We start from the raw sequence: 72089 nt of genomic DNA, 5'->3' as shown, positions 1-72089 counted from the left end.
CATATCTGACCCTGATGACAATGGTTAATTGATTGGGTGATAACGAAAGAGTGACCTGTGATGGACTGAGGAAGTGTTCGGAGTGGACTTGCCGTCTTTCTTTGTCTGTTGCGTTGTGTATGGGTGAACGGAGCGCTGAGTTCCCATGGGGAGTGCAGCATTGAGGATGCAGCACTTGGTGGCTGTGCTAGCGAGGTGGTATGTGTGAGCGAGGGCCTCCGACTCTACCATCACTAGCCGCACCCTGCACTTGCTGGGCTGCTTATGCGAGGGGTCTGCCGCGCACTCTAGGTGGAGCTGTGTGGCTCTCACACCCAAGAGACCCCGAGCCTCTTAATGCACCATGCTCTCACTCACTGCTGCTTCCTCTGTCGCCGCTCTGGGTGGCTCGTCTTGATCCTGTGGAAGTTACTATTGCTGTGTGTTCCTTATCCAGCTGATGGTAGGCACAGATGGTAGGCAGGTTAGGGCTGCCAGAGGGCGTCCGGTGTCCCCCTTCCTCGTAAGTGAACTTGTGTAGGAAGGAGGAAATGGTCTCACGGCCCTCCCTCCCACTTTCCTTCCAACTTCGGACCACCTTCCCCCACCCCGGTCCTGGTGGGGGGCTGGAGCTGTGGCCTGGTCCAGCGCCAGGGTTAAAAGATACTTTGGGGGTGGGGGGTGGGGATTGTTCTCTGTGCTCACTGCACTAAGGCCACCTCCCTCCGCAGCTCCACGGCGCCCGTCTTGGCCAGGGCACTGATGGGGATCTTTACCTGTGTGGGTTTCCTATCACCCCCAAACCAATTGGTTAGATGAAAGGTTCAAATGTACCCTGAAGGGCATTATTATGGCTCTACCCGAACTCATGAGGTGGGTGTGGGAGGTCTGCCTGCCATGCCTGTTCGCATACAGGGAGGTACCACAGAAAGGGGGTGGCTACAGCCCATTTGAACTTCTGTATTGGCACACCCTGTGAGAGGGTCTCTCTGGTGAAGGAGGGCTAGGAGCAGATTTCTGGAACATCCCCCCCCCCCCCTCCCCTCCTAAGTATGTGGTCAGCTACATGCTGGCCTCTGTAACCAGACAGCACGCCTCAGGAAGATCGCCCAAGAGAACCTAGAAGCCAGCCAGGAGAACATGACACACTGGTTTGACCAGAATGCCATTTTATCGGAGTTTCAGCCTGACCAAAAAGTGTGGGTCATGGAGCCTGTGGGGTTCTGTGCTCTACAAGATCATTGGTCTAGGCCTTTTGAGATCAATGAGCACAGAAGTTAACCACCTCAAGCCTCACTTTGAGAGGTCCGAGATTACCATGTTCTTGGTAACTGATGATCGAGTGAAAGAGGAGAGTGAACCTCTTCCGACCTCCTATCTTGCAAAAAGCTGGATGGGTCAGTGGAAGGTGTCTGCCTCTGTCCTACACTGACCCTAGCTCAACAGACTGCCACTAGTTTTTGAGGCAGTTTGCCTCTCTATTCTCACATACCACAGGAATCACTACATGGGGTGCCTATAATATTGACACTGGGGACAGTACATCTGTGAAGAATACAATTTACAGGTTGTCTGACAAAGTGAGGGCTAACATTAAGGAGGAGGTCTCCAAAATGTTGGCACTGAGTTTTTGAGCTCTCCAACAGCCTTTGGTCCAGCCCAATGGTGCTCGTCCACAAGTCTCTACTGCCAAGTGTCATACGTGAACCCCAGTTCTGTGTGGACTACTGTGGGCTCAATGTAGTCACCAACACTGACACACCCCATCCCCAGAGCTGATGAGCTTGTAGATCGGCTTGGAGCTGCGAAGTTCCTCAACATGTTTGAACTAATGCCTGAGTACTGGCAGATTGCCTTGACCGATGGGGCCAGAGAGATGTCTGCATTCTCTACACCAGAAAGGCACTTCCAGTTCCAGGTCATGCCCTGCGGGTTGAAGAATGCTGTTGCATCTTCCAAAGATTGCTAAATCAAGTCCTAGCTGGACTGGAGAACTTCAGTGCCGACGGTCTAAATGACATTGAGGTCTTCAGTTCTAGCTGAGAGGATCACCTGTGCTACCTGGAGGAAGTGCTTCAGGCCCTGCAGATAGTACAGGATTCTGTGGTCTACTTGGAACACTAAGTGGGAGGTGACAAGGTGCAGCTCCTACAGGACAAAATTGAGACCATTCTGGCTTGGGAGCCCCCGAGAACCAGACAGTGGTGAGAGCCTTCTTAAGACTCACTGGAGACTACAATAGATTAATCAAGGGATATAGCACCACAGTTGCACCTTTGACAGAGGTGATCTGGCCAGAGGCGTGCCAGAAAGCTTTTGACATCCTAAATGAAGCCATGTGCACGGCACCCATGCTCAAGGCTTCAAATTTCTCTCAATAATTTGTTGTTCAGACGGACATCTCAGAGCATGGCATAGGGGCTGTGTGCTCTCAGCTAAATGAAGAGGTTCTGGATCAACATGTAGCTTCATCAGTAGGAGGCTTCTTCCCAGGAAACAGAGGTGCAGCGAAGATAATGCTGTGGTCTGGGCACTGAAGAAGCAAGGCCATACCAGTATGGCACTCACTTCCAGGTCAGACAGACAACAGGCCCCTCAGATGGTTAAAGAAGGTGAGGGGTGAGAATCAAACTGTTGAGGCGCTCAATCTCCCTACAGGGAACAGAGTTTAAGGTGGAATACCACCCTGGAACAGACCACACCAATGCTGATGGTCTATCCAGGTTCTTCCACCTTAGTCAAGAAAATTCCCCACGGGTTGGGTAGCTCTCCCCACTTTCAACTGGAGAGAAATCACATGCTAGACCTGGCATCCTTGCCATGGTTTCCCCTGTTTGCCCTCTGACCACCTGTTTTTCTGACTCATTTTTGCTGGCTGTTAGGATTCTGTGTACTTAACCACTGCTGACCTATGCTAAAGTGCACATACTCTGTACTCTAAAACAAGGTAACATTGGCTTCTCCACAATTTACATATTAAATTTACTTGTACGCTCCTAGTAAAGTGCGCTATATATGCCCCGGGCCTATAAATTACCAACTACTAGCTGGCCTGCAGCACTGATTGTGCCATTCACCACAGCCTTTCAAACATGTCTGAGGCCTGCCACTGCAGAGCCTGTGTTCAGTTTTAAACTGCCATTTCAACCTGACTAGTGTGCCCATTTGCCAGGCCCAAAGATTCCTCTGTTTCACATGTAGGTCACCCCTAAGGTAGCCCCTAGATAGCCACAGGATGCAGTGTATTTAGAAAGTTGGACATGTACTTTTAGGCATAACATTAGTGAAAAAAAACTTTAATTTGTTTCTCACTATTGCAAGGCCCATCTCTCCCATAGGATAACATTGGGGGTAACTGGCTTGAGACTTTTTTTTATATTTTATTATTTATTTATACAAATTTACATATACCAACAATGACAACCCCAGAAGCAATAACCAGATCACAAATAGTTTATAGGTGTGCTCACAATAATTTCAGGGACAGCCGACAACAAGTCCAACGAGCAAGTGTCCCAGCGAGGCCGAAGCCAAAAGTCCCAGTGCCGTCCCCTCCACATACCAATAACAGCAGAGAGCGCACTCTCAGGAGAAGTCCAATTCAGGAGCTCTTGGGGTAAAAACCAACAACGATCACAACAGCAGAGGGACGGAGGTGGCTCAGCAGACTCCCGCAGCGGAATCATCCCCCAAACAGCATTTCCAGCACATATGGAAGCAATGTCCAGCCCAGCCCATATACCTGGCCAAGTGCGCGCCACAAAGACTCTCTCAGATTAATCTGAGGATTCCAAAAAAGAACGAAAAGGCGCCCATATGTCTCTAGGGCGCGAGCACGTCAGAGCCATCTCCCAAAAGATTGACAACTGCTCCTGGCAGAAAACAGCATCCTGCAGCCAATCCGATCTCCGCGGAGCCCTTCCCCGCCCCCAGCAGATCGCCACTCTTCTCTTCGCCAGCAAAAGCAGCGTACCCACGGGGTGTCTCCACCCCACCGGGACCTCATCCAGCAGGCCCAGCAACACCATCACCAGGGAAACGGGCAGACTCAAACCAGTCACGCCAGCTATCACATGCATCACTTTGCCCCAAAAGGCGCACACCTCTCCACAAGTCCACGCTAAGTGCAAAAAATCAGCATCCGGAGCATGACACCACTCACATCGCGCAGCCCCATCGCCCGTAGACCACAGGGGGTATAATATAAGCGATGTAGAAATTTAAAATGTATGAATCTCAGTCTATAATTGGGCGACAGTGCTCTCATGTGTACGCAGCAGCTTCTCCACATAGCATCAGTAGTCTCTACCCCAACATCCACTTCCCATTTAGCCCGCGCAGCCTCCACTACCGCCCACTGCTGCTCCTGCATGCACCTATATAATTTCGTAACAAGCTGACACGGGGACTGCGCGTGCCACAATAACTCAAGCGCCTGAAACGTCTGCGGGACAGTCGGAAGAACCACGAAGCGCTCCCGGAGCATTGCGTATATCTGCAGCAAGTATAACCTATGCAGCACATTATCAGCTCCATCATTTAGCACTTCCTCTGGGGATCGCAGACACTCATCCACAAACCAGTCCCCCAACACAAACAGCCCAGAAGCAGAGAGAAAATCACGCAGTCGTGTGTAGAAAGACATCCTCTCACCTGCAACCTCCAGCACAGGCATCGCGGGCGCAAAGGGTGCACAGCCGCCCAATCTACCCAGCAGAGCGGCCCAGGCCCCATATATGCACGCAACAGTGACCACCCCCCTGGGACAAGTCCGGAACATACACCCAAGCACCCGTGGCAGCCGGTCCGGCCACACTGCATCACTCTCAGCCGTAAGATGGGGCAGATACCGCATCGGTCGGATCCAATAGTATGCAAAGGGAGCCTGAGCGCAGTAATAATACAGTTCCAAATCAGGGGCAGCCAACCTCCAGCTTGTCCTCCAACCAAGCCACCAACCTACCATAATTAGCCAGCCAGAGGGTTTCGACGTCGCAGCTTAACCAAACCCCCAGATAACGAACTGGGCCCTCTGCCCATTTAACAGGGTAACGCGACAGAAAGCGCGCGGTACTGCCAGTAAGAGGAAGCACCACTGACTTAGACCAATTCATTGCGAAACCAGAGAAAGTCCCAAAGCGGACCACCTCCGTGAGCACAATGTCCAGATTCCCCCTCGGCTTTTGCAAATACAGCGTAATATCATCCGCGTACATTGAGACCAAGATCGAATGCTGCCTGAACTTCAGCCCCCTGTGATTGTGGTGCTGCCGCAAATAGGCCGCGAGCGGCTCCACCGCGACAGCAAAAAGGAGCAGGAATAGAGGGCATCCTGACGAGTGCCCGCTGCCACCGGAAAGGGGTCCGATATGCAACCGTTCAGCCGGATCCTCGCAACCGAATCCGTATATAACAGCCGAATCAACCTGATAAAGTGCGCACTCATACCAACCCTGCCCAGCAGCGCAAACAGATAGGACCACGACAAGGAATCAAACACCTTCGTCGCATCCAAAAACACTGCGGTGGCCTCATCCTCTGCCGCAAGATCACCCAGCACCGCGAAGAACGTGCGCAAATTATGCGCCGTTGGGCGCCCCGGCACAAAACCAGACTGATCCGGAAGCACCAAACGCAACATCAACAGCTGCAACCGAAGCGCAATCAACTTAGCTAGAATTTTTGTCAACATTAATCATGGACAGCGGGCGATACGAGTCACAGCTACAGGGATCTTTACCAGGCTTAAGTATTGTAACAATCAGCGCCTCTCGCAAAGAGGGGGGGGGAAGAGCGCCCGCGTCCAGTGCCTCAGCATAGACCTCCAACAGACAGGGAGCTAAAATATCAGAGTACTCCTTATAAAAGGCAGGAGTTAAACCATCCAGGCCCGGAGCCTTGTCGCCAGGCAGGCTACTAATTACAGCCTTGATCTCCTCCACCGAGAAGGGCTCGTCAAAGTAAGCTCTATGTTTAGCATCAAACCAAAGCATACTGATCTCAGAAAAATAATCCTGCGCCATATTGAGTTTCAAGTCCGCAGGTGCCGAGTAGAGATCTTCAAAATATCTCGCAAAAACCTGCATAATACCCACCGTTCCAGTCACCCGCCGGCCCCCCTGATCATCAATCTCAGTAACATATCCACTTGCCCAAGGCTTGCGCAACATATTCGCCAGCGTTCGGCCCGCTCTGTCCCCCTCACCACAACGCCAGGTCCTGGCATATTTCCCCAGGAAGCAAACCTCGCGATTAGAAGCCTCCTCATAGCGGGAAACTGCATCCCGCAAAGCCGCCACAGTCTCATCAGCCCAATCCGCCACCAACTTCACCTCCAACTCCCCGATCTGAGATTGCAGCTCAGCTAATTCCCGATGCAAGGCACGAAGTACGCCATACTGCTTAGACAGGCACACCCCACGGATAACCACTTTGAAGGCCTCCCAGAGCGTTCAGGCAGATCTCACCGACCCGCGATTCTCAGCAAAGAAATGCACGATGGCTTCCCGGACCTCTTCCTGAAACACCTCATCTTGCAAAGCCACATGCAAAAGCAGCCCCCGGGGCCCCAGGTATCAACAGCCGCAACTGTACCGGAGAGTGGTCCGAGAGGGTCCGGGCCAGATGCTCCACCGACTGCGTCCACATCTCCACATCCCTGGTTCCCAGCCATCGGTCCAAGCGAGACCAGCTATTATGAACATAGTTAACGCACGTACCTTCCCTGTGATCCCCATGCTTAGCTCTCCATAGATCAACCAACTCACCGTCACTCATTACAGTCTTCAAAGCAGCAGCAGCAGCCGAAGGCCGCGGTCTGGCTGAGCTCTCCCGATCCAGATTTAGGATCACATTGAAATCGACCCCCCAAATCACAGCCCCACCCCCAAGGATTCGACCAAGCGCCAAACATTACAAAATAATCCAGGGTCATCTACATTAGGGCCGTAAATTGACACCAACCGGCAGGGTCTATCCAGCAACATCCCCCCTAACAGCACATATCTGCCATTCGGATCCACTATCACACAATGCGTACGCCACTGCAGCCCCTTACGCAACAAAATCACCACTCCCCTTGCATACCGAGAGAACACTGCTCCATGACACTCTCCAATCCATCCCACCATCAGCCGTTTCATCGTGTGCTTCTCCAAATGAGTCTCCTGAAGCAAACATACATCAACATGATGGCGTTGAAGGTAAGCAGACATAAGCCACACCTTGCGCTGATCATCCCAGGTAAGGCAATTAATCGTCGTCATTGCCTCCAGCCGCACCCCAACACCACCTCCATTCACCTCACCACAGAGTCGCCCGCCGCCTCCTACCAGCCACATCTAGAACAACAAAATTATAGCATATAAACCAAACATTACAAGAACAACATACCAACCCCCAAACCCTGCCCTGCCGACCCCCCCAAACGGGTCAGAGCAAGAAACCCCCACCCCATCCCCCAACAGGAGAGATCAAAACCCCACAGCAAAGGTATAGGACTCATCCAGGGGTCGTGAGCCTAGCCATCCAGCCCATCCGCAAGCAGACAGGCCAGAAGGACAAAGGGCTCGAGAAAGCAAATAAAGCAATACAACAGCGCGGAAGTAGGAAATCAGAAGCACTACCAAGGTAGCACCCACGCAGGATGCCGGGCCAACCATCAACCCAACTGTAAGGCCTTCAATCAGTGTCACTTAGAGCTGCACGCTCCGAGCCGGAGGCTGATCAGCAGCGGGGCGCCGAGGGAGCGTCTTAACGAACTTGGCCGCCTGCTTCGGATCTGTAAAGAAATGCAATGTTCTGCCATGCGGAGTATAGTCCGGGAAAAATTGCAACTCAGTGTTCCTGTACATCACTGGACGTCGATCCCGAGCCAGACGTAGCACTGCACCACGGTCACATTAATTCAAGAGGTAAAATATAACAGGACGCAGCGGAGTCCCAGGAGGAGGCAAAGGACCCAAGGACCTATGGGCCCTCTCGACCACAAGCAGCCGAGAAAGCTCGTCTGGCAACAATTCGGCAAGCATCTTCTCCACAAAGTCTTCCATCCTCCCCATGTCCGTGGACTCAGGAAGGCCAATCAGCCGAACATTATTGCGCCGAGATCGCACCTCCAAGTCCTCATTTTTATTCCGTATGACCTCCAACACTCGCTCCATCTGCAGCAAGCGCTCTTGGTCCCCACGCTGTTGGTCCTCCATCTCCGAGAAGCGCGACTCCAACTGCTCAAACCGAGCATCGCGCTCATCCACCCGGGCTCTAATGCGGTCCATCTGCTCCGTCAGGTGATCCAACTTAGCATCTATACCGGCCAGGCTACTCTTAAAATCCATAAACATGGATTTGATAGTCGCCGGAGGACCCATCTTCCTTCTGCACATCCCCAGACTGCAGCGCAGAGACGCTCCCCTTCCGCTTACCGCCCTCAAAGGAAAGCTTGGCCTAACGCTGCTCCGCCTTACCCATCTCGGTCTCCCCGTGCAGCTCAAACTCCAACAGTCCACCAGACGTCCAAGGCAGATGAACCCTCAGTAAGGAAAATGTGCACCGGCAGATCCCAGGCGGATCTCCAGCCGCCGACAAAGCAAGCCAGCAGACAGCCTCACTTCACCAACATTAAGTACTTGACTGCAGTAACCCCTGCAGACGCCACCGTAAAAACACAGGTAGCCAGCAGAATACTCCTCCAAACCTCACAACGTCAATAAAGATGAAAATAACAGTCTCCGCTGCCTCCAAGAGGATAATGATAGGCAGCAGCAAGTCAAGCACCGATGTCCCCTACAGGCCCAATAATGACCCCTCCCACCCCCACGGGGTTCCGCTGCCGTCCGCTGGTCCAGCAAGGCTCCTCCCGACCAAATCCAGCCAGCGATATAAGGCCTCAGGCTCCTCCAGGAGAGGTCCCCACCAGGAGGTCCAAGGAGAAACTCTCCCCCACGAGGCCAAAGAGCGAGGCCCCTCACCTCACAGAGGAGCCTCCCAGTCCTCAAACCGCAGGGGGCCCCTTCACCACAAGGGCCACACTGCCCAAAGGCTCCCACCAGCCAGCTCCAGGCCAACCCAGCTCACTGCCACGCCCGCCTATGCCAGGGAGGCCTCACCAACCGTGGCGCGCACTCAAAGGCCGCAGCGCCGTGGGACAGCTGGGCAGCAACGGGCTCAAGCCAGAGGCCGATCCTCGGCATCCCAGGGGGGGCCGTGGCCCGAAAAGACCCCCGAGGGCCCCCCGAACTGCACCTCCGCTCACCTTGCTTCAGCGTGGGCAAGGGGGAGCCGCCCCCCAGCCCCCGCCGCAATCTGCAACGGCCCGCCCGGCCGAGCACGCCACCCTCCTTCAGGCTCGGCACCAGCAGGGCCTCTCGTCGCCCCACCAGTCCTCAGCACAGCCAACCACCAACTGCCCGGACCAAAGGACGTCCAGACTTCTCAGCAACTCCACCGGCCGGGGGGGAAGCGCTTCCTTCGCTGCTGGAACAGGAGAAATACTGATTAGTAGCCTTAAGTCCGGCAGAGCCGCCCCCCCCCCCCCCCCCCAACTGGCTTGAGACTTCGCGCTGCTTCACACCTGACCTGGGTGCGCAGTTATTCTAGGCATTATGGATGATTTGTGCGATGAGGTAATAGAGGTATGTTCCAGGCCCTCATTCTGCTCGAACTCTCGGCGGCCTTCAACATGATTGATCATAATCTCTTGGTAGACCGTGTTAGGGCCGCAGGTCTCCAGGACTCTATTAATTTGGTGGCTTCTTTTTTACAGGATAGATCATAATCGGTCAAACTGTCAGCCTTCAAATCCCCCTCTCCCCCAACCCCTGTGCAGCTACATTGTGGAGTGCCACAGGGGTCATTGCCTTCTCCACACCTCTTCAACCTATACATTCTCCAAGCCCATCCCCCCCACCCCACCCCCACCCTCAGTCCATTCTCTCAAAAAATGGAAGTTAAACTATATAACTATGCTCTATGCTGATGAAATGTAGCTCCTTTTTACAACGGACAACCATCCCAGCTCCAAAATGCACTTTCAAGACACTATGCTATCTATCTGTGACTGGATGAACAACAATTGTTTAAAAAAACTTTACTCTGATAAAACAAAGACTAACTAAAAGCAAGCTTAATCTTTGGAATCTATCATTTTGGCCTTCCAAAATGGACTCCACCCAGGAAACCCGTAAAAAGCCTTGGCGTTATTATTTATGAGGACCTGTCTCTGAAACCACAGATTAGTTCTGTAGTATCCTTGTTCTTCCAACTGCGCAGAGTTAAAAAAATAAAAAAATAAACCCTGTGGAGGCCTTGGTCCAAGTCATCATAACCGTGGTAATGTCAAGTACTGGCTATGCCAACTCACTGTACTTGGGCCACCATAAACACCTAATTCGTAAGCTTTAACTAGTGCGAAATCAAGAGGCACAGTTGATGTATCAACTCCCTAGACATTGCCACATCTCCCAAGTCACAAAAGATCTTTATTGGCTCCCTGCTGCTCAGAGATCAGTACTTAAATCTTGCTGCAGTGCCTTCAAGTCCTTGAACGTGGAGAACCCAGCTTTTGTATAATCCCAAATCCATAACTATTCTCCGGGAAAACTCCTCCAGTCTACTTATCTACATTATTTAGTTATCCCCCACTTTAATAGGAAACTGACAGGTGGACCTCGCTTCGCAGCCATCGCTTCCCGCTTCCGAGACTCCCTGCCTTTAGAGATCTGGACCAATTCTAACTATGCAAGATTCAGACAGCTGTTAAAGACCTGGCTTTTCAAGCAAACTCATCAATAGATCTTCAGAGCTGTGTTACTTTAGTTACCATAGCCGCAAGAAATAGTTTGGTGTACGAGCAATTTCCAAATAGAAGTAACCTAAGATAGGGCTGTGCATCGCCCCTCACAAAAGGCTGCATAACCCCCTGCAGTGTCTGGAGCCAGGCAAGGAAAAGCAGGGACCTTGTGAACTTCAAAGGCCTCTTTGAAGTCTCAACCTCTTCAAAGGCATATTTGGGTATAAGGACCCCAATACATCAGAACTCTTCTGGAATCAAGGACACTCTGCCAGGAAGGACTGCTGTACTGCCAGGAGAGACTGTCACTCTGCAACTGCTTTGCTGTGTTGGCCTGCTGCTTCCTGTCTGCAGTCAGAAGGACTGGACTCTACATCCTTGAACCCAAGATTCTCCAAGGGCGTGTTGGCTTGCCCCGTTATCCTGCAGTCTCATGCACATCAAAGACTGCCTACCACTCTCCTGGTGCTGCTGGACTCTGCCACCTGAAAGTCCTCCCCTTGCCTGAGGTGCCCTCTCCAGTACCGGGCCGCATAAGTGAGTTCTGCAGCTGATTTCTACAAAAAACGATGCATCGACTCAAGCGGGAGAAATTCTGATGTATCACCCCGGCATTTCTGATGCAGCAACTGCCGGACTACAGCACATTCACAGTCTGCGTGGCTAGACGACAATGAATCACATTCACTTCAGCAGAGCCCGACAAGGACCTGTGACCTGATTGTGTGGAAAATATTGATGCATCATGCCCTTTTCACTTTGTTTTAACACCCAAACTTCTGACCCATAAGCACTCATCCCCTGCAGAGCCACCATACCCCAGATTTCGAGCACAAGTATAAAACAAGCGTAAGAGGTCTGAAATGGTGAGCCTGAATGGGGAGGTGGGAATGGTTGCATGTGAACCTATCAAAGATATCAATACTGCAGAACCACAGTGTACTGCTAACTACCTTTTTCTCCAGTATTGTATGTTTTATAGATTAACATGCTTGAACCAAACTAGCTAACAGTAGCAATCTTATCACAGCGGTGGGTCAGGTGAACTTTCCCCATCATGAACACCCATAAATAATATATAAAACAATTACAATAAAAAATTTAAAACCAATCACATTGAAACTGTAACAAAGCATTGAAGAAGCAGCACCAGTCAGTAATAACAATAGTTGAGACATTCAAGAACAAAATCAAATGAACTGAAGTAAAAAGGAAGCATACCTTATGAAAACAGGCATTACAGTGTAGCCTGTCCAACTGCCACATCCTCTTTACTACTGGAGTCCAAACGATTGTGGTTCATTAATGTGTGGGCGTTAACCCATGTCACCACCTTGCAGATGCCTAATAGTAAAACCCCTGCAAATAGTGCTGAAGATGCTGCAACCTTCATGGTCAAGTGAGCCTTCACTTTAGCAGTAAGGAAACGTTCTGCCTTTTCATGACAAAAGGCTATAGTTGCTGAGATCCAACCAGCAATGCTAGCCCTCAACAAGGCTTTGACCTTCCTTGGAGTGGAGAAGGAAATGAGCAGCTGACTTGACCTTCATAAGGCTTTGGTTCTTTGTAAGTAGAACTTCAAGCAGCATTTAACATCCAGCGAATGCAAGGCCCTTTCTGCAGACGAGGACAGATTAGGGATGAAAGTAGGCAAAATGGACTCGCTGAGATGAAAAGCTGTCAGTACCTTTGGAACGAATTATGGAATAGTGCACAGGATGACTGTTCTCTTGAGGGAAAGCCATTTTCCACAAGAGGAATTTCAATCTAGACTTGTGAATGTGCTCAAATGGTGGTCCTAAAAGTTGAGACAAGACTGTTTAGCTGCCAAAGAACAGAAGGATCCTGAATTGGAGAGTAAGCTTAGAACAGACCATTCATAAAATACTTCACCAGCCTATTGGACGACAAGGATAACGGAGTCCGAGTCTAGAAATGGCAGCATGATGCACCCTAATGGAAGTATGGTTGAGACCAGATATGACTAGATGCAGGAGATGAACAATCTGCTCAGGTGTCACTCAAAAAGGATGGTAAGACTGAGAAGCACACCATCAGGATACATTTATCTGCAAGGCCTAAGTTCATCATGGTGAGGAGCGAGGCCGACAAGTTAAGAGATTGAATCTGTGGGTGTAGCACTTGTCCCTTATTCATTGACAGTAGATCCTCTGTCGGCAGAAACTGGATGTGTGAGCACTCAGATAGGTGAAACAGTTTAGTGAACCAATAGTGTCTTGGCTACGACAGGGCAATGAGAATGCAACAGCAAGGTTACCGTTTTCTCTTTTGTAAGACCTTTGGAATGAGTGAAAACAGGAGAAACGTTCCCATCCAACAGAAGTGGAAGGTGTTCCCTCAAGATCCTGTTGAGGGTATGTGCTGGCGAACAAATTGCACTTTTTGTTCAGAGCCATGGCAAAACGATATAGAGTTGGATAACCCCAAGACTGGAAAACTTCTGCAACTGACTCTAGTTGATCTCCCACTCATAGGAAAGTTCATCAGTTCTGCTGAGGGAATCTGCCCATTTGTTCTGCACCCCTGGAACAAGCTCCTTTTTCAACAAGATGTTAACAGCCATTGCCAAATTTCTTGTGCTTGAGCTGCAGAACCTGCTCTTTTGTACCTCCTTTCTTGGTGAGATAAAACATTGTGTAGTATCGTATGTTCTCACCAATACTGCAGAGTTGCAAATCCTGGGCAGAAAAAAAAAACACCTTCAGCTCTAGAAGGTTTAAGTGAGAGAATGCTTCTTGATGGACCACTTCCAGTGAACCTCTAAGCCCTGCGAATGGGCTCCCCAGCCTTCTAGGGAAGCGTCTGTTGTCATCACCACCTGTGGTTTCAATGGGAGAAACGGGTGTGTGCAACACTGTCACTAGTAGTCGACCAGGACATTGCTAACTTCATCTTTAGAGTGATTGAGAGCCTGTCTTTGAAAAATCCTCAGCACTGAGTCCATTGTGGATTGAGCTGTTCCTGCATGTGAAGTCTGCAATTGGGAATTAATGGGATGCAGGATGACATCATCTCTAACATGGATTTGTAAATTCTTACTGAAGTGAACTCTTTTGAAGAGAGGGATTGCGCGACTGCTTGCAAATTAGATATCCTTTAATCTGTGGGGAAGAGTTTGGACATCTTTGTGTCCAGCACCTCTTCTAGAAACGCCTCCCTTCTGGAAGGGATGAGTGAGAACCTTTCCTTGTTGAGTTTGAGTCCTAAGGATTGGAATAGCTGTAGACCAGCCTGTGTCAACCTTTGTGCTAAATGGAGACCCTTTAACAACCAGTCATCCAGGTGCGGAAAAACTTGGTGACCTGAACGTCTGAGAACCTGCCACCCGCACCATGCATTTGGTAAATACCCTGGGAGCCGATCTTAACCCGAAAGGGAGCACCTTGAACTGACAATGGCACCCTGCCACCTTGAACCTGAGATACGTTCGGTGCTTTGAATGTATCGGAATATGGAAATATGCACCCAGAAGATCTAGGGAAGACATGAAGTCCACGGTGTCCACCAGCTACAAAATCTCAGTTGTATCTCCCAAAAACAGCCAGAGCATTGGAGGCTCATATTTAAGTAGCCGCCATGGCAGAGAACAACTTTCCAATATAATCAAGCCTGCGGCCCTCTTTGTCCGGAAGAGCTGTGCACAACAAGGAAGGATTTTTTGCTCGTCTCTGAGCCGCTTGCATAATGATTGAATTCGTTCTCTGTGGACCAATGAGGCTGCATAATGACTGAATCAGTTCTCTGTTGACCAATGAGGCATGTCAGACAATTCTCTGGAGCTCTGTACTTCTTACCCAGCTTCAGGAGAATATCCGCCCATTGATGCTGAGGTTTTCATTAGCTTTAATCCTCCTGGCCATATGAAACTGGCAATAAGAGTATAGCCTGCGTAGTTCGTTGCTCTCCTGCTTTAAAATTATAAAGGAAGAATTCTAACTGTTTGGCTGGTAAAGGAAGGTCAAAGCTTTCAGACGTTCTTTCTAGTAGATCATGAAAACTACCAATGTCTGCTGGCAGAGCGTCTGGCACAAGTGGAGTGGAAGATACTGGCACTGGAGTCACAATCATCCCACTAAGGATGGCCACTCTGACTCCCTGGGATATCTTCCCTCTTCCGGCTGCTGGCCCCAATCATGGTCTTGAAAAGTATACGGAAATGTGCTAGGTGGCGGCAGTTTTTTTTTTTTCCTTTTTCTGGCCTTGGTTTGCTCTCCTGGTAAGCAGTGGTTTCCAGTGATTTGTTTATAAATGGCGGGTATTGAGCGTTAGCCTCTGGGAGTCTCTTACAGTAGTCCTTTAACAGCATGCTCAAGCCTGTGACTAGCGTGAGAGGGTTTGCGATATCTGGCTCTTGACCCTGGTGTGCATCTTCCTCTTGGTCATTATATGGATAGTATTCCTGAAATGTATCATTGAAGAGTGGGTCGATGACCTGGGAGTGACTATAAGCTGGGCCAGAAAGAGCTTCATCCCCCAGATTCCTGAAACTGTAGTAAATGTTCTGGGTGGCAGGGGTGACATTTTTTTAAATATCCAGAGAGAAAGTGGAGGTAATGCCCTTCCCAGAAACGTATAAAGCATCTTTTTACCCAGTCAATGACGTGGATGTTGCAGCAGTCTTCGTCTCCAGGGCATTGGCGGGTGTAGCTGTCGACACAGTAATCTCTGCCGTTAGAGACGGTCTCGTCAACGATGCCGCTGTCATCAGGGTCTAAAGCAACAAAGCTGATCTCGAAGTCTATATAGTAGCATTCATTGTTGAGACGTCTGTGAGGACATTTTCGGAGACAAGATCAGAGTTGGCGGTACAATCCTAGTCCTTGAATGGAGTATCTTTAACAGACAATATTGGAGAGTCCGTTTTCTTTTTGAGAGGCAGAAGGACCAGCCATCTCATTGCTTCTTTTCATCTCAGTACTGGTTCCCCTACTGCAACTCTTGGATATTTTAGAGTTCTTGTCACAGGCTTAAGACCCCCCAGGCTCTTAAAACTGAGGAGGAATGGGCCTTCTCCTCACCCTAAGAATCTGAATCAGGTTGTGTCATTTCCTCTGCAGCCATAGCAGCAATCTACCCTCCGAACTTTAAGGGTTTTAGCAGAAAAGGTCAGCAGTGTTTATGCTTATGGTACAAATAAACAATAAGCATTCATTGTGGGAGCCCTCAAAATCTAGTCTGGATTTTCCACAGGTCTTTCAAAGCCTGAACAGCCTCTTTTTAGCCTCAGACATTCTGTCAAAAAAGCAGTTAAACACACTCCAAGAATGTACCTCAGATGTCCCTTGAAGGTTTGAAGCTGAACTGAACAGCTATAGTTCAAAGGTTTAGTAGTCACACTGACCACGCAGCGCTCAGGGAGACTCCTAACACGACATACAGTAAGAAATCTGAGGTATACTGGCTCTGCATGGGATGAGTGCTTACAAGTCTGAACTCAGAGATTAATGTTAGGGTTCTAGCACTGCTTTTAGTAATGTTACCATGGGACTCCCACCATGACCATAGGGAAGATTCAAGCATGTGAATCTATAAAAAGATACAATACTGGAGAAAGTACAGATCATAGAGGCAGGGGTCTGGAACCATCCCATGGGAATCGAGTGGGGTAAATTTGGGAAGAAAAAAAATGTAATAAGGCAGACCAATCATTTTGAGAAGAGCCACCCTCCCCAAGACACGAAGCGGTAGGCGACCCCACTTCTACAGGTCCCTTCTCATTTTATCAACTGGGGGTCAGAATAAGGCTGCTATTCAACAGGTCTAAAGAAAAAAAAAAAATGACAAATCTAATAGATGTCGCTTATGTGAAACCTAATGACTATGCCAAGGATTGCTTCCTTAGATCACTTTGGGAGCCAACTTTGAAACAGAAGCAGTGGAAAAAGGTTCTCATTATGCAGAAGGTCTTCTCCTATTATGCAAAAGTAGGTGAGTCTAATGTAAGCCCAGAGAATGTTTTTGCAGTGTTTAGGCCCCTAGGGGCAAGATGTTTGATCATTTGCCTGATTACACTAATGAGGGAGCATATAGATAAAATAAAATGTGTTTAAAGTGTACAGAACAAGCTGAACGCTTACCCAAGCTTAATCACTAGCAAGCTGGACTATAGCAATTGAATATGATGGAACCGACTCGACAAGAAAACTTCAGACCATATAAAACTCCGCAGCCAGGCTTACCCTTAACATCCATACTTGGACTCACACTTCCTCCACACCATAAAGAGCTCCACTGGCTCCCAATCCACAAATTAACACTCTTCAAAGTCCATGCTCACACATGCACAACCTTACAGAAAACTTGCCCCACAAACCTCAACAGCAGCATAAACTTCCACAAACCTGCCAGACACCTCAGCTGGACACTTACTTGCACACCCAACTGCCCCACATTTGTAAAGCAAAAATGACATGCCCCCTGCACACCAGAGCCTTCTTTTCCTGAATTTTACATGAAACTGAAGACTTGACTCTACCCCTAACCCAAACCCTTGCTCAGCCTATACAGCTGCTTCAGCACCAGATACTGTCCCAGGTGAGTTGTGCACTACACAAATACACAACATTACTAAGAATGATGTCTGGGATGTTGACCAAAGCTTCAATTTGGGGAAAAAAAATATAAAAGGGAGAAGAACTTACTACAATACACATTTAATGTATTGACACAGTGAGGAAGGCCATAATTGAATGAGGTGCATATTTAGTGGACTGTTACAAAGTGGTATAGCACTGAAAGTGTTGTCTAGCCATTTTAGCTACAGCTCCATGCACGTTATTTTAACACACTAGTCCAAACTGCTGTGCACTCTAACCTATATATATATATATATATATATATATATATATATATATATATATATATATATATATATATTCAGCTTCATTTTATTATTACAATTGCCACTTTTTACGGTCTTGTTTTATTTTCTGTTTATCTAACTGTTTTTGCCAAGGCTAGCACTCTGTTCTCAAGACATTCTTGCTCACTCCGCTTCTTCCAAGGCTACAGCAAGATACATTGCCGGTGAACGTGGTATAAGTTTAGTCTCCAACATTCATAGAAAACACACATCTTTAAGTAGGGACTTTTTCTCAGAATATCAGCTATTATAAAAACACTTCCCTGTCCCTTACACGTTAGAGGGAGATTCCAGCCAGGGAAACCATGCCTGTGTCCTGATTGTCAAATGCTTCGCTACAGCTGTTTTGCAGACCGCAGGCCTTTGCTCAGGTGTGTGGGATGATGTCTTCCTAGGGGAACCTGAAGGGCAGAATTAGAGCTTAACATGCTATGCTCTATTATAGCTTAGGTAGGAGTTAGTCTACTGACTGTAGTGACAATATGGTAGCATTATTCTTATGCTTTACTCTCCTTGTCAATTTTAATACGGTCATACTGTGTCATTCTGGTTATTGCAGCTCATGCTTTGCTATCTAAGATGCAGTTGCTTCATTAAAAACATATGAGACTAATGTAATTGACCGAAACGGTGAGACCTGAGTGACCACGGCTTCCCTGATAAACCAATTATGTCATGCGCTCGGCTGCCCAGTCATCCCTGCCCTCAAGTAGAGATGAGGCGCTGCTAGTTGGCCAAAGCAAACCCAGATTGGAACGACAGGTGTCACCTGCAGTGGGTCAGACTCAGTCTCCCCACACCGCGGGCGATTCTGCCACTCAAAATCCCATAGCCTCGTAAGAATAACAGGAGTCTACGCGACAAAAGTAGAAGAGAAAATTCAGAAATGATTAAGTAAATTATTCACACAGGATGACCGGGAATGGAATTAAAGTCAAAAGTGAACTAGTAAGGACCATCACAAATATGCTGGTATAACAAATAAAGGATAAGCTGATCACATTATTAGAAATGGCAGTATTCCAGAAACATGTAAGAAGTTTAGCTTAAAGGTGGGGGGGGTTAAAAATGGGATAAAACATGCAATCAGAAATGAAGATCTAGAGAAAAAAAAAATGAGTGCATAGAGTTTGCAAAGTTTTAACATGAAAGTGAAAAGTGGCATAAAGAGATACCTGCATGAAATGATTATGTGCAGACATAAAAGGAGAAAACCATTACACTCCACTCTAGATGTCTGAAGGATGAGGAAGCGAAGTAAGCCTTGGGTGTATTTGGAGTGAGCAAAATTCACACTGAATACTAATAAGCCATTAACAAGTATTAAAGAAAGGATTGATTCTGTGCCTCTTCATGTGCGCAGGTGGTAGCTTTAAACGAGTATAGGTTTAATACCGACTCCACACAGGTGTAGAAAACCATATTGCTGACTGTCTTCGGTTCATTCCTTTGACTCGGTCCTAATTAGACTTGAGAAGCAAAGACGAATGTAAAGCACTTAAAATACCACAGTAGTCAGTAACTCACAAGAAAGAAGCACACAAGTATTGCAAAAATTAAGGATTCTTTATTATAGTACTACTAGACTAGCATTGGTATATCTCCCTTTGGAGATATCTACTCACTATATACACACAAAATAACCATCAGAAATAGCATAAAGATACAGAGGGCCCTATGGGAGCACCAAACCATATGCTAAAGAAGTGAAATGTGATAGTGACCCGAACCAAGGTAAGTGTGGTAGTTAGCTAGGGGCAGACAAACACCAAAAGGTAAGCACAGTAAATGTCCCCCGCAACCAGGTGCAAGGTAGTTACCCACCCACTGAGTAGTGGTTGGAGTTTGGGGAATACAGGACCCTTCCCAGTGGACCCATAGGAAACCAGCTGACAAGAGGTTAGATGGAAAATTACCCTACCCCAGGGACCTGGATGCAGAGGGGAGAAGGGACTCTGAAGGCTATGGATGCCTTGGTTTGTCCAGCTGCTGTCACAACCAGTGGACCAGGTTGGCGAAACCCAGGGATGGATTCCAGATGTGGAGGACCTGCAAAGGAATAGAGTCCAGCACTCTTGGGAGGTGCCCAGGTGGCAATGCCCACCCATCCTGAAGGTGAAGTTCTTGCAAGTCCTGGTGAGCGGTCCCCTCAGGTGGTCTTCTGGTGTGGGTTGTGTCGTCTGTCCTCGCATCGTCTGTCCTCGTGTCTTCCTCCTCTTGGCTGCCCGGTCACCTTTGTTGACTGGTTGCCAGGGAGGCCCCGGGATATGTCCGCTTTCTGACCTGTAGGCCGGAGGGTCGCATCGCTCCAATGAGCGGTCCACTCGCGGCGATTCTTCGGTCGAGGCTTGTTTTAGAAGGCCAAGGTTGGAGGGTTGCGTCGCTCCAGTGAGCGGTCCCCTCAGGTGGTCTTCTGGTGTGGGTTGTCGTCTGTCCTCGCGTCGGTCATCGTGTCTTCCTCCTCTTGGCTGCCCGGTCACCTGTGTTGTCCAAAGTGCCGGGCAGCCCCCTTTTAAGCGTCCCCGGGGTGCCTGCCCCCGTCGGGTTTAAAAAAATGCAGCCCCCCCCCCCCCCTATTGGCCGCTTGCTCCTTGGTAGCCCCCATTCCTTTCCGCTTCTGCCCAACGTTGCCCCTACGACGGGCCGGAAGGAGGGGGGTGTGTTTGTTGACTGGGGATCAGCAAGGAAGGCCAGCGGAAGTCGTTGGAGCCCCCACGAGTGACCCACAGACAATGGACACAGTTGCAATGATGCCCCACCAGGACAACAAAACAGAAGTCTCACTGCAGGAGTTGCAGGACAGGGGCTGATCTTCAAGCTGCAGAGTGCTCGAGGTCAGGGCTTCTTAGCCCCTTAAGTTCTCCAGGAGGAAGAGTCAACATGCTTTGGCAAGTGCAACAGTTGCGGTGCACATGGGGGTTCCAATCCAGTGACAGAAGCAGGGACCACAGTCTCCCAGTTGGTTAGAAGGCAGCCAGGACCCAGAGGAGGTCACAAACTCTGCACCTGTAAAGCAGAATCTTCTGAGGTCCATGGACAGCAGACGATATACGTTGTCTTGAGGTGCCTGCAGATGCAGGGGACAGACTCCTTCACTCAAAGGGAGATTCCTTTGTGCATTCAGGTGCAAACAGAGTCCTTGTGAGCCTGGAGGATGCACAGCCTTGGATGTTGCAGAATTCTTGCATGATCCGAAGAACCAATGTTGCAGTCAGAGCCTCCCCACCAGCAGACTTGTTTTGGTTCCAAAGCAGACTAGCTGCGGTTCCAGAGGCCGTCTTGCGGAGAGTTACTTGGAGTCTTGCTCGGCAAATCTGAGGACCCCATCCATGGGGGAAGCCCATGTAACCCTAAAAGGGGGTTGGTCACTCTGAAGTGAGCCACCTATTAGAGGTGGTGAGCACCTATGGTGTTATCACCTTACACCAGTTATCCCCTATTAGTGAGGTGTAGTCAGTGTTTAGGAAGCAAGGCTGCAAGGTAGCTGTGGATGTGCAGCCAAGACCTTTCTAGGAGACATGCAAAGCTTATGCAACACCACTATAGTCACACAGCACTTACACACATGAAAGAACCAGTGTTACAAAAATAAAAAGGTACTTTACTTTAGTGACTCAAATGCCAAAATACTAGCAATACCCCAACTGGGGGTAAGTAAGGAAAATGTTTGTGGCACTAGTCGCTGCAGATTCACATGCTGTGCACATCCCGCCATCTGGTGTTGGGCTCGGAGTGTTACAAGTTGTTTTTCTTCGAAGAAGTCTTTTCAAGTCACGAGACCGAGGGACTCCTCCCATTTCGGCTCCATTGCGCATGGGCGTCGACTCCATCTTAGATTGTTTTCCCCCACAGAGGGTGAGGTAGGAGTTGTGTATGCTAGTAATAGTGCCCATGAATGTATCTTAATGGAAGAAAAAGCTAGCTTTGACTTTTGCAAATGTAGTAAGTATCCTACGATGTCTTTGGCAGATGCGTGTAAGGGTTGAATTTGATTATTATGGCAGTAATAAACAAATCTTTTCCACTTATTTGCATAGCAATGTCTAGTGGTAGGTTTCCTAGCTTGTTTTATGACCTCCATACATTCATGTGTAAGGTCTAAGTGTCCGAACTCTAGGACTTCAGGAGCCAGATTGCTAGATTCAGCGATGCTGGATTTGGGTGTCTGATCTGTTGTTTGTGTTGCGTTAACAGATCTGGTATGTTTGGTAGTTTGACATGGGGCACTACTGAAAGGTCTAGTAGTGTTGTGTACCAAGGTTGTCTTGCCCATGTTGGTGCTATTAGTATGAGTTTGTTTTGACTCAACTTGTTTACTAGATATGGAAGGAGTGGGAGAGGGGGAAAAGCGTAAGCAAATATCCCTGACCAACTCATCCATAACGCATTGCCCTGAGACTGATCTTGTGGGTACCTGGATGCGAAGTTTTGGCATTTTGCGTTTTCCTTTGTTGCAAATAGATCTATTTGTGGTGTTCCCCAACTCTGGAAGTAAGTATTTAGTATTTGGGGGTGAATCTCCCATTCGTGGATCTGTTGGTGATCCCGAGAGAGATTGTCTGCTGATTCTGAATTCCTGGAATAAATTGTGCTATTAGGCGAATGTGGTTGTGAATCGCCCAATGCCATATTCTTTGTGCAAGAAGACAACTGTGTTGAGTGTGTCCCTCCGTTTGTTTAGGTAATACATCGTCATGTTGTCTGTTTTGACAAGAATGTGTTTGTGGCTTATTATGGGTTGAAATGCTTTCAGCGCTAGAAATACTGCCAATAGTTCTAAGTGATTTATGTGAAACTGTTTTTGGTGAGTGTCCCATTGTCCTTGGATGCTGTATTGATTGAGGTGTGCTCCCCACCCTATCATGGAGGCATCTGTCGTTATTACATATTGTGGCACTGGGTCTTGGAAAGGCCGCCCTTGGTTTAAATTTATACTGTTCCACCATTGAAGCGAGATGTATGTTTGGCGGTCTACCAACACCAGATCTAGAAGTTGACCCTGAGCCTGTGACCACTGTGATGCTAGGCACTGTTGTAAGGGCCGCGTGTGCAACCTTGCGTTTGGGACAATGGCTATGCATGAGGACATCATGCCTAGGAGTTTCAACACCATTTTGACTTGTATTTGTTTTGTTTTGGATACATGGCCTGTATCACATTGTGAAATGCCTGAACCCTTTGTGGACTTGGAGTGGCAATCCCTTTTGCTGTGTTGATTGTCGCCCCTAAGTATTGCTGTGTTTGACACGGTATAAGGTGTGACTTTGTGTAGTTGATTGAGAAACCTAGTTTGTGGAGGGTTTCTATGACATACTTTGTGTGTTGTGAACATTTTTCTTCCATTGATAATAGTGGGACACTTGTCACTCATGGCCTGGAGACTTTCCGACGATGTTGGCAAATGCCAGGAGTTTCGGAGGACGCAATGGTCTTCTTATCCAAATCTTGGGCTCCCTCCACATTAAAGCTATGAGGCTTTCTGGAAGAGATGGGTGGGAGGGTTGGTGTGGTGTGCGACGTGTTGATCCCATGGGGGCAAGCATCAGGATGATTGTCAATTTTCTTTCCGATTTGGCATACAGGACATTAATTTCAGGTCCCCTGTTTCGGCAGGTCACCCTCATCTAGAGGGCAAGCCAGTAGGGGAACACCCTCTGATTTGTAAACTCCTTTGTGGCATCAGTATGGTCAGACCCCCTCAACTCAAATATTCTACTTTATGGGATGTAGATGTTGTGTTACGTTTTTTTGAGAGCCTGGCTTTGTAACAAAGACCTTTTATGCAAACAATTGTCAGCAAAACTCACTGTTCTCCTTTGTCTAATATCATGTCAATGTGTTTCTGATGTACATGCTCTGGGATTTAACAGGTAGAGTATTTACTCATTCAGGAGTTTCTTTCACCATTTCCAGATGTACAAAGACTGCATCTCGTTGCATTTCATACCCAGCCTTTCCCAATAATATAAGTTATGTGTTGTTAAATGTTTAAAGGCTTATCAGGATTTTACTCATGAGATTCGTAGAGCTCTCCAGGGACAGTTGCTCATTTCCCTGCAGAGTCCCTTGGGACCAGTGTCTGCGGCCACCTTGGCTAGATGGGTCAAGTGGTTGTTAGGAGAGGCTGGAATAGATACTGCTAGGTTTGGTGTGCACTCGTGGGGCCATGGCGTTTAAAGACTTTGGGGCTGGTTCTCATTTGGAGAACATCATGGCTGCCGCAGATTGGTCTTGGGACTTTACTTTCAAAGTGTTCTATCTCAGACCCATTGTTGATGTGGCATCTACTGTGGTGGATCAGCTTGAAACTAGCATAATCCGAAGCCTCCGGCCAGACAGAGAATAATACGTTTTCTAGCTATCGCATCAAGAATTTTCAATTCTATTAAAGACACAGAGGCGAGAAGTATCCCACCTGTACAATGATTTCTGTGTACACATATGATGGTGTTCATTAAAAATGTTGATTTAAAATGTTGACGTATATGCATAATGTGGTAATAATATGGTTTGATATACCGCCCAGTTTAGTTTTGTGTCATGACCAGTATTATTTGCATGTTTCTTTTGCTCTTGGGATCAGACAATAAAGGAGCATGATTGATCTGGAGGTTCAGAAAAGGAGGCCATCTCGTTATCACTTCAGGCTCGACAGGAGGTTGCAGTTCAGAGTTCTTTGTTGCTAGACTTCATGGCGATTCCAGTTTCATTGGCATTCAGGTTGTTACGTTCTAGTTGTAAAGAAAGAGAAAGGGCTGAGGTAACACAAACATATGTACTGGGAGCAGACCTATGATTGGACGGACTACTGGGGCTATTGGGAAAAGTAGTTTTTTGTGATTAAAAGTTTGAACGGCTGCCCCCCGGTCACAAATCTGGGTTTAATCCATCGTTATTTTGCTTGCCACATCACCCCAGCTTGGACCCAGACATATGCAAATCAGTCTTGACCCTGTTCCCCGTGGGAACAGTCCAGCCCGAACTGCTAGGCCAGGTCCTCCCGGGACAGGAAACAAGCATCCTGAAACCGGTTTCAGGGTATCACCCTTCATCAGCCAGGCTAGCTTGAATGCAGTGGCGCGGCGAGCGAGGGACCCACGTCTGGGCATACCCCTGCCACTTAGGGCGCACAAAGCAACATCACAAAACAAAATAAAATAAAATGATGGACGGATTGTTGAAACTTTTCAAACATTCACCCCCAGTCACAAATCTGGGTTTAATCCATTGTTATTTTGCTCGCCACGTCACCCCAGCTTGGACCCAGCCATATGCAAATCAGTCTCGACCCTGTTCCGCATGGGAACAGTCCAACCCGAACTGCTAGACCAGGTCCTCCCTGGACAGGAAACAAGCATCCTGGGACCGGTTTCAGGGTATCACCCTTCATTAGCCAGGCTAGCTTGAATCCAGTGGCGCAGCGAGCCTTAGGAAAGTACCCTCTATTTGGCATGGTTACCGCCACTTTTTGCCTGCTGTCAGTGTGTTTTTGACTGTGTTCACTGGAATCCTGCTAACCAGGACTCCAGTGACTGTTCTCTCTCCCTCTAAATTTGGTTGCTTAGAAATAATCACACCCCACAATTGGCATAATGGTGCCCTCTTATAAGTCCCTAGTATATGGTACTTAGGTACCCAGGGCATTGGGGCACCAGGGGTTCCCCATGGGCTGCAGCATGTATTGTGCCATCCATGCAAAATATGTCTGCAGACCTCCCATTGCAACCAACGTGAAAAGGTGCATGCAGCCTTTCATTACAGGTCACTGCACCACGTCACTGTAAGTTATCCCTATGGCCCTCCTAGACCGGAGGGCAGGCCCTCCTAGCCCGGAGGACAGGGTGCAGGTACCTGTGTGCGAGGGCACATGGGCAGAGGTGCCCCTACAAACTCCAACTCCATTTCCCTGGACTTCATAAATGCAAGTAAGCCATTTTACCTGTGTACTGAACACAGGTCAATAATGGTAATTCTGCACCTGGACATGTGTGGTATCAAATATGTTGGAATAATACCCCAATACTGTTGCCAGTATTGGTTGTAGTATTCCATGCACTTTGGGGGCTCCTTAGAGGACCCCCAGCAATGCTTCAACAAATCTTCTGGGGTGTTCCGGGCAGCCCGTGATGTGCCACCACTCAGACAGGTTTCTGCCTTCCTGCTGCTTGACCAGCTCAAGCAGTGGAAGGCATAACAAAGGGTTACCTTTGGGAGAGGGCGGCAACACCCTCTCCCTTTGGAAATAGGTGTTACATGGCTTGGAAGGTGTAGCCTCCCCAAGCCACCGCTATGCTTTGAAGGGCAAATTTGGTGCCCTCCTTGCATAAACCGGTTTGCACCAGTCCAGCTAACCCCAGTCCCTGCGCTGGTGCAAAACTGGGCAATGGAAAGGGGAGGGGCCACTCCCCTATCCATCACCACCCCAGGGGTGGTGCCCAGAGCTCCTCCAGGTGGCCACCTGGTTTTGTCACCTTGAGTACAAGGTGTGCAGAGGCCCCGGGGCATCTGTGTGGCCAGATCAAGCAGGTGATGTCACAGCCCCTCCTGATAGGTGGTCACCCTGATAGGTGACCAATTCCCCTTCTTAGGCTATTTAGGGTCTTTCTCCCTGGCGGGCCTTCGGATCTGACGTGCAAGATTCCAGCAGGACTCCTCTGCATCGTTTACTTCATCATCTGGCCACAGGGACTGCAAATGGGCCCTCCAAGAACCGTCAATCTGCAACTCCAGCGACAACTACGCTCTGCAACATGGTTTCTCTGGCTCCTTCCAGCGACTGCAACATTTCCCTGGCTGTGCTCCTCTGAGGGCAATGAGTCTTCAGCCTGCACAAGAATCAAGAAGGAATCTCCCTTGGAGTGAAGGAGTCACTCCCCGGCATCCGCAGGCACCAACTGCAACGACGACCGCCTGCGTGGATCCTCCCTTCTCCGAAACTGTGTGGATCCTGCATCACAGGTGGTGGTCTGGAGTGGTCCCCTTGGTCCTCTCTACCAGCTGCAAACTTGGGTGATGGTAAGCCCTGGCCCCTCCTTGCAGGACAGTACCTCTGTGCACTGCGACTCTTGCAGCTACCAAAGCTTGTTTGTTCCTCCTCCAAGGGATCTTCAGGCTCCTTGTAGCCCCCGGCCTCCAGCACTCAGTCTCCTGCCTGCTGCTCCAGCGACGTGGGACTCCTCTCCAAGTGTGCTGAGTGGTCCTCACTGCGACTCCTGTGCATCCTGCCTGTGGGTCACCTGTGGGGGCTGCCTCCTCTTCTTGTGACTCTCCCAGCTGCTGAGGGTCACCTCGGACTCCTTTCCTTGGGTTGAGTCCTCTGGGCCTTGCTGGTCCTCTTCAGCGTTGCAAAACCTTCTTCACTGACTCTTGCATTTGCCAAGGCTTGTTGGTGGTTTTCCAGCACCACTGACTGACTGCATCATGACCACCAACGTGGGACATCACTTGCGTCACTTCTGGAACTATGCTTCTGCTCCTGTGCTGCACTGTTGACTTTCTTCATCCATCGTCAAATCTGGTCCTGGATCCACAGAATGTTAGGTAGTGGCTCCTGCCACAGCCGGACACTCCAACTCGAACTGGACGTGGTCGCATTTTGGCCAATCCTTTTCTGTCAGGATCCACCTTTGGTTTCTTCCAGTCATGTCTGAGGCTTGCACAGTCCTTTTCCAAACCTCTCCTGTGGATTGGTGGAAAACCAGGTGCTTAACCTTTCTCTCCTCGTCACTGGGGGACAACCTGGTACTTACCTTTTGGGGTTCCTAGTTCCTCCAGCTCCCCTGTACCGACTCCACTTCCGTGGGTGGGGGACTGCATTTTGCATTCCACTTACTTTGAAAATGGTTTGGTCTCCCCCAGGGCCTTCTATGCTAATCACTGACTACTAATGTGTACAGCATCTTACACTGGGGGTGAAGCGGTGGGATAAGACACTTGCAATTGCCTTACCACTTTGTCATCAGTCACTTTCCACAGGAAAGACTAGTGCTGGCTGTTAGTCCTTTTCCAAAGTCCTCCTGTTGGTTTTAGGGAAAACCAGGTACTTACCTCTTCTCTCCTGGTCACTGGAGGCACCCAGATACTTACCTCTTGTGGTTCCTAGTTCCACAAGCTCCCTTCTACTGATTCCGCTTCCTTGGGTGGGGGACTGCCTTTCACATTCAAATTTTTTAGTATATGGATTGGCACTCCCCTGCACCATCACTTTTTGCTATTGCTTTGCATGTCTCCTGGATAGGTTGTGGTTGCTCATCCACAGCTACCTCTAGAGAGCCCAGGCTTCCCAGACACTGCCTACACCTTACTAATAGGGGATACCTGGGATAAGATGATAACACCATAGTTGCTCACCACACACCAGGTCAACTTCCTACAGCTGCTGTTTGTTTCTCAGTAAAGAAAGAGAAAGCATAAACCTAGCCTGCGTGTTCTTAATAGAAAGACGTTGACTAGCGTGTTGTCGAGTGTCATACAGTGTAGTACACTGGCGTAAAGTGGATGAGCATGGCATAGAGTAGAGCGACATATAGTGGCATAGAGTGTAGTACAATGTTGTAGAGTGGAGTCCTATACAGTGAAGTAGTGTTTCGGACAGTGAAGTGGCATACAGCGGAGTACAGTACAGTGGTGTAGAGTGGGATAAAGTGTAGTAGACTGGAGTACATTGGAGTCCGGTAGTGTAGAGTGGAGTCGTGTCAGACTATAGAGGTATGGAGTGCAGCAGAGTGGAATGGCATCAGTCGAGTAAAGTGTCATATACTGGAGTAAAGTGTTGTGCAGTGCAGTGCAGTGGGGTGTCATACAGAATTAGAAAGGGATGTATACTACAGCATAGTATAGTGGCATACAGTCTAATTGACTTTTGTAGACTGATGTGGTGTACAGTAAAGTGCAGTGTTGTATAGAGTGTGGTACAGTGGATTGGTATACAGTGTTATAGAGTACAATGGCATTGAGGGCAGAGTGGGGTGGCGTATAGTGGAGCAGAGTGGAGTACAATGTCAGTAGAGTGTAGTAAAGTGGGGTGCAGTAGCATACAAAGAGTTCCTTAAAGTGTCATGTAGTGGATTAGAGTTTCAGAGTATAGTGGATTAGAGTGTTGTACATAGGCATACAGTACAGTGAAGTGTTGTACAGAGGAGGGAAGGGGTATAGACAGGAGTAAAGTGTCTGAGAGTGGTATACATTGTAGTAGAGTGGAGCTGGATAGAGTACAGTAGTGTGCGAAACAGTGGAGCTTCATAGAGTGGATTGTTGTATAACAGCATAGAGTGAGGTAAAGTCTTGTACAGTGGAGCCGTCGAGAGGAGTAGTGTAACAATGTAAAGTAAAGTACAATAGAGTGTATTGGTGAGTCGTAGAGTACAGTGGCATGGAGTGAAGTATATCAGGGTGTCATAAGTAGTACATGATTATAAACTGGAGTGAGTCTCGTACAGTAGAGTGGAGAGCTAGGTCATGAAGTGTGGTAAACCTTTATACAGTAGAGTTATATACAGGGGACAAGAGTGTCATACAATGGAGCAGTGTAGAGTGGAATGGTGTACACTGTAGTGGTGTAGAGTGGATTACCGTGGAGTAGCATACAGTGGAATACTATACAGTGGAGAGTAAAAGAGTGGAGAGTAAAAGAGTGGAGTGGCATAGAGTGGAGTAGGGTACAGTGGATCAGTGCAGAGTGGGATGGCCTTTATGAGTGGCGTAGGGTAGAGTTGAAGAAACTATAATAAATTGAAGTGGTCTTGCATACAGTAGAGTGGACTGCTGCATCATAGAATGTTGTAAACTCGTAGAGAAGAGTGTTGTACAGTAGAACATCAGGTAAAAAGTTGAGTCCAAATTAGGACAGTGGAGTGAACGAGTATGGAGTGGAGTAGTCTAGTAGAGTGGCATAGAGTGTAGAAGAATTTTGTAGACTGGAGTTATTTAGAGTGGAGGAGAGTACACGTGAGTGGTGTAGAATGGAGTAGCATACAGGGGAGTGGCATAAAGTGGAACAGTGTAAAGTGGAGTAGCATACACTGGAGTGGCGTTCATTGAAGTGGCTTAGACTGGAGTGGTGTATTGTGCGGTAGAGTGCAACAGCATACAGTGCAGTGGCATACAGTGGAATATCATACAGTAGAGGGACAAAGATTGAAGTTGCATACAACGGAGTGGCATACAGTGGAATAGCATAGGGTGGAGTACAGTGGAGTGGCACAGAGTGGAACAGCCTAGAGTGGAAATGTGTATAGTGGAATAGCACAGAGTAGAAGAGAGTAGAGTGGAGTAGACTGGAGTAGTGTACAGTGGAGTGAGGTAGAGTAAAATAGCATATAGTAGAGTGGAGTGGCATCCAATGGACTAGTGTAGGGGTGTACATTGAAGTCCTGCTCACTGGAGTGGGACACAGTGGAGTAGCATACAGTGGAGTAATATACAATGGAATAGCGTAGAGTGGAGTGTTCTACAGTAGAGTGGCATATACTGGAACACCGTATAGTGGAGTAGCCTGCAGTGCAGTAGTGTAGACTGGAGTGGCGTACACTGGAATGAGGCAGAGCAGGGGTTCTTAACCTTTTGGTTTTTGTGGACCTCCACTTAACCATTACTGGAACCTGGGGACCCCCACTGATTCATTATTTGAATCTGGAGACCCCCACTGAGTCCTTTTTTTGATGATTTGAATCACAAAAAAATACACAGAGGCCACTCATCATCCATACTGTGTTCTGTCTGATACAATTGTACTGCACCCCTGAATCAATGTAATGATACTAACAATTGTAAGCTCCAATTTCAAATTTTCTTTTTATTTATATACCATTTATCAATCTGTTAATTTTATTTAATTTTCTAAGCAGATGCAATTCCCCCGAGTAGGCTTTGTGAACCCCCGAAGACCCCAGGTTAAAAAACACTGTGTAGAATGTAATATCATACAGCATAATAGTGCATAGTGGCGTAGCATATAGTGGAGGGGCATATAATGGAGTGGGGAAGACTGGAGTGGCATACATTTGCGTATGGTATAGTGTAATAGCATACAGTGGAGTGCTGTACATTGGACTGGTGTCCAACCAAATAGCGTAGAATGAAGTGGCATAGAGTGGAGTGCCATACAGTGGAGTGCTGTAAATTTAAGTACCGTACAGTGGAGTGGCACATAGTGGAACAGCATAGTGTGGATTGGAATACAGTGGAATGGCATAGAGCGGAATAGCATATACTGGAGTAGCGTATAGCAGAATCGCATACAGTGGAGTGCCATACACTGAAGAGGCGTACAGCGGAGTTTCATACAGTGTAATAGAGTAGAGGGAACTGGCAGATAGTGGAGTTGTGTGCAGTGTAATAGCGTAGAGTGGCGAGGTTTACAGTGGAGTAGCATAGAGTGTAATACTGTGTAGTGGAGTACCACACAGTGGAGTGGCATATAACAGAGTGGTGTGGGCTGGAGTGGCATACAGTGGTGTGAGGTGGAGTTTAATAGCATGCAGTGGAGTGCCGCTCATAGGAGTGGGGTTGAACTGAACAGCGTAGAATGAAGTGGCATAGATTGGAGTGCCATATACTGGAGTAGTGTCGAGTGGAGTAGCGTTCAATGGAGTGGCATGCAGTAGAACAGCGTAAATTGAGTGATGGGGAATACAGTGGGACAGAGTAGAGTGAAGTGGCGTACAGTTGAATGGCAAAGAGTGGAATAGCATATAGTTGATAAGCGTCCAATGGAGTGGCGTACAGTGGAGTGACGTAGACTGGAGTAATATACAGTGGCATTGCGTACAGTATAATAGCATACAGTGGAGTGGCAAAGAGTGGAGAGGCGCAGAGTGGAATAGCATATAGAGGAGGGGCTACAGTGGCGTGGCATAAGGCTGTATGTGAACTGCAGCAGCAATGTAGATTATGGTGTGCAAAACAAATTGTGCTGCCTTGTGTTTCTCTAGATTTACCAATCAACGCAGGGTTACGCACGGTGGCCTTGCCGTCCTTTGTAAATCTGACTTAAGTATTGCAATTCAATAATACAGCTAGGCCTTGGTTATATTTTTGGCCATGGTATACTGTGCAGCGTACCATGGTACATGGCAACGGCAAGCCAGTATATAATTGGGTAATGGTTGTTTTTTGAGAATGAAAAGGCAGCCATATTGTTTTTACTATACTTTGTCTGTTTTCAGTGTGAGGGCTTTAGATTTAGGTGAGCAGTAGGTCCATACCTGTTACCACTTTCGCAAAGTGGTAACAGGTAGAGGAGGCTTATTCATATATATTTTTTTTTTTGTTTAAGTTTACAGCCATGTGCTATGGTAGTTTCACAAAATGTAGTGCAATTCCGCAAACATACAGCAGTGACAGAGGTCACTAAGGCCCATATTTATACTTTTTTTGAGCCTCATTTGCGTCATTGTTTGACGCAAAAATGGCGGAAACTTACTAAATATATTAGTATTTTGTAAGTTTGCGCCAGTTTTGCGTCAAAAAGTGACACAAATGCGGCACAAAAAAAGTATAAATATGGGCATAAGTTTAAAAGTCTTAAAACTTAAAAATTCTCACCCTACTTAACTGCAGTACCCAAAAGGCATCATTTCTACACCATAATGTATAATCCTACCAAATTTCATGTAAATACGCTAAGCCCTTTTTGCAGTACGCCATATACAATAGTCAATGGACAATGCATTGGTGGCAAAAAACACGTTTTAGGACGCCCTTTTATCTTGCACCCCCTTAATGATTCACCACAAAAATTCACATCCTCTCAAAATGAAGAAAATGCTATAGGTCTGGAAATTTTTGTGGTGATCGTCAAACGGGTGGAAAGTCTGAGGGATTCCTATCTTTGGGAAGACTAACTGTAACTTAAGTGGCAATCAGATTTAATGTGATTTCTTTCTTTTTATCTATTGTATTAGCTATGTGTTTGTTTATTGGTTTGCATAATAATGTGACTAGAAATGTGTATTTTAGTTTTGTATGTAGTTATTCTGAAAATGTACATATCCAGACTAGTTTATTTTTGGACTTCTGGGATACTTTTAGCAGAATTGTGCTATATATAAAGTCCAAAGTGAATGAAACGCAAACATTGCTGTTATAAAAATTAAGAGTATTTCTTTCCTAATGATGACTTCTCATGTCGTCCATGTAGTAGTTTGTGTAGTTCACTGCTAGGTCACTTTTCTGTTTTGTTGGACAGGAGTACATACGGAAGATGTTTTTTGTTTGACTTGTTAGGCACAGTTGTATTTTGTGAACCAGAAAGCAAGCAAAGAAAACTTATAGATTAAGATGTATTGCATTTGTTTATAGGTTTCCATTAGCATGTGATAAGAAATGGGTCTTTCAGTTGTTCATGTAGTAAATCTGTAACTTTACATATGTAGCCTGGTTTATTCTTTGGGCTTCCTTGCTACTTTTAGTAGGCTTGTGCTGCATATGAAGACCAAAGTGAATGAAAGGCAATCATTGTTACTGTTATAAAAATTGAAATTATCATTTTTTTTCTAGTGCCCAATTATCATATCCTCCAAATAGTAGTTTGGCTGGCTCACTGCTAGGGCAATTTTTCACTCTGGTGCACATGGGTGCATTAGAAAGATGTTTTTTGTTTGGCCACTTTTGTTTCTTGTGAGTCAGAGAATATGCAAACAAAACTTATGTAGACTAAGATGTATTCTATTGGTTATGTATTTGTTTATAGGTTTCAATTAGCCTGTGACCATATCTGGGTCTTTTGGTTGTCCACGTAGTATAGTTTCTTTTTGGGGCTTCCTAATTACTTTTAGTAGTATTGTGCTACAAATTATATCACTAAGTTGAAAAACCCTATAACTTAACATTTACCTATTCTACTTACCTGCCAAACCCCACAGAATCATCTACGACCCTGCCAAATTCCATAAAATTCCAATTGAAAGGCTTTGCGCTATGCAAAATACAAGTCTCTGGAAAATGCACTGGATTTAAAGACCCCCGTATTTTCTTTGCACCCCCTTGGCAAAACACCGCAAAACTTTCAAAGCCAGATGTACGTCTGCTTTTAGCGGTCACAAACAGAGATTCAGCCTGTTTGCAACCGCTAAAACGGCGTCTGGCATGTGCATTTTCGGCTGAAATGCGTTGGGAGGAAGAATCTGTACGACAGTAAAACTTTTATATTCACTGGAAGTGTCCTGACCTTTCTTGTGGTTACAAGAATTCGTTTGATTTAATTAGTGGTTATTCCCGAAACCATGGTCGGGCCACTTTTTTGAGCCTCAGTATGTCGGGACTTGTTTGGTGGATATATATATATATAAATAAAAGGTTCACTTGAAAAACCAAAGGTTACAGGGATTGTATAGTTAGGTTCTGAATTTACTCGCACGAAACCAGAAAAATTCTGCAGTTATACTTGTAGTTATTTCAAGTAACATTTACTTGCGGCCTAAAGTAACTATAACTCGTTCCCCCTCCATGAATAGTTTTTCTTCAATAATTTACCTTTTAATGTTTCAGTAATATTTTTACTGATGTTACAAATGTCATGAATGCTGCAATATCTGGGGTAATTAGCAGTGCATGGCAAGGGCGCAAGTTATAGTTACCTTAGGCTGCAAGTCATAGTTACTTTAAATAATGCTAACTACAACTGCTGAATTTCTCTGGTCATACGGGCCTCCCAGTTTGAAATTCATGTTTTGCCCCAGGACGGTGGTGGTCTCCGGGGCGTGGCCCCCAGCATATTTCTCTGTCATCACCCTGAGGAGATGACAATCCAGAGGCCCAATTCAACCCTAGGAGGGGGGTCCCAGGTGCCCCCTCCTCTTTCAATAGCCCAATGCCCCCAAGAACCGATGGACCCAGCGGCAAAATAAAAACAAGCATTTGAAATGCAATAGGTCTATCATTTGCTTGAGTTAGAGCTATTGACATTGTAAGTTCGTTGGTGGACTTTTCTTGCCACATAAATTGGTCAAACCTACCTCGTAATTTGTTTTTTTCCGCCAAATAATTCCAGTGGCCCAGCATATAACTAAAGCATTTCCATTTACCTTCTTCCTCAATCTGCAGAAAAAAATTAAAATGTTGCCATTTAGCATCCTAATTTAAATCTGTCATGATAATTTCAGTAGAATATCACTTTCACCACCTCAGCATCAGAGTTGCTGGCTGGCTAACAGAATTCCCAAAACAAAACACACACAAGACAGCCACGGAGGAGTAAAGAGAAAAATAAACTAGAAGGATCACCCAAACATATCAAGAGTGTTCAAACAGTCATAGTGTAAGAAGGATGTTAATTTGGCCCGAATCATGGTCATAACTGCAATAAGGAGAGATTAATAAAACATTTGCAATTATCATGTAAACCCAATAAAAACCTTTATCAGAAATAAGCTGTTGGCATTAGACTGTAATGCTCTAAACAGCCACTAGAAGGCATGACAACAAAAATATTATTTGGACGAGTCAGCCCCGTGTTCCTGTTGCAAGCTAAGGACTGAGAAACTACATAAGTATTAAGCAGAAAGGGATCAAAAGAACTCACAGCAGAACATCCCCCTGTTTTAGTCTGGTCATGTAGCAGTGCCCCTTTGTGATCACTCAGTAGTTCAAATAAATCCCACAAACTCCTGAGCCTTCAATGTCAGCTCTTTATTTAAAGAATGGGGATGGTTCACTGAACTAAGCGCGGTGTTACTGATGGGTTATTGCACTTTCAGCACCGACATGGAGGAACAGCAGTTTAGCTTTAGTGCCAGAGTCTGAAAACACTTTCCTTCCATAATCTGATAACAGGCAAGAAAGGCTTCCCCGGCGTAGCTGCAGCTCAGAAGGCAGAGGTTTGCAGTCCAAGCAACCCATAGGTGAAACATGCTCCAGTGACCAACTGTAATAAAGGCTACCTGCGGTTCAGAAAAGAAAAATACGTTTTAAAAACCTATATCCGTTGATGCCACAAGACACCTTCATGGACCCAGAAAGGAGCTTGTAGTAACTCAGTGAGTAAAACTGTGCTTTCTAAAAAGTTTTAGTTTTTTCTGCAATATGGACAGCATCTCCCAGTCTATGGAACCAGGCATCTAGCCACACGGGAAATCCCGGCGCCTAAGTAAAGCAGGCTCGTACTTCTACGTCCTTTCATAACATGGAAGTCAACTTCTGCGGCCATTACTCTACGAGCTCTGCAATAGCTATCAAACGTATATTTCAGCCACCTGACGAAAGAACTATGATAGGCCTCCAAATCAGCAACATGCTAAATGGCAGAGAAGGAAAGGAACCCGCTGTGCTAAATTAGATTCAGATTTCAGGTTCGTACCCGCACCAGGAATACTAGCACCCCGCTCTCCTGCAGCCCAAGCGTCAGACCAAATATTACAACTCCAAATAAACATCGTCAAAAACGTTTAAGTCCCTTTCTAAAAAAAGCCAACATAGTTCCCATTAACAGGGATGAACCCATGGGCCAGAAGACAAATCACTCTTTCGTGTTTTCATGGCTACAGCACGTGGATAATTCTTTCCACTAGTAATCAGATCTCGGTCAGAAGATAAAAGGGTTAGCTCTGCAGGCATTTGTTTAAACTCTACCGTCTTACAGAATTCATTACATGCTGAGAATCTAACGAGAGTGAGAGGACTGCTGGATGTCATCTCTTGAGAGGTCTTTCGGTGGATAAGTACAGAGGTGGTAAAACGCGAGACCATCCAAGTTCAAATAAACTTTTAGGTTTCAAAATACTGCTTTATGTTATTACCGTGGCGAAATAAGATTTCCACAAATGGCAACATCTTCGAACAGACAGAGAGAGTTTGGCAAAAAAAAAAGACGGAATTTTCCCATATTGATTTGCACTGAAGTGGGGGGAGGTTTATCGGGTGAAAGCTAAAATTAAGGCCCATATTTATACTTTTTTAGCGCTGCATTTGCGGCACTTTTTTGATTCAGAAACGGCAAACTTACAAAATACAATTGTATTTTGCAAGTTTGCGCCGCTTTAGCGTAAAAAAAATGATGTAAATGGGGTGCTAAAAAAGTATAAATATGGGCCTAAGTTTCCAACGGGACTTAATAAAAAAGGGACCATCAGCTCCAAATCAGAAATGTGCATGATCCATCAATAGATTTTTCAACATTACACGTCTGTGGAAGGCAGACTTTTAAATCAGCGTCTGTGAATGCTGTGGGAAGTCAGTAGGAGAGTATATGTCAAAAAAGTGATACTACTGCTAATGGCAGGCGTGGGCATCCGGTCACATGAGATACAACAATCTGTTGTGGGCTAAGGTGGGAAAACCTCTCGCACAGACTAAACAAGTTTGCGCTCTATGAAACTTCAAAGCGGCTTTACGAAGCAGAGACAAAATAAACAATGTGATCACAAATACACAAGTCACTAGTCCCCAATGTGCCAACAAGGACTTCGTTCTGAGGCACTTTGGTTACGCACACAGACATCAGCAATCATCGAATTAACAGGCTGAAATTTCATAGTGTAAGTGTGCATTTACCTCGAACACGAAGCATGGATGACGTCGAGCTGCGAGGAGAAAAGCTCGTGGCTAGGATAAATGGCAAAACTGAAACCAGACGGGGGGAGGGGCCATCACACGCTCTAACAGGAGGAAGCATGACAAAATGTGATTGCCAACAAAACATTTCTCTTAGTGAAATCCCCTGGGAAGGACCTAAGCACACAGAGGGAGGGACATTTAGACAAATGCACCAATAACAAGCATTTGGAACGCACTGGGTCTCGCGTTTGCTCGAATTAGAGCTATTAGCTTGTAAATTCCTAACTGGACTTTCCCAGCCACTTAAATTGAAAATGAAATGTAAAACAGTGGAGGTAAGCAAGCCGATTCAAAGCACCACGGCCGCCATGAGCATGAGCGCTAAGGAGAGACATGAGGAAAAAAGACGTTTGCTGGCAGTCAAACGTATTGGCAAACGTGAAATTATCCATGTAACAAGGGCGATGGCTAAGGCGGTAACAAAACTGCCTCAAGGAGGGACAAACGTGAATCATTTACCAATGATAAAGGAGTTTGAAAGGCAGAGATTACAAAGCGTCAGAGCACTTGCACCCCTGGACACAAAATGAAACAGCATTTAAGATGAGTTCAACAAAGAACAAATGGCAAGAGTGGGCGTGGTTAAAAGTCCATATTGAATACAACATGTCTTGAAGACAGCGCTGCGCACTGCTAAGCTCAACCTAAAAAAAGAAAAAGGGAGGGAGACTGCCCTTTAAAAAAAAAAAAAAAAAAAAAAAAAAAAAAAAAATCAGGAACATCTGCAGATCCAGATCTGCGGATTATCCCGACATTAAAAAAAAAGTGCTTTTTACCACTGGCAGGGTCCAAAAGGGACCCTTAGACCAAGGCTAGGGGCTCAAGCTGACCCTACCCTGGCCCTTTTCTTTTTTCTGGGACTCACTGAAGCTGGCTGCCAACACTTCCTTGTTGAAGATTTGGCAGCCAATCAGCACGGGGACAGTTGGATCTGCGGAGTATCTGCGTCCCTAGATAGCTATATTTTTTTTACCTTTAATATCTCCAGAACTTCTGAACAGATTTACCTATCTCCATAACTTCTGAACAGATTTACCAAATTACAAAAAAGCACAATCTGGGCAACAAGATCTACCTTCCTGCCAATTTTGGTATAATTCTATTCAGCAGTTTGGGCTGTAGGCACGTCTAAAAACTCTAAGGAAAAATGAATGGGTAAAGTGTGTTTTGGGACACCCTCTTTCTCGTACCCTAGTTGATGGATCACCCCGAAACGATCAAGACAGCAGCTGACCTGACCAAATTATACGTTTTGAAGATTCTGTGAAGATTCATCAAGCGGTGTCAAAGTTATTGTCAAAACAAAAAATGCTCTTCCTATGGAAGCCAAGTCCTAACTAGAACTACCTACTGGCAACCACCAGTAGGCTGTGTGTGTGTGTATTATATATATATATATATATGGAAAATGTCACTTACCCAGTGTACATCTGTTTGTGGCATTAGTCGCTGCAGATTCACATGCTGTGCACATCCCGCCATCTGGTGTTGGGCTCGGAGTGTTACAAGTTGTTTTTCTTCGAAGAAGTCTTTTCGAGTCACAAGACCGAGGGACTCCTCCCATTTAGACTCCATTGCGCATGGGCGTCGACTCCATCTTATATTGTTTTCCCCGCAGAGGGTGAGGTAGGAGTTGTGTATGCTAGTAATAGTGCCCATGCAATGGAGTGAATGCGTCTGTACATAATGAAGTTTAAAGTAATATATTTACAAATGTACAAAGTTTAAGATCTACTTCTGAACAGCTACAGGCTCCCGGGGAGGCGGGTGGGCGCATGTGAATCTGCAGCGACTAATGCCACGAACAGATATACACTGGGTAAGTGACATTTTCCGTTCGATGGCATGTGTAGCTGCAGATACACATGCTGTGCATAGACTAATAAGCAGTTATCTCCCCAAAAGCGGTGGTTCAGCCTGTAGGAGTTGAAGTAGTTTGAAATAATGTTCTTAGTACAGCTTGACCTACTGTTGCTTGTTGTGCAGTTAACACATCTACACAGTAGTGCTTGGTAAATGTATGAGGCGTAGACCATGTTGCTGCCTTACATATTTCGTTCATTGGAATATTTCCTAGAAAGGCCATGGTAGCACCTTTCTTTCTGGTTGAGTGTGCCTTTGGTGTAATAGGCAGTTCTCTTTTAGCTTTAAGATAGCATGTTTGAATGCACTTAACAATCCATCTAGCAATGCCTTGTTTTGAAATTGGATTTCCTGTATGAGGTTTTTGAAAGGCGATAAATAGTTGTTTTGTCTTTCGAATTAGTTTTGTTCTGTCAATGTAGTACATTAGTGCTCTTTTGATGTCTAATGTATGTAGTGCTCTTTCAGCTACAGAATCTGGCTGTGGGAAGAACACTGGTAATTCTACCGTTTCATTCAAGTGGAACGGTGAGATTACTTTTGGTAAAAATTTAGGATTGGTCCGTAGAACAACTTTATTTTTGTGTATTTGAATAAATGGTTCTTGAATGGTAAATGCTTGAATTTCACTCACTCTTAGAGATGTGATGGGAATTAAAAATGCAACTTTCCACGTTAAGTATTGCATTTCACAAGAGTGCTTGGGCTCAAAAGGTGGACCCATGAGTCGTGTTAAAACAATGTTGAGGTTCCATGAAGGAACCAGTGGTGTTCTTGGTGGTATAATTCTCTTTAGGCCTTCCATAAACGCTTTTATGACTGGTATCCTAAATAATGAAGTTGAGTGCGTAATTTGCAGGTAAGCTGAAATTGCCGTAAGATGTATTTTAATTGAAGAGAAAGCTAGTTTAGATTTCTGCAAATGTAGTAAGTATCCTACTATCTCTTTTGCAGATGCGTGTAAAGGTTGAATTTGATTATTATGGCAGTAATAAACAAATCTTTTCCACTTATTTGCATAGCAATGTCTAGTGGTAGGTTTTCTAGCCTGTTTTATGACCTCCATACATTCCTGTGTGAGGTTTAAGTGCCCGAATTCTAGGATTTCAGGAGCCAAATTGATAGATTCAGCGATGCTGGATTTGGATGTCTGATCTGTTTGTGTTGTGTTAACAGATCTGGTCTGTTTGGCAGTTTGATACGAGGTACTACTGAAAGGTCTAGTAGTGTTGTGTACCAAGGTTGCCTTGCCCATGTTGGTGCTATTAGTAGGAGTTTGAGTTTGTTATGACTCAACCTGTTTACTAGATATGGAAGAAGTGGGAGAGGGGGAAAAGCGTACGCAAATATCCCTGACCAGTTCATCCATAGTGCATTGCCCTGAGACTGATGTTGTGGGTACCTGGATGCGAAGTTTTGGCATTTTGAGTTTTCTTTTGTTGCAAATAGATCTATTTGTGGCATTCCCAACATTTTGAAGTAAGTGTTCAGTATTGGAGGGTGAATTTCCCATTTGTGGATTTGTTGGTGATCCCGAGAGAGATTGTCTGCTAACTGATTCTGAATCCCTGGAATAAATTGTGCTATTAGGCGAATGTGGTTGTGAATCACCCAATGCCATATTTTTTGTGTTAGGAGACACACACAACTGTGTCAAGTGTGTTCCTTCCTGTTTGTTTAGGTAATACATTGTTGTCATGTTGTCTGTTTTGACAAGAGTGTATTTGTGGGTTATTATGGGTTGAAATGCTTTCAGAGCTAGAAATACCGCTAACAGTTCTAAGTGGTTTATATGAAACTGTTTTTGCTGAATTTCCCATTGTCCTTGGATGCTGTGCTGATTGAGGTGTGCTGCCCACCCTGTCATGGATGCATCTGTCGTTATTACGTATTGTGGCACTGGGTCTTGAAAAGGCCGCCCTTGGTTTAAATTTATACTGTTCCACCATTGAAGCGAGATGTATGTTTGGCGGTCTATCAACACCAGATCTAGAAGTTGACCCTGTGCCTGTGACCACTGTGATGCTAGGCACTGTTGTAAGGGCCGCATGTGCAACCTTGCGTTTGGGACAATGGCTATGCATGAGGACATCATGCCTAGGAGTTTCATTACTAATTTGACCTGTATCTTTTGGTTTGGATACATGGCTTGTATGACATTTTGGAATGTTTGGACTCTTTGTGGACTTGGAGTGGCAATTCCTTTTACTGTGTTGATTGTTGCTCCTAGGTATTGCTGTGTTTGACACGGCAGAAGGTGTGACTGAGTAATTGATTGTGAAACCTAGTTTGTGTAGGGTTTCTATGACGTAATGTGTGTTGTGAACACTTTTTGCGTGTTGGTTTTGATTAACCAATCGTCTAGGTACGGGAACACATGTATTTGCTGCCTTCTGATATGTGCAGCTACGACTGCCAGGCACTTTGTAAAAACTCTTGGCGCAGTTATTCCGAATGGCAACACCTTGAATTGGTAATGTATCCCCTGGAATACAAACCTTAAGTACTTTCTGTGTGAAGGATGTATCGGTATATGGAAATATGCATCCTTTAGGTCTAGTGTTGTCATAGTCTTGTTGTTTGAGTAGTGGAATTACGTCTTGTAATGTCACCATGTGAAAGTGATCTGATTTGATGTAGGTATTTAATGTTCGGAGATCTAATATAGGTCTCAGAGTTTTGTCTTTTTTGGGTATGAGAAAGTACAGAGAGTAAACTCCTGTTCCTTTCTGGTGTTTTGGTACTAATTCTATTGCTTCTTTTAGTAGTTCTTCTAGCCATTTTCAAATTAGCCTGAATATTTCTTCTCAGATGTACGTGCAGTTCAGAGTGCAGAGTAAGGCACCCGGTCACAAAGAACTTGACATTTTCTGATCGAAGACTAAGCACATATATTTAGGTTTCAAATACAGCACCTCCGCGATCCATGTGGATCGCACACAGTAAAGAACACCAAGATCAGGAGGCACTGCTACATCGTACAGCCCATAGGATTTAGATCAATAAAACACCCCAGCCCTTGAATATCACAAAACGTCAATAATCAACCATGAACCATACAATATGTTTTGTTTATCCTGCCCGCTCACGTCTCCCACCACTCATACCCAGAGTGAGTCGCCCACCAGCCACTTCGACACCTTATGAACTATTCCTCCTAGGCAACAGCACATCCATGAACTATGCTAATTGTTCAAGCCAACCAAGACAGTAAACCAGAAAACCAGTCAACACACTAGGCATGATTGTGCGTGCAGTTAACCACCATGCTAGCAGAAATAAGATACTCTGGCTGCAAAAATAAAAATAAAAAAAATAACCATTGTGTATATTAAACATCTTGCCATTATCCATGCAGACACCAAAATAAATTGAATCAAACAAATGTGTATTTTTTTTTATTTTATTCAACAGTACCGGCGTTTACAGAGCAGGCTTAGATGATGCCAATCTGAAAGAAACAAAAAACGCAAGGTCAGCATTTGTTACACTGTTAGCCAATTTAACAAGAGCAAAGAAAATCTACTTGCTACCGCTGTGACAGAGGCAAAGCCATGATAAAGTATTACGTTGTTGAGGGCAGGCGGAGAGGGGCATTAACTAGCTTATACTACAGTCAGGCTCACTTTCAAACAGGGCAACTGTGATCAAGTCTAAAGTATTGCACTTCCTGGGCACCCACGTAAAGGACATAATTACTAAAGATGGATGAATGAGGAAGAGAAAGTGCAATATACATTGAAGCGTTGTAATTATAATGGCCACATAAGATGATTGCGACATGTTAATCTCTTCCAAAAAATTTTTTAAGGTACACATTTACCAAAAATCAACCATTTCGTAAACCAAGAATGCTGGTGTAGTCTAATTTTTTACACTAACTTCAAAATAACACAGCTCATTTACTATGAGGAAAATCTTCTTGAGTGCAGATCATTCTTTGCGAGATAGAAAGCACCCACACCACCTCTTGTAGAAGATGTAACCAATAACGGTCAATTCCACTCAGTAATGTTGTAATCGGGGACTCAGGAAAGGATCTAGAAAAACTGGTCAGACAGTCATTCGGGACCTTGTACATAGACCAGAGAGGCAAAATATTGGTATCCCAATTCTATAATAAAAAACAGAATGGATTATTAAGAAAAACTAGTCGCAGCATGTTGGGCTCAGATGTTTGCAAGCAACTTTTCTTCAGAGGTGCGTTTGGCGTCTCAAGCAAAGGTGTGACGACTCTTGCTGTAGACTGTGCATTGGTACTGACTCCAGGGAGCTGCAAGCCATCTGAAGAGGCTGCATGGGTAGAGGGGGTAAATGCTGGACTAAAAGCTAACAAAAAAAAAAAAAGTTGCTACAAAGTACTCACTGATTTGTAATCTCTGCAAAGTTTGCGCTAACCTGCGTCCAAAAAGGATGTTCTTTAAAAGGTACAAACATTAGGATGCTCTGTCTCCTCACTCCCAAGGACACAGGCGTGTCATTGTTACCTGGAGGCTGTATCAAGTTTGTGCAGCAAAAAATGAAAAATTTTGCAATTTCGCTTCCTAATTTAAATCTGCCATGCTAATTCCAATAGAATACCACTTTCAATACCCCGCCGGAGTTGCAACTCCCCAAAAAGACACAAAACCGCCACAGAGGAGAAAAAAAAAAAAACTTGAAGGGCCACCCAAACATAAAGAGTGTTTAAACAGTCAGTTTAGTAAGGACGTTAAACGCTGGCCTGAATCATGGTCATATTTGTAACAAGGAGAAATTATTAAAACATAGCAAATCATATAAACCTTTATCAGAAATAAACTTTTGGCATTAAACGGAAATATTTGTGCTGAAACATGATCATGCAACCATATTGTTAGCCCCTAGAGCAGTGGTTCCCAACCTTTTAATTTCTGTGGACCCCCACTGAATCATGGGAATCCGGGGACCCCCACCTGAGTCATTACTGGAAGCTGGGGAACTAATTTGTCAATATTTAATATTTTTAAGTTTCTAGGCTCTCGCGGACCCCCAGGGGACCCTGGACCACAAGTTGGGAACCACTGCCCTAGAGGACACAACCCATTGGAAAAAAACAGAAGTAATGCAGTGTAACCATACTTAGTCCCTAGAGGGTGTTTAGGACTAGCAGGCCTGCTGCAATGATTTGACAAACAAGTCCTAAAAAAAAAAAAAAAAAAAAAGGGATGTCTCCCAACTACAGAACAAACGTTCTAGCCACGAGAAAGCTTAAACATGTTTTGGGGGGGGGGGATTTTCGGGTTTCCACGGTGTGGGGACCAAGAGATGTAGACAAAGTGTTTTGTAGGACCACCACAGGCTGAGTTATGAGCAAAAAAAATGTTTACGGACAGGCAGACGCTTCAAGTTGTATGGCATGGGTTCCTCGCAGTTGCAGGGGGTCTGCAGAAAGTATGCAGGCTTAGACTGGGGGTCCAGTCTGATCAATCCAAGAATTGGGCCGTAGTGGGGGGGATCGGCAGAATCAGACTGCAGACGCTCAGGAAGGCTTCCTCTCTGGGAGGCAGGACATGGCAGTTGCTGTGAGGGTCAGGTGGAGCAGGCAGACTGACAGGGTTGGTGCCAAGTCAGTTGTGATCATCTGTTTTAGCAGGCTTCAGGGTCCCTCAGTGGCACCAGTGGTGCTGCAGCTCTTAGGGACACTCAGTCCCTAGAGGTCCCACTTACTAGGGACTTACAAAGGTGCTACAGGGCCTGTTCACTTAGGGAATCAAGTAATCAGGGGCTTGCACTGCACTGGGGAAGGAACACAGGAGACCTGTTTAGCAGGAACCCAGTGCACTTCAGTTAACGTTGCATCAAAAACCAAGCAGAAAGTAGGAGGGGTACTGCAACCAGAACCCAGCTTCTGACAGTAAGTCTCTAATATATGGTGCTGTAAATTAAAGTGTTGCCCCAGTGCTTTAAACACTCGTTGTGCTGCCCTCAGTGTGACAAAGTTAAAACATCTCAAAGTCTGCCACTTTAAAAACTGCAAACTCAACATTGCCACTTGAAGCAATAAAGAAGTCTAACCTCTCCATTTGAAGTGCCCCTTAAGGTAAGCCTAGCCTGTCTCAAAGCAGGGTGAAGAATATTAGAGTACTTGTTTACAAGTTCCAACAGTAAAAAGCAGTAACTGACCTTTTTTTACTGTGGAAAAATGCTAGTAGCCCCATTGGCGACTGCTGGGTTGCAGGCAGCCACAGCAGCCATGCTAGCTTCTGACTGGGACCACTAAAGTCAATGCAGCAAGGTATCATACAACTGTTCACATTAAGAACGAGTTGATACCCAAGTCGAAATTGAAGTAAAATGTTGTGGTGTGCAACTTTCACAAAGTTACCACTAGGATTCTAAATTTGGGGAGACCATGCAAACGACTTCCGAGAAAGACTACAATAGCAGCCTGCACGAGAGAGATGGTATCTATCCCCGGCAGGAAGCCACACAGATGTGTGCCCCAAAATGCTAGCTTCAGAAGTTGAAGCTGCATTTTAAAAAGCAAACAGGGAGCAAGTGGGAGAGAGGCTGCCCTATTGTTCAGATAGGCAAGCTGCCACTTGGGCAGCAGAAGGGAAACCAGTTGCAAAACCAGCTCTCAAGGGCCATGTAGCCACCATGTATGGGTTGGGATAGGAAGCTCTGTACACCAAGAGTGGTTCTGTTGTGTTGAAGCGGGCAGAATTGTGCATTCTGGGATTGCCAGGTATCACTTCAGTTAAGTGGTCACCAGAAGGAAAGGAACCAGTTTCTCCATTGGACACCAACTGCTTCCTACAATGAGGGCAATGAGCATAAATAGGGCATCCCTGGCACCCAGGTCAAGGCATACCGTCACACTGAATTGCTGATTGCAAAAAAGCAACTAAAACCAATTTTCTTAACACTCGAAACTGAGAGGTTACCTTAAAGAAAAAGAAACATTATTCGGAACCAGCCACTAGATAGGGGAGAGCCAACCTACTGCACTTGGCAGATAAATGCACCCTGGAATGCAGTTCATGACCAGTGCTCCATACGACATTGTCACTGTGCAGTAAGCCGCCGCCACCACCACCTCTATCAGTCAATGAAGGGAACCCATATCCCCTCTCCCTACCAAAAAAAATAAAAAATCCATAAGCAACTTACGAGGGCACAGTCACATGCAGCAGAACATAAAGTCAAGAACACCGCACCCTGTACTGCTGAAATGTGCATCAGTGGTTCCTTTGACTGCATCACTGCTATCAGTCAAAATTTGTTTTCCATCACATGCACAAGGAGGCAGCAGAACATAAAGTCAAGAACATCGTACCATGTACTGCTAAAATGTGCATCAGTGGTTCCTTTGACTGCAACAATCCAAACTGACACGAGACCATTATCTAGACGGGACACTTACCTTGTTGGCTACATCCAGTGCATCGTAGTCTGGAGCTAGACGCACATATGCCTTCTTCTCGCCGTCAGGCCTGAAATGAAAGAAGAAGTGTTATTTCCAGGCACTTAGACATAAGCTTCTCCTTTGAGCCTTCTTGCGTGCATCAGTGGTTCCTTTGAAATATCATTGCTATCAGAATGAATTAAGTTTTCCATCATTTGCACGACTGTAGAGTTAAGGAGTCCCTGCACATGTAAAGCAGTAGATCGGAGAACGTACACACTTTTTGGGCTGTCTAATTATGTATATATGCATAGACCACTAAGCGCTCAGAAGACTCTCCGTGTGCAGGTGAATGGTTCGATTCTGGAAAAATCTGAAATTTACATTTGTTTGCCAACAACCGACTGCTTATTCAGGTAGAAATAGGTTCGAATGCGAAAGACGCCTGCAGTCTCACACGCTCCATCATGTATTAGCCACCAGTTTGTAATATGTATATAAAAAAAAGGTAACTTAAAAATAAAGCTCATGATTACTGATCCCGTCTGATTGTATTACTATAGTATCAGATGCACAGGGGAGGGGCACTACAGAAAACGTAAGTGTTGTTACTTGATGCAAGTACCACCCATGTATGGCGACCCATGCATACACCCGATTAGCTCCAAACGATTCCGACATACTTAAATGTCAGGAGGTTCGATGAGCTCATAAAGAAATACAGTGAACGCCTACAGGTTAAGGAAAGTTTTCTAGACTATTGTGTTCATCGTCCTCTTCTTTGCATATCACGACTGCCCAGGCTCTCCCCCCAAAAGCCTTTATAAAAAACACGTAAAAAAACAAAATAAATGCCCTTAAGGGCAAGGATACGAGAATTTTATTAGACATTTGCTACAGTTAAGTATACCTTATCAATGTGTTGACCTTTGCAACGTCAATATCATACAGCTTCTTCACAGCCTGTTTGATCTGGTGCTTGTTTGCCTTGACATCAACAATGAAGACCAGCGTGTTGTTATCTTCAATCTTCTTCATGGCAGACTCCGTGGTAAGTGGGAACTTGATGATAGCATAATGGTCAAGTCTGGGATGACAGCAGGGGCAAAATAAAATATATTTCAGTAAGTTATCGGACCACCCAGTTCTACCTAAACTTTGGATCTTAAAAACATTTTTTAAGTGCGGAGGCCTCTAATTGGCGATAGAGGAACAGTCGATGGGGTGCATCAGTAAAAGAAAGCTGTAATCACAAATGTTCAGGCTTTGATCGCTATGAAACATCATTTGCAACCCAAAATATTACACGTGGCTAAGGGGCAATTAGAAGATCCACAGATGTGTGCACCAAGGTGTATTTTAATTAACACAAAATCAGAAAGGTTAGCATAATTGTTATTTGAGAACTTTATTCCTACCAAGAAATATTCATGAAAGGTCAAAATCACTGGCCTGCCCAATAAAAATGACATACTTGTTCCTACGAGGAGCACTCTTCCTGGGATACTTCGGTTGCCTCCTTAACCTCAAGGTCTTCGGCCTCCTAAAGGTGGGGGCTGTCCTAATTTTCTTTTTCTTGTGACTGTGTACCCCCTTAAGGACAGCTTTTTTAGCTTTTAAAGCCTTGGACTTTGCTTCGGTTTTAACAGGGACAGCTAAAAAGAAGACAGTCTCAGTTAAGTAAACGACAGAAATGAAGGCACAAATTAACAAAACTGGTTGTCGCACAACATTTAAAACGAGTCTAGATTTTGCAAAGCAGTAGGAAATAAGAGCTATCTTCTAAACGATATACTAAAGTTGAACAGATTTAGTAAAGGCGAATGAGCTATGCACCCAAGTTCAGAAACCAGTTTGCGGCAACAATTAGTTTAACGTTAATTTGTCGATGTTTTAGTCATTTTGACACTGCAAGCAAGACTCAAAGACACAATACGGAGGTGATCCGCGCTCATTTCCCCTTAACCAAAACACGCACACAACTTTTTCCAGGTCATCCAGTGAGTTTCAACAACATGCACAAGATCATTTTTTTTTTGTCATCGTGGAGCTTACCTTCACACGTGTCTGCAGTATCATACATGATCATCAAACTGCTTATAAGATGTTCACACCTGTTACTGCAAGAGCCCCTTTGAGAAGGTGGCCCTGTGGTCTCTCTAGGTCCAGGACTGGCTAGCTTGGTATAGAACTGAACCCTGAGGCCAGCCACACAAGAGCCATCCTCCCCGACCATGCGCTTCAGATCACAGAAAGCTAAACGAAATACATACTCAAACACGCCAGAACAATACAACCGTTTATACTTCAAGTTCAATAATTAAACCAAAAAAACAAAAATACGTAAGGTTTATACAGGCCAGGTCCCTGGGGAGCGTAACACGTATTACGTTTCATTATATTAAACCTCTGTAGAGGATACACAATTATCCGCCCTCCTGGTCCCAGGAAGCGCCTCGCAGACCCGGTTATAAAGTACTACCAATGATTCCAGACAGTCTCTTCCCTCATACCTACATTCCTCCTTCCACCCCCACCCCGAGGAAATAAAAAAAAATGCCCGGTAACGAAACAATTCAGTGAAGCTAAATATTTTGAAGTAGCTATCTAGGACATTCGGCGCGTTCCGGTGCACCCTTATACACGCGGCCCAACGTTGAACCGAAATTAAAGGCTGTACGTTGCCCGCAACACCCCGCACTTACTTTAGAAGCCAAGTATCACGCCTCTCCAAGAAACAAGCCCTTCAGCGATCGCATTTCCCCAATAATTCCCCCCAAAAGCCCACTTGCTCGAACGCAGCTTTTACCTTCCTTCTTGGCCTTCGGTGCCATGTTGGGGGTGAAAGAGAGAAGCACGGGGTCTCCCAGCTAATATCACACGGACTCTCACAAAGAACTCTCGCGAGAGCATACACCCGTCTCACTAGTCCAATCACTAAATTGGATATTAGCGGGACGAACAGTCCTGACGTTGAGGCTTGAAACGCACGCTCTCGAACTCTTCTATAGCGGATATCCGGAGGCATAAAGCCCTGGCTGACTTTTTTTTTTTCTTTTTCTTGCGCTGTTCTATAGAGCAAACTCGACCCGACAGTATTGGGGCGCTTTGCTTGACCACCAGTTACGTTATACAAGGACTACTGTCATTGATATGAATAAAATACCACTTAAAGCCTCGCATGTTGCTAAGTTGGGTTTGATTGTCGACATTTCGTTTAATTACCAGTACTACAAGACAAGATTATTCACGGAAAACTTCCAATCGCATGACTCCCATATACGGAGAGAATTTAAAAGATTTGGGTAGTGTGGAATGTTCTGCAGGTTACGTGTTTCGTTTTAAGAGCTCATGCTTCAACTTTACCTTTTTTTTTTACCACAGTGGTCCGTTAGCAAACTACATTATCCAGTAGTCATGCGTTAAGAACTACAAACACATGATACAAAACTCTACAATCATAACCTCGGTAACCAGTGCTTTAAATGGCCCGGTACTGCGTAGAGGCACTTTTTAGGGTCGAGCCTGCGTCGCATGCACTTGCGCATGCGTTACGCTAAGCGAGACGCTTTAGTAATTAAAAAGGGCTCGGAGCCCTGTCCACGTCATGTCATTGGTTTGTGGGCTTGTCTGTTAGAATGTGCTTGATTTAATTAGTGGAAGGCATGCACATGTCATGCCTTTTCCGGTGGATATCCCTCCTCGAGCGCATCGACCAAGTACAGAAAACATGCAAGGCTCGCTGTTTTCTGTCCGGCTTGTGGACTACTTTTTCTCTATTTTCCCAGCGCAATCTCGGTTGGCAGAAGTCGAGCGCTTTACATAATATCGGCCCTGTTACACAGTTAATTGCGCTTTTTTGGATTACGTACATTAATGCACTTTTGGCTATAGGTTTCATTACCAGTGAAAAGTCGGGTTAGGAGTTTACAACGCTATCAGCTCTAACACGAGCAAACGTGAGACCCGTTGCATTGCAAATGCTTGTTTATTTTGAGAAGGAGAGTACCGGCACATCTCAAGAAAAAGTAATACTTTTAATTGGAGAACCCAGCACTTCTCAGAAACAAGCATTTAATTTTTCCATTTCAAGCATTGTCGGTAACAATATAGAACAGTCTTCATATAGTTTCTGTTCTTCCTTTGCTGCTCACTGTACAGCAGCTTAGTCCCTTTTCCTTTCTTGAGTGATTGTTCAGTATTTGTAATTGAATAAAAAAAATTCTAGCTTACGCGTCAAGAATTCTCCATTCTATTAATTCCTTCACTGCCAGGCCTTTTCCCCCTCCTGTGCTGAGCCTTTTTTGGCTATTTGGAGCAGTTCACACTTAAGCCCTCATAACTTTGTGTCTACATAAACTATCTATGCCAAATTTGCGTCCTTTTTTTCCAACATCCTAGGGATTCTAGAGGTACCCAGAGTTTGTGGGTTCCCCTGGAGGAGACCAAGAAATTAGCCAAAATACAGCAAAAAGCTATTTAAAAAAAAAGAAATGGGAAAGAAGGACTGCAAAAGGCGGCTTGTGTTTTTTTTCCCTGAAAATTGCATCAGCAAAAGGTTTGCAGTGCTAAAATCACCATCTTCCCAGCTTTCAGGAACAGGCAGACTTGAAACAGAAAACCACATTTTTCAACACAATGTTGGCATTTTATTGGGGCATACCCCATTTTTACTATTTTTTTTTGCTGCTTTCAGCCTCCTTCCTGTTACTGGCAGAAATGGGTGTGAAATCAATGCTGGATCCCGGAAAGCTAAACAGTTCTGAAAAATTGATAACATTCTGAATTCAGCAAGGGGTCATTTGTGTAGATCCTACAAGGTTTTCCTACAGAAAATAACAGCTGAAATAAAAAAATATTGAAATTGAGGTAAAAAATCAGCCATTTTTCTCCACGTATTACTCAGTAACTTTTTCCTGCGATGTCAGATTTTTGAATGCAATATCTCGTTACGTCTGCTGAACTCTTCTGGTTATAGGCTTGTAGGTTCATCAAGAACCCTAGGTACCCAGAGCCAATAAAGGAGCTGCACCTTGCAATGGGGTTTTATTCTATACCAGGTACAAAGCAAATCATTTGCTGAAATATAAAGAGTGAAAAATAGGTATTAAAAAAAACAATAGTTCCAAAATGGGCGCAAGATAAGGTGTTGAGAAGCAATGGTTATTTGCACATCTCTGAATTTCACGGTGCCAATACTAGCATGTGAATTACAGGGCATTTCTCAAATAGTCGTCTTTTTTACACACTGTCTCACATTTGTAAGGAAAAACTGTAGAGAAAGACAAGGGGCAATAACACTTGTACTGCTATTCTGTGTTCCCCCAAGTCTCCCGATGAAAATGGCACCTCACTTGCGTGGGTAGGCCTAATGCCTGCGACAGGAAATGCAACATGGACACATCACATTTTTACATTGAAAACCAACATGTTTTTTGGAAAGGGCCTAGCTGTGGAAAAGCTACCAAACCTGTGCATTTCTGAAAACTAGACACCTAGGGGAGTCCAAGATAGGGTGACTTGTGGGGCTCTCGTCAGGTTCTGTTACCCAGATTCCTTTGCAAACCTCAAAATCTGGCTAAAAAACACCTTTTCCTCACATTTCAGTTACAGAAAGTTCTGGAATCTGAGAGGAGCCACAAATTTCCTTCCGCCCAGTGTTCCTCAGAGTCTCCTGATAAAAATGGTACCTCACTTGTGTGGATAGGTCTAATGCCCGTGGGAGGAAATGCCCCAAAACACAAAGTGGACACATCACATTTTCCCAAAGAAAACAGCTGTTTTTAGCAAAGTGCCTAGCTATGGATTTTGGCCTCTAGCTCAGCCGGCACCTAGGGAAACCTACCGAACCTGTGCATGTTTGAAAACTAGACACCTAGGGGAATCCAAGATGGGGTGACTTATGGGGCTCTCACCAGGTTCTGTGACCCAGAATCCTTTGCAAACCTCAGACTTTAGCTACAAAACATTTTTTCCTTACATTTCAGTGACAGAAAGTTCTTGAATCTGAGAGGAGCCACACATTTCCTTCAACCCAGTGTACCCCAAGTCTCCTGATAAAAATGGTATCTCACTTATGTGGGTAGGCCTAGTGCCTGCAAAAGGAAACGCCCCAAAACACTATTTGCACACATCAAAATTATCAAATACAAAACTGTTTTTTTTGGGTGGGGCACCCGCATTTTTGGTTGTGGGCTCAGCAGCCATATAGGGCAACCTACCAAACCTAAACATTTCTGAAAACAAGACACCAAGGGAGTCCAGGGAGGTGTGACTTGCGTGGATCCCCCAGTGTTTTGTTACCCAGAATCCTTTGCAAACCTCAAAATCTGGCAAAAAAAACACCTTTTCCTCACATTTTGGTGACAGAAAGTTCTGGAACCTGAGAGGAGTAACAAATTTCCTTCCACCCAGCGTTCCCCCAAGTCTCCCGATAAAAATGATACCTCACTTGTGTGGGTGGCCCAGGTGTATAAAAAATAGGCCAATAATTTAATGTCCCCCTGGGGGGGCGACCCTTGCCCAAGAGGGTGCCCCCCCAGAAATAAACAAAGAGGACAAAATCCTGGCATTCCAGTGGTTTCTGCCCCACTTGGGGGCAGATCATCCTAAAAATAATAGACCGAAATGGCCATAAATAATATGCCCCCCTAAGGGGAGCATCCCTTGCCCAAGGGGTCCCCCCCCCATAAATAAACACACACCACTATCCCTGGTGCCTAAGTGGCTTCTGCCCCTCTTGGGGGCAAATAGGCCTAAAAAAAATAGCCATTTCTGCCCCCAAAGGGGGCAGAAATGGCCAAGAGTTCTATCCCCCCCTTACGGGGGCGACCCTTGCCCAAGGGGGGCGTCCCCCCACAGAAATAAACAATTAAAATAAATCCCTGGCGTTCCTGTGGTTTCTGTCCCAGATCAGCATAAAAATAATAGGCCGATCTGCCTCCAAGGGGGCAGAAATGGCCATAAAATATATGCCCCTCAAAGGGGAGCGACCCTTGCCTAAGAGGCTGCTCCCCGACACATACAAATCAAAAATAACACTTAGAAATAAAATCCCTGGTGTCTAGTGGGCATTCCTGCTGCCCAATCACAATGCGATCGGGCAGCAGGAATGCTCAAAGAGACATCGGGGGAAAGAAAAACCCTTTCCTTTCCCCGATGCCTCTTTGTGTGCAATCGCCCCCGGCTAGAGGAGAAACTCACCTCTTCCTCCTAACGCAGGCTGGAAGCAAATGTCTTCCAGCGCAACCGGCGCCCTCTAATGATGTCAGTGTGCGATCGCGCGCTGATGTCATAAGAGGGAGGGGTTGGGGGTGGAAGGGGACGGGCTTCCCCTTCAATCCCTGCCCTGGGGGCTCCGAGCTCCAGTGCCGGGACGTAAGGGTTACGTGGCACAGTGGCAAGGATTATGCTTCTCTCTCTTTACTGCAAGTTAACAGCAGCCAATTAAAACACTTGCCTAACAGAAAAAGGCGGAAAAGCATAAAGAATCCCCTTCTCCCATGATTGCAGAAATGCATTTGTTCCCAACGCAAGCGAATCCGGTCTCCAACTGAAGAAACAAGCCAGTTGAGCATTGAATCTGGAGGCAAACAGATCCATCAAACACGGGCCTCACTGAAGATTCAATTGTTGAAGTACTAGAGGGCAGAGCTTCCTATCGCTGCCATCTCTGAGGAAGCAGGAGTTCCAATCCGCTATCAGATTGGCACACCCCGGTAAGTATTCTGCCGCCACTGAAATGTGATGTTGAAGGCAAAACTACCACAACTCCTTCGCAATCTCCACCTGAACACGAGACTTGGTCCCTCCCAGGCAATTGATTTACTGAACCACTGAAATGTTGTCCATATGTAGAACAATGCAACATTTCACTTGTCGAGGGGAAAGGGAGTGGATTGCAAATGCCCCCGCTAAGAGCTCTAGGAAATTGATATAGAGTTTCAGTTATGAACTGAACCACAACGAGCCACCCAGCCCCACTGGCTGGCATCAGACTCTATAATTATCTCTGGGACTGATGCAAAGATGGCTTTGCCGTTCCATGCATCCATGTGTACCAGCCACCAAGCTATCTCCGCTCTGGCTTCCTCCAACAGTCCAATCTGTTCCGCATAGGATAAACCCTTGCGAAGATGCATGATCTTCAGTCATTGTAAGGCTCGGTAATGAAGAGGCCCTGGAAAAATCACTTGAATAGATGAGGCCAACAGACCCACCAAGCGTGCTAGGGTCTTTAACAATATAGTCGGAGTCTCAATGGAATTCCTCTTCGCAGGAGGCAATAACAGCTGGGCTTTGACAGAATCTACCTGAAATCCTAAAAATTCTATGACTCTGGACGGTGTCAGTACCGATTAGTCTGAGTTGATAAGAATCCCTTGATCCTGGAGCAGATGGACTGTCCAAGAGAGATGTAACAAGACTGACTCCTAGGTTTGAGCCATGATCAGATTGTCATCTAGGTATATAATGAGGTGACACCCCTTTCTCTGAGGAACTGTACCACTGGTCGTAAGAGCTTGGTGAAACACCAAGGAGCGGAAGAAAGACCGAAAGGGAGAACGGTAAATTTGTACCATTGATCTCTCCAATGGAATTGGAGATATTGACGATGAGGTTCCAATATAGGTACCGTAAGATATGCGTCTTTGATATCTAGTCGTACTAGATAGTCGCCTTCTTGAAGAAGATCTCTTAAGAGATGGATACCCTCCATTCTGAAGTGATGGTACACCACCCAGGAGTTGAAATCCCTTAGATTGAGTACAAGACGTGAACTGCTGCCTTTTTTCTGCACGTTTGCGTTTACCAGACAGCTTAGGCTCGTCATGTTCCTGGTCAGAACCTGAGGATTGGGAGACTGATGAAGGAATTCCTTCTGTCCGAACAGAGGATTCCATACCGGTCTCCGGGACCTCCAATGCTGAAAAGGAACCATATTCATGGTCCTTTATCACGGCCGCCGCCATTTGCGCCAGGATTTCTGCAGATGAGGCTGGACCCCTTGAGGCTCGTCGGGCAAAACCCACATCGAAATTCTGGTCATGGTTAGAGCCAGACTCTGAAAGAGTGTGCCCTCGCAATTCACGTTGGACAAATCTAGCAAGTGGCTGAGTAAAGGGTTTCAAAGCTTTTATAAGAGCCTGATTTACTGAGTCTTGGACATGATATCCCAGGGCTTCTACCAATCTCTCCTCCATTTGATGCTCATCAGCTGCTTCAGGAAGATCCTGACTGTATTCATCCTCCTCGGCATAGTACGCTATAATATTTATGAGGATGAATGAAGAAGTTCACAAATGGGGGGAAAGGCCCCAGCAGGACAAAACTCACTAGTGAGTTAAACAAATATATATATATATATATATAAAAAAAAATATATATATATATATAGATAGATAGATAGATAGATAGATAGATAGATAGATAGATAGATAGATAGATAGATAGATAGATAGGAGGATAAAAAGTGAAGGGAGCTCCTGCTAAAAAAAAACCCAAAGACAAAGCCTAAATACGTTTATCTGCCCCGTCGGGCATTTGAGGGGCCTAATAAAACACTCAGCCACCTATGGAGGAGATCAGGGAGCCATGGAAATAGAAAGAGGACTAGACCTCTTTAATAATGGTCGCGGTCTAGGAGTCATCCGCAATCTCCCTTATGGAGAGGATGTGATTGAAAAATCCTTCTAGCCACTTGTTCCCAGTAAGCTCGTTGAAATGCATGCCATTTATTGGGCAGTGGTACAGGCACCTGCGTTATATTGCAATCATGTAGGATGGGACAAAGATTCCCCCTACCATGTAATACCAATAAAATCTCAACCCCAACCGCAACCTCAATACCCAATAAAATATGATGCAAAAGCACCTGTGAGAGCAATCCTCAATCAATTGGAGTACCAGGATGTCATTGAACCCTCGGACTCATCCATGAATAATCCATTATTTCCAGTCGCTAAACCCGACCATTCTTACAGAATAGTCTTAGACTACAGACATTTACATAGTCACTCAAACACATTTGCTATAGGAAATGCCCACGGCACAGCACTTATGAACAATATAGTGCGTATACAAGATGATCCTGGATATATCCAACGGGTTTTTCTGCCAAAACATAGCGCCTGAAAGTAGGGACCTAACAAACTTTAGCACCTTTGGCTCTCAGAAACAAATCTGCTGACTCCCACTGGGGTACAAGAACAGACCCGGACTGTTCTCAGCTTGTGTAACATCTATACTATAGGACACTGACCCTGAGGTGTTGTCATATGTGGATGACATTTATCTCACAGACGATGACCTCCTGCAACATTTAAGATGGGTAGCCCGCATTGTTGTAGGATTTGTCGAAATCAGCTATAAATTTAACTTAAAAAAAACATAAATAGCCTTACTTAGTGTCCTGTTTCTGGGATACGAATTGTCAGATGAAGGCAGGAGCCTGGCACCACAATTTTTAGAAAAATGTGCACAACTACAACCTCCAGACACAATAAAAAATCTCCAGTCAGTGTTGGGCTTATTAAACTTTGGCAAAACATATATTCCAGATTATGCATAACGCATTAAACCATTGTACGATTTAATACGTCCTGATTTTACTAGCAAATTTTGGAAAGTCGAACATACATGCACCCTAAAAGCTTTGCAAAAAGACATGCTTGAAGCAAAACACTTGCACACAAGGGACAATAGAAAACATTTGGTCATCAGAGTAATTGCTGGTGCCATTGGTTTCACCTATGTGACATTCAATGAAGGTGAGACTGTCCTAATTTGCATAAAAATCACATTTATATTCCACAGTTGAACAATGCTTTGCTCCAACAGAGAAAATCCTCCTGGCTGTCCAAATGGCGGTCCTTAAAGAGAGACCTCTTACCCAGGGGAAGGGCATTTTTGTGGTATCCCCTGATTCAACCCTTGAGGCTGTTACCAAAGCAAGCGTTCCAAGCGCTAAAGCATTACATCCACGTTGGATCCAATGGGCAACGTCTCTGACAGACACTGATGTCGATTAGATTTTTGACTCCAAAATACAGACCCAAGAATTCTTCTAATATGAACTTGCATACCCAGTTCCAGCAAATACATTGCCTATCGAACAATATCATAGAATCTTGTACACTGATGGTTAAGCCCAACCAGCAATAGGAACAAAACATCAATACTCCTCTGCTTGCACAGTCATGAGTGGTTACATGAAGGATGGCAAGTTCCATCCACAAAATACTTATACGCAGACTTTAGGAGATTGCACTGTACAACTTGCAGAGCTCAAGGCTCTAGTGATGGCACTGAAACATACGGATCCTGAGCAGATGACGTTGATTGTCTGTAATTCCTATTATTGTGTCTAGTCCCTCAATGAATATCTGCATTATAAAATGGGTTCAGAGATTCAAAAGGCAACACAGTTAAACACAGACTTCTGTGGGGGAAAGTAGCGGAGCTGAAAGAAACGCTACCTAATGTCCATGTTGTGCATACACTAGGACATCAGTGTGTTGGAATACATGTTGAAGGAAACACTCTGGCTGATGAAGCAGTCAAATCAGCAGTAGCCCTGGCTTCTGCTGCTGCAGTAACTCGCTCTAGAGCAAAAGTGGATGATGAAACACTAGCAGCTGTGAAAGCTTTGGCTGATGGCACACCCTTGACTAAAGCCTATCCTGCTAAATATTCATACCCAGTGGGAGGCTTGTTTGATGCACAAGTAACAATACCAGGTGTGGGAGTTTGAGAAATTCCCAATAAAGACCTAAGACCTGAGTTGGTAAAAGCAGCGCATGAGGGAGTTGCTTCTGCTCATGCTGGTGTGGCGGCTACAAGTTCAATATTACAATCACAATATTGATGGCCAGGTCTCTTTAAACAGACCAAGCAGTATGTCCTTTGTTGTGACATTTGCCAGCAAATAAGAGTCCACGGTGAAACGCCTACATATATGGAGTCCAGAGAGCACTTAATAGTCTTCCTAGAAGGTACCTGGTGGGGTGTACATCATACGAGTGCCTGTTTGGAACTTGAATGTATGTTTCAAATCTTGATGGTCCTGGTGTGGAGGTGGCGGATACACCCTTTGACATAAATGAACGTGTCACTGTCTTGCAGGACATACAACAGTTCCGTGATGACAACACATCTGCCAATGCTGCCTCCTCTGGAATTAGGGATGTACCAGTAACATCTACTGGCTGGATTCTTAAACTTGGGAATCTAGTGTGTGAAAAGATTGCCGTGAAAAAGGAATTCGGTCCTTTTTATTATGCACCGGTTCCAGTCCTTGGAATACACTGTACCAGAACTGTGATTTTACCACAGCTGCCTGGCTCTAAAGAAAATTGCTTTGTCTCCATCAACAATGTCAGGTTATACCATGTGGCCGATCCTGCACAGCAGACCAAGAGGTCTCATGAGTAGTGCCCGAATCCCTCCCACTACAGACCATGATGTTCCCCTAAACGTCTTCAACAGCAACGTTGATACCTCTACGAGCTTGGGGAGGGTGTAAAATGAGCTTTCATTGGTTCCACTTACAACTACTTCTACAATCAGCAATGAAAATAATGAGCAATTTCTTACAAACTCTACACAAACGGATGTCAGAATTTACTATGAGCCACCAAGGGAGTCTTCAGCAAGTTCTCCTCTTCAAAACACAGCCCCAGTTTTTGCACAAACAGATTCTGGTTATGTTGTTGACGTTAACAACACTTTCACTGACGTATCTGCCTCTACTGCAACAGAACTGTCAAGAGCACAGTTGATACATTGGCTTAAAATTAACTATTTAATTAGTCCATGGATTTATCTATGGCTCTTATTGACTATACTTGCCTTCCTCCTTTGGATTGAGTTTTTTTTTTTTTTTTTCTCCTTATGCATGGTCATTTTCTTCCCAAACACTCTGCAGTTGAACTGGTGAATGAGGTCCTGAAACCACATTTTTCATCACATGAAATTTGCAGAGACTTGTCCCTAGTGAACATTACAGTCATACCAATTCCTGATGTGATTGTTTGGGATAAAGTATTATTTGATATATATGGGTCTACTGAGGTCATTCAAATACCTTATGTATTCAAACTCTCTGTGACAGATGTAATCACACTGGAGTGGTTTCTGATGATTGGGATGTAAAAACTGTTGATGCTATGATGTATGATCTGAAGTATTATACAGTATTTGAAAATGAAGATGTGTACCAGTTTAAAGGAAATTATGGAGATATATTCTGTTATAATTATTATGGACATTATTTCATTCACAGAGCAAGTACCCGAAATACTATATTTAAATATACACAATGGGAACACTGCCCAACTCTACCAGTAGGCAGTTCTAAAACGTATACTTTGTTTTAGCTTATTAGGCCTGCCATTGTGCACTCTAATACAGTTATATTTTATTCAGCATTGCTTTTTTTGTTTCTAGCAATAGCCACATTTGCAGTGCTGTTTTATTTTCTTAATCTCATTGTACTTTCGCCTAGGAAAGCATCACGTTCTTAGTAGGACATTTATTTCACTTAGTGATTTCTCCAAGGCTACCGTCGGATAGGGCTGACGACAAACATGGTATGCTGTGTCTCCAACATTCCCAGAAAACACACACTCATACGTGGGGACTATTTCTTAGAATGTCAGCTGTTTTTTATTAAAACACCCCTTTGTCCTAGACACGTTAGAGGGAGATTCCAGCCAGGTGACCACAACTGTATGCTGATTGCTGATTGCTTCACTGCAGCTACTTGCTTTGACAGCCGGACCCCTGATCCACATGGGGATGGTGTCTCTCTAGATTACAGTCTTCTTCTTTCAGGTATGAGGGATGACGTACCCCCAGGTGTGGAAAACTGAAGGGCAGATTAGGCTTATTACGCTGTGCTCAAATATAGTGTAGGTAGGAGAAATATATATCACTCCTAGTGACAGTATGGTAGGACTTTTCTGGTGTTTTACTCTGTTAGTCACCTGCTTTTTTATTGTGTTTTATCATCCTAGTTATTGCAATACATGCCTTTTTATCTAAGATGCAGTTATTTCAATAAATCTTTATGGATCTATATTCTGCTTCTGTTGTCTTTGCCTGTATTAGACCTTTTGGTAACTGAGAGAAAGGGATGGGATCTGATCGACAACGATTCCTCTGAGGAGTCTTTCTTGTCATGCGCCAGGTTGCCACAATCATCTTGACTAGAGATGAGGCACTGCTAGTTAGCCAGAGGACCCGGATTAGGCCGACAGGGATCATGTGGTGTGGAATCATACTAACTATCCACAATCCATGTGATCCTGTCTCCCAAATCCAGTAACCTCATTAGTATAATGAAAACCTACGTGACATGGCACCACCAATGTTTGGTCAGGCACTAATATTGGGATCCTACTAAGTATCTCTGTCTCATCTAAGGCTAAAGACACCTCAATACTATACACGGAGACATCCGTGGTATTGAGGATTTCCTCCTCAGCTAAATAGGTAGTAACTATTTTGAGCTGTATGTTTTTCAAGCTTGAACCTTAAAAGGACCAATCCCCACTTGGTGTCCTTATCTTTGAACAGACATTTACCATTGAAATGGCAAACCCACAATGGGTAGCATTGGCAGTAAAAATGCGACCACCCCTTACTGCACACTTACTGGCAAATGGCCTAACAGTCAGGGGGGTCTACTTTCATTTGTTGTTGAAGCTCATGCAGCTTATAGAACAGAATTCTTTTATTCTTGGGTCACTTTTCCAGCAGTAGATTGGAACACAAATACATTTCACCACTATACAAAGTATGCAAACATACCTGCACAATAAAGAGCTAACGCATATTTGGAAAAACCTTTATCTCATCAAGACCATAATACTTGGCTTGATGGCGCCCTACCACATACAATATTACATGTGAGGTTAGGACCTCTGAGCAACGATGGCCTGACCTGGCCTTTATTGGCCACACATACACCACACCCTGATGCAGCAACCTTAGCAGTAGCTGAGGTTCGCCGCCTATATATAGAGCTCATGACAATATACAGACTATTGGTACATGCCAATATGTTATGCAAACATTAAATACAAACCCAGCACGTGCTACCCCAGTGCAATAACATGCAGTCACGCCAGGCATTAACCCTGCAATTGTACATTCGATCATGGGTAAGGTACCCACCAAGCGGGAGGAAATTCAATTTTGGTTAGCTCAAAAACAAATGTGATGGAAGCAGTTTTTCCTCATACAGGACCTCAGGATAAACATAGAATTCTCACTATGTGCTTGCTATTCAAGATGGTTCCCACAGTTGATAACTGCAATACATGGGACACGGTATTTGCCATGCTCTATACCACCACACACGGTACACCAACACTTGCCAATGTACCGTAAGTGTTAAAACAAATTCAAGATGAATACGGGGCTGCCCCAGCCCTGCATTTGGGGATGCAATTAATGGGAAATTTTACCACAGTATCTTCAATCATATTAAATAACCTTAAAGGGGAAGCAGTTGCACTAGCAGTGCGTATGCGGCTCCGTGATGTTCCTCTACAGGATCAAGAATGCAAACTGCCATACATTATCGCTGAGAGCTATTCTAGCATTGGAGATAGTCTGGGGCTCAGACCGATTAAACCACAATTTCAAGGCAGATCTGATACAGATACTACCAAGCAAGTGCCTGAAGGTTCCAAAAAATGCTGGGATAAATAGCAACAAACGCCTAAAAAAGAAAGGGGAGAATCTCTGCATGCGGAGACCCCACAAAATAGGTATTACCTTAGAAATAGGGAAAATATCACAACATCTGACAGATATCAATATACTGATACATGCCAATCTTGTTTCTTTCAGGACTCACTTTAAAAATATGGTGAGAGAGGTGGGGAGTCAGAGCAGCGAACTGAGTACGCGAAACCAAGAAAGGACTCACAAAGCTCATCTGAAGTTTCAGTTAAAAAAGAAGAGAAACTTCCCCAACAAAACTCCAATTTCAAAAGAAAAAGGTGGCAGCAGTTACAATTCGACATGCCACTCAAGAAGAGGGCTTTCCTGAAGAACAGGAAGTGGGCACTGGCACTGCTCGACAGTGCAGCAGAGGTCACAATAGTTCGCCAGGATTTACAAGAGCATCTGGAGGTGAAAGCAATTGATGACTTTGTACAAGTTGAGACTGCGGGCATGAGTGTCTCCACACCCAATAGGGTGTACAGAGTAACTATTCAGTTAGAAGGAGACATTGAATATAGGATACTCACCATCTTTTGGGACCGCGCCGTTTCTATTTATGATATTTTTCTGGCCACTTATCTGTTGGCTTCAAAGAAAGAGGAAGGACTGTGTTGGCAGAGACAAATATACAGGGGGCAGACCTGTGACTGGTGGACAAGTAGTGTTTTGTTGTTAAGTGTTTTAATTGGCTGCTGTTAACTTGCAGTAAAGAGAGAGAGAAGCATAATCCGAAGCCTCCGGTTCTGACATAGAATTGCCTTGTCTTTCGATAAACATATTTTCTTTTTACATCATACATGCCAACATCTTAGAAGAGAAAAGCTGGAGCTTTAAAAAAAATTATTGTGAGAATGTATTCACCCAATTGACTTGTATTGAAGCAAAAACAATATCAGGTGGGAGACAGCCAAAATGAAGCCATTTTTTGTTTAAACAATTGGGATTCTATGTCAGGACTGGAGGTTTTGATTATGCTTCTCTTTCTATGCCTTTATTTCTCAGCAGCCAGTAAGATCGAAAGGTTCATAACACTAAATTTCCCAGTAAACCATCATAGTCACACGACCAACCATAGAGTATAACCCTATAAAACTAGAATACATCAAACTACTTCCCTTTTCTTTGCAGCTCCTCAGCCAGTTAAGTACATTCTCCTTAAATGTGTTAATGGGTATAATTGATCATGCTGTGAAATTGATCGCGATCGTTATTTGAGTGATTGTATGTTATTCTGATATATTTGGCAATGCACTGGTAGTGGCTTTCAACCATTCCAGCACGCTCGTTTCAGACTGTGTTTCTTTATGTGCCGCCAGTGCAAATGCAACCTTTTCAGTATCGGCTCACCCTAAACGAAGCAGCGCGCCTCTTCAATTAATTGTGGAGTGGGAGTGTAAGGGAGCGCAGATGACGTGGCCAGCGGCTGCACATTCCTCTTTCAATTGCCCATAGTTAGATGCAATGCGCATGTGTGACCCGATGAGTGAGCCTTGCGGGTCTTTTCTAACATGGAGAGTCGCGTCTGAAGCGTTTTACGCGTCTCTAAAGGCAATTTGGCTCACGTTGACGCCCTGGTGCGACAGAGTTTCCCGGGGTAGTAAAATATTTGCAGAGGCTTTGCCCAGAGCATTCTTTCAGGTCCTTGTTACAATAACGCTTCAAGTCTTCTTTTAAATCCATTTATTAGTATAACTTGTTCCGTTACAGCCCGACTCCGTTAAGCTCCGTCTCCTCCTGTTGCCTTCTCCAGCCGTCTCCCACATTCTACATTCTTATTCCACTTCGTCATTCATACCCCACATTCTAATCAAACTAATGTACAAACACTACCATCCATGTAACACACCCCCCCTTCATAGAAATACAGAACACATTGCCCGATAGTCAACATACCAATTACAATAAACACTTTCTTAGGAACATGTACTTACTAACATTTCACTATATACACTGAAACAAAATTAAACAAGGATATGAACAGACAAACACTTACACATCACATTCATAATCTTTTAACCTTTTAGCTCTGATTCTTTTCCGACCATATTTACTGACATCGGTGTGAGTCCTCAATCCTCATTGCTAGAAGATTGAATACCAACACCAGTCCCTTGTTTTTGCTGTATGGAATCCTGGATCCTGTTCCCTTGCGAAAGCATGTGTAAGAAAATGGCTCCCTGTTGCAGTTACCCCCCATTTTGTGCCTGATATTGATGCTGACTTGACTGAGAAGTGTGCTGGGACCCTGCTAACCAGGCTCCAGCACCAGTGTTCTTTCACAAAAAATTTACCATTGTTTCCACAATTGGCACACACCTGGCACACAGATAAGTGCCTTGTAAAAGGTACCAGTGGTACCAAGGGTCCTGTGACCAGGGAAGGTCCCTAAAGGCTGCAGCATGAGTTGTGCCACCCTAAGGGACCCCCATCCTAAGGAACCCCTTACCTAACAGGTAAGGATTTATTACAAAATGCACAAAGAGGGCATCTTAGAAGATGCCCCCTGTATTTTACCCAATCCTTCAGTGTAGGACTAACTGGTCTGTGCCAGCCTGCCACTGAGATGAGTTTCTGCCCGCTGGGGAGAGAGCCTTTGTGCTCTCTGAGGCCAGAAACAAAGCCTGCACTGGGTGGAGGTGCTTAACACCTCCCCCCCTGCGGGAACTGTAACACCTAGCAGCGAGCCTCAAAAGCTCAGACTTTGTGTTACAATGCCCCAGAGCACTCCAGCTAGAGGAGATGTCCGCCCCCTGGACACAGCCCCCACATTTGGCGGCAAGTCCAGAGGAGATAATGAGAAAAACAAGGAGGAGTCACCTACCAGTCAGGAAAGCCCCTAAGGTGCCCTGAGCTGAGGTGACCCCTGCCTTTAGAAATCCTCCATTTTGGTTTTGGAGGATTCCCCCAATAGGAATAGGGATGTGCCCCCCTCTCCTCAGGGAGGAGGCACAAGGAGAGTGTAGCCACCCTCAAGGACAGAAGCCATTGGCTACTGTCCCCCATACCTAAACACACCCCTAAATGTAGTATTTAGGGCGACCCTGAACCCAGGAAATCAGAATCCTGCAACAAGAAGGACTGCTGACCTGAAAGCCCTGCACAGACGACAGAGACGACAACTGAACTGTCCCCAGCCCTACCGGCCTGTCTCCAGACTCAAAGAACCTGCACAGCGACACATCTGACAGGGACCAGCGACCTCTGAGGACTCCAAGGACTGCCCTGAACCCGAAGGCCCAGGAAACTCCCAAGAACAGCGGCACTGTTCAAAAACTGCAACAACTTTGCAACTTTGAAGCAACTTTTAAAGAACTCTCTCTTCCCGCCGGAAGTGTTAGACTTCTCACTCTGCACTCAATGCCCCCGGTTAGAGTTCAGGAGAACTAACACCGCAGAGAGGACTCCCAGGTGACTACAACGACGTGAGTACCCCGAGTCGACCCCCCCTGTACCCCCACAGCGACACCTGCAGAGAGGATCCAGAGGCTCCCCCTGGCCGCGACTGGTAACAAGGAACCCGACACCTGGACCAAGCACTGTACCCGCAGCCCCCAGGACCAAGAGGAACCACCTTCCAGTGCAGGAGTAACCAGCAGGCGGCCCACTTCCTAGCCCAGTCAGTGGCTGGCCCGAGAAGCCCCCCTGTGCCCTGCCTACATCGCCTAAGTGACCCCCAGGTCCCTCCATTGCTTTCAATAGCAAACCTGACGCCTACTTTGCACACTGCACCCGGCCGCCCATGTGCCGCTGAGGGTGTGTTTTGTGTGCCTGTTTGTGTCCCCCCCTAGTGCTCTACAAACCCCCCTGGTCTGCTCCCTGAGGACGAAGGTACTTACCTGCTAGCAGACTGGAACCGGAGCACCCCTGTTCTTCATAGGCACCTATGTGTTTTGGGCCCTCCTTTGACCTCTGCACCTGACCGGCCCTGTGTTGCTGGTGCGGGGACTTTGGATTTGCCTGGAACCCCCAACGGTGGGCTGCCTATGCCCAGGAGACTGACTGTGTAAGTGCTTTACTTACCTGAGAAACCTAACCAAACTTACCTCCCCCAGGAACTGTTGATTTTTGCACTGTGTCCACTTTTAAAATAGCTTATTGCCATTTTAACTAAAACTGTGTGTACTACTGAATCAAAGTTCTATACTTACCTGTGTGATGTACCTTGCATTTTATGTACTTACCTCAAATCTTGAATCTTGTGGTTCTAAAATAAATTAAGAAAATATATTTTTCTATATAAAAACTATTGGCGTGGAGTTGTCTTTGAGTGTGTGTTCCTCATTTATTGCCTGTGTGTGTACAACAAATGCTTAGCGTTACCCTCTGATAAGCCTATTGCTCGACCACACTACCACAAAATAGAGCATTAGTATTATCTAATTTTGCCACTATCAACATCTAAGGGGAACCCTTGGAGTCTGTGCACACTATCTCTCACTTTGAGATAGTATATACAGAGCCAACTTCCTACAATGTTCACTTGCATGTCTCTCTCCTTATCAAACCTCTCTATCTCTTGTGCCTTACTACTAATCACTTCATCCCTCAACCAAGTATTTTCCAACACCCCTTTTATTTTTCCACCTTTATATGGTGCTACCCTACTCACATGCCATACTCTTCCATCACTTAATAAAACAGAGTTGCACAAAACATTTTTAACCATTACAGGTGGATAAAATTTTCCTTCTCCTTTACCTTTAAAATCAGGAATCTTCACTCTAACATAAACTCCTGCACATACTTCTACTTGCTTGCATTTATGTTTTGCATCATACAATCCCTTAGCCTGGTTCTGTTTGATGCTTATATTTTTCTTCACCACATCTGGGGACCAATCACTCCTTCTAGACCTAGTCATCCAACCTTCACTATCCTTACCCAATGGAACTCTCCCTCTCATTATTTTGTGATATCACTAGGTGTAATTCTATATGGCCATACTGTTTTCCATATCTCCTTTTTCTATGGCAAAATCTGCACTGTTGGCTAGCTGAATAGCATTTTTTAGGACCCTGTTGAAACGTTCTACAACTCCATTTCCAGCTGGGAGATACACTGATGTGGTATTGTGTCTTATCCCATTCCTTTTCATAAACATCTCAAAATCTCTGGACACAAATTGAGGTCCATTATCTGTCAGGATAACCTTAGGTAGCCCTTCTCTAACAAATGTTTTATCAAAAATGTCACAATAGTTGAGGAGTCAATTTTTGTAGTGATCTTTATCTCTGGCCTGTTTTAAAAATGATCCATTCATACCACAATATACCTGGCATCCCCATTCTCATAAATCATTCCTGTTACATCTAGACCTACTTTCTTCCAAGGCATATCAAGACATGTTAACGGGCATAGGGGTTAATGTTAACAAATTATTCTCTGATTCTGATTCATTGCATAAAACACAATCTCCCACTTTCCTCTCAATGGCTACATCAATTACAGGCCACCAATATAATTATTTTACTCTATTTTTTATTTTAGAAATCTCCAAATGCCCTTAATGGCAAATGTCTAACAATTTGTCCCTAAGAATTTTTGGTGGAACAAGTCTGCCACTGCGTAGTACCATGTTATTCTCTAAAGATAATTCTTGTTTTAACTCCCAAAATATGCATAGATTCCCCTCCAGCTCATTGTTGCTAGGCCAACCTTCCACTATCAAAGAATATACCTTCATTAAAATGTGATTCCTTTGTAGCCGTAGACTATTCTTCCTCTGAAATTCCCTGTGTACCTTCCATAATTTCTACTACACATTGACCTCCAGTCTCACCCAAGGTAGAGCCTGTGTCTTTAGCGGTAACCTACTTAAAAAATCTGCAATAATGTTTCTTACTCCTGGAACATATTGTATTTCATATTTATAGTCCTAGAGTTTTATAGATAAACATGCTATTCACAGGGAAGCTTTAAACAATCCACTTGTGAGCATTTTTCTGAGAGGTTTATGATCACTACTCAAAACTACTTTCACACCCCAAATAAATTGTCTGAAATGCTCCAAACCCCAAACACACGCCAACGTTTCCAGTTCGTTAACAGAATACCTTTCTTCAGTTACAGTTAGTGAACGGGAAACAAATGCAATCACACACTCCTTTCCATATGAGTCAACTTGTGCGACCTCCGCCCCTATACCTTTGTTGCTTGCATCAGTCGTTACAATACACTGTAAATGGGGATCAAACCCTTGAAGGGCTGGTGCACTTATGACATCATCTTGGATCATAGTGAAAGCTTCTTGGCACTCTTCTATCCACTCAAATATCAATTTGTATTTTAATAATTGCCTGATGGAGTATCTTTTACTGGCACAATTCTGTACATACTTAGCATATAGTCCTGCCAAACCCAAAAATGCCCATACCTCATCCTTGTTGGTAGGGATAGGTGCTCCGCTTATAGCCTCCACCAATTCTGTTTTAGACTCAATTCCTTTTACACTTATTTCATGACCCAAATACGTAACCTTATTTCTTGCAACTTTGCATTTGGAATATTCAGCTGGGAGACCTTTATCACTGAGAATTTCCCAAAATGTTTTCAATTTAGCATCATGTTCCATTTTTGATTTACCCATGACGAGTATATCGTCTTGAAAAAACATGACGTTTTCTATATCCTTAAATAATTTGAACATCAGTCTTTTGAACATGGCCGCAGCAGACGCCAGTCCAAAAGGTACTCTTACAAATTGGTAGCAGCCAAATGGAGTAATGAATGCAGTAAGCCTGTGACTATCCGGATGTAAAGACACCTGATAGTAAGCAGAGGTTAGGTAATTAGTGGTGAACCAATGCATGCCTTTAGTTAGCGCAACCATCTCGCTAATTTTTGTAAAAGGAAATTTATCCACCAGGATATTCTTATTTAAATATCTCAGATCTACACATAACATCAACTTGCCTTTGGCCTTCTTCACCACCAACAAAGGAGCAATCCAATCAGATGCCTCAGTCTATTCAATGATGCCTGCTTGCAGTAATTTCTCAAACTCCTTGCATACTTCAATTCTAATACCCATGGGAATATTTCTAGCTTTGCATGTGACTGGTACAGCATAATCTTCAACACAATCCTATGTTGGAAACCAGTTAACTTCCCAATGTCACCTAAAAACACTGTAGGGTACATTAGTTTGATATTTTCTTCACCCAATATTTCCTCCTGAACCACAGAAACGGGTTCAGTGCTATTAGGATTCAGAATAATTCTTAGTTTACCTTGGTCCCAACCACCCTATATCTGATGGCCTAGATTTTGAAACATATAATTTACACACTGCTTCTCTAGTTTTAAAAACACTGCACACTTTTCTATACCCTAAAATGTCCATAGGTACTCCCGTAAAAAGTTTTGGAGAAATGTCTGGAGGCTCCAACTTGTTTCCCAATTTAGGTTCAAGTTTATCCAGCCACACCGCTTGGTTGATGATAGAATATGGAGAACTGGAATCCGCTATAATAGTAACCATAATTCCTTCTATGGACAGGTCACACTTAGGATTTTTCCTTGGTGTATGAGTATGTTCCAAATAGGATTGATCTCTTATATTGAACACACACACATATTCAAGTTGTCGTCGTCTAAAATTGAAGATTCTGAGTCTGAGTTGTTCTCTAATAATTTTATGTTTTTCTCTTTTCTCTTTTTGCATACTTTCACGAAATGACCTACTATTCCACAACCTGAGCACTTCTGGTTTCATTCTGGACACCAGTAAAAACGCATCTATAACATTTTACAGTGGATTTGTATTCTTTGTTTTTTTTTCAGTTGCTGTCTGCCAGACTTGTCTTGTAGCATAATATTGTCCCGTAAAGGTTTTGTATTTTTCATACTACCTTTAATTTTGTTAATCTGTTCTTTATCCTCACTCTCCTTTTTGTTTTCAAGCAGTACGGCTTTTGCCCATCTGCCCGTACGTTCTGCTTTTTTTGCTACTTTTGCAACTTCTGATAACGATGCCTCTCCTTAAGCCCAAAGGCAGTCTTGTATAGAAGGATTCGCAGCATGCATTACAATTTGGTTCCTAATAATTTCATCATGTAGGGCCCCAAATCGAGACGTCAATGCTAAATTCTTTAAAGCAGATACATCATTTTCAATTGATTCTTCCTTTAATTGCTTCCTGTGATAAACTTTCTAACTATCGATCCCAATGCATATTGTCGGTGTGTAGTATTTGTCAAGGTCTTCAATTGCATTTGTAAAAACATCACCTTGACTTTCTGATCTTGGTTTCTTTTCTATACGATTGTAGATTTTTAAACCTTGAGGATGTAGACAATGTAAAAGTATTTCCTTCTTCTTTGCCGGTGTGAAATCATCTTCCTCATCACTTGTTGCAATATAATTTAGAAAATATTCTTTCTATTCTTGCCATTTTATAGCATTGTCCCCTGTCAGCGATTAGAATGGATGTGGAGGAAGTACATTTAAAGAGCCACTGAAAGCCATTAATGTTGTGTAGATTTTAAAACAAACAATGCTTTATTGTATTAAACAAATGGTGATTAATTTTGGAATTTACTCGTTTTCCCTTGAAAGTAACCTTTTTCCATGAAAAATGGTGGTCAAGTTTAAAATGTACTAGTTTCCCTTGACAGTAAAAAAATTTCTATGTGCGATATATATATAAATTGCTTTGAAATACACTGTCTGTTTCTTCCGATCTGCACAAAAAATGTCAGCGCAACATGAAAATGTATTACATCATTGAAGCTCATGAAGCATGTCGGAGACGATTGAAGGAAAGACGTAGGATACACGTGGGCGAAAATGGCAACAGTCGCTTCAATGTATTTCAAACAAAAACACACTCCGGTGCATTAATTGTATTTGTATTATTTTCCTTTTTTTTTATTATTCAGCTAAGAGTACCTAAACCAATTATAAACGTTCTTACAGTTTCCCACTGGTGCTCCGAGGTGGCGTCGCTGTTCCTCACTCTGTACCCTCGTACAGAATGTGTGTTTTAGGCTTGGTACACTGCAGCCAGGTTTCGAGTTCTAGTGTCAAGGCTGCTTCCTGTACAAATCGTCTCTAAGTTTGTTACAATAATGCTAGAAATCTTCTTTTAAATCCATTTATTAATATAAGTTGTTCTGATACAGCCCCAACTCTGTCAAGTTCCGTCTCCTCCTGTTGTCTTCTCCAACCGTCTCCCACATTCTACATTCTTATTCCACTTCGTCATTCATACCCCACATTCTAATCAAACCCATGTATAAATAATACCATTCATGTAACAGTCCTCCCTCCGCTTTCTAACCTATTTAACTGTTTTGACCTGACTTTGGGGTGTGATTATTTTTAGTGGGCCTATTACTTGCTCCCCCTTGACTGGCGCTCTTTTGCACTGGTGTCTGGCTCTTGCAGAACCCAGCTATTTTATATTCACTTCGATACATCTTTGTGCATACATAATGTATGAGGAATACCAGGAGGGTGAGGAGAGTTACTACTACGATGATGGACAATCCAGTGTATTTGAACAGAATTTGGTCCATGCTCTGGACGCAGGGGTGCGCCAAACCGTTAATGGTGCCTTAGTAAAGGCTATTGCTCCCCTGAAACAACACAGCTATGGCTTTGCTCAGCAACAAGGCTGGCTGCCTCCTCTGTCAGGCATGATTGATGGAGGTGAAAAAAAACCTAAGGCCAAGCGAACTAAGGAGCCCCATATAGAGGCATTTGAAAGACTGATCGTATCTCTATCTAATGAACATACCTATAGTATTCTTTCTGGCTCCCAGGTGGATGCTGTCACAGATGACTCTGACTCCTTGTCCTCTCGGAGCTCTACGCACGAGGAATGCCAAGGCCCCTACAAGCATAAACTCATCACACAACTCCAAGCAAGCAGCCAAAGGTCCTGATGTTTGAACCGGGCGACATTATCACCCCAGATC

At 44.9% G+C, this 72089-nt stretch overlaps 2 protein-coding genes and 4 non-coding genes across 6 annotated transcripts; 1 reads left to right on the top strand and 5 right to left on the bottom strand.

Moving 5' to 3' along the window:
- The first annotated feature begins 8777 nt into the window (after positions 1 to 8777).
- LOC138283646 (proline-rich protein HaeIII subfamily 1-like) lies at positions 8778 to 9530 on the top strand. The gene has a single exon (XM_069221583.1). It carries the CDS (start codon positions 8778 to 8780, stop codon positions 9528 to 9530), a length of 753 nt encoding a protein of 250 aa, XP_069077684.1.
- Positions 9531 to 42454: 32924 nt separating this feature from the next.
- On the bottom strand, positions 42455 to 49399 carry RPL23A (ribosomal protein L23a). Its single transcript, XM_069226198.1, has 5 exons — positions 49244 to 49399; positions 47909 to 48089; positions 47345 to 47521; positions 46453 to 46522; positions 42455 to 42516 (listed from the first exon to the last, which is right to left on the bottom strand). Exons 1-5 carry the CDS (start codon positions 49266 to 49268, stop codon positions 42502 to 42504), a joined length of 468 nt encoding a protein of 155 aa, XP_069082299.1. The 5' UTR covers positions 49269 to 49399; the 3' UTR covers positions 42455 to 42501.
- LOC138286260 (small nucleolar RNA SNORD42) lies at positions 46263 to 46328 on the bottom strand. Its single transcript, XR_011201922.1, has one exon. It is a non-coding gene; the product is annotated as a small nucleolar RNA SNORD42 (small nucleolar RNA).
- LOC138286259 (small nucleolar RNA SNORD42) lies at positions 46590 to 46655 on the bottom strand. Its single transcript, XR_011201921.1, has one exon. It is a non-coding gene; the product is annotated as a small nucleolar RNA SNORD42 (small nucleolar RNA).
- On the bottom strand, positions 47658 to 47728 carry LOC138286265 (small nucleolar RNA Z17). The gene has a single exon (XR_011201926.1). It is a non-coding gene; the product is annotated as a small nucleolar RNA Z17 (small nucleolar RNA).
- On the bottom strand, positions 48496 to 48670 carry LOC138286283 (small Cajal body-specific RNA 16). Its single transcript, XR_011201942.1, has one exon. It is a non-coding gene; the product is annotated as a small Cajal body-specific RNA 16 (non-coding RNA).
- Positions 49400 to 72089: the final 22690 nt, after the last annotated feature.

The sequence above is a fragment of the Pleurodeles waltl genome, chromosome 3_1 (assembly GCF_031143425.1).
Source record: "Pleurodeles waltl isolate 20211129_DDA chromosome 3_1, aPleWal1.hap1.20221129, whole genome shotgun sequence".
Classification (NCBI taxonomy): Eukaryota; Metazoa; Chordata; class Amphibia; order Caudata; family Salamandridae; genus Pleurodeles; species Pleurodeles waltl.
This window is presented reverse-complemented; position numbering and strand designations above follow the sequence as displayed.

Bases quoted from the DNA above. Each gene is read 5' to 3' on its own strand.
- LOC138283646 (XM_069221583.1), top strand. From the start codon at position 8,778: ATGACCCCTCCCACCCCCACGGGGTTCCGCTGCCGTCCGCTGGTCCAG.
- RPL23A (XM_069226198.1), bottom strand. From the start codon at position 49,268: ATGGCACCGAAGGCCAAGAAGGAAG. The intron at 48,090-49,243 runs GTAAAAGCTGCG...TCTTCTTTTTAG, and splicing joins ACCGAAGGCCAAGAAGGAAG to CTGTCCCTGTTAAAACCGAA. The intron at 46,523-47,344 runs GTATACTTAACT...CTTTCATTTCAG, and splicing joins AAGGTCAACACATTGATAAG to GCCTGACGGCGAGAAGAAGG.